This window comes from Dreissena polymorpha, chromosome 7 (assembly GCF_020536995.1).
Source record: "Dreissena polymorpha isolate Duluth1 chromosome 7, UMN_Dpol_1.0, whole genome shotgun sequence".
NCBI classification, from domain to species: Eukaryota; Metazoa; Mollusca; class Bivalvia; order Myida; family Dreissenidae; genus Dreissena; species Dreissena polymorpha.
The window spans coordinates 58657477-58717476 of record NC_068361.1 but is presented as its reverse complement, the minus strand read 5'-3'; the positions used below and the strand labels follow the sequence as shown (position 1 = coordinate 58717476).

The window sequence follows — 60000 nt, the reverse complement described above, 5'->3', positions numbered from 1 at the left end:
TGTTGATAATTTATCATCATTTAACATCGATAAATGTAAAACGTGCATGCCAGTTAAAGTGATTTGACGCTTTGTGAAACGTTTATAATAATTGAAATATTTTCAGAATGTTAAACATTACTACATGTATTACTTCTTTTTTTCAGTAGAATCTAAATATGTTAGACCGTGGATACAATCTGGTATCATAACAGTTCTGACAGGCATTTGTGCAAAATACTTAAATAATAGCCATTCGTATCTGTTTGAAAATCAGACCATCTGCCCCTGACAACTGTTCATATTAACTATCATCCTGCTATCTAAGACACATATTTACATTAGATTTATGTATGTTTGTTGAGGAAACAAAACTGCTTTTGATATACTGTATTGTGCGCTTGAGGTATTGTGACATTGCCTCGACCGATAACAGGAACAATGGAGCTTTTTCATCACTGGTATTCTTGCACATGTCTATTTAAATGAATTGTCCGAATACATGGAGTGTTGACGAAACAGTATTTCATACTTTATACTTCTTGAATGTAAGACTTTAATCAATGTCATTAATTTTTGATGTCAAAGGCCTAAGCCAATAACAAGTTTTCGACCACCGCAATCCGTATCATTTATTGCTGTCTCGACAAGAACTTATCTAATTTTGTTGGCGTTAAATAAAACCAACAAAGGACTGCTCAAAAGTACAACAAAAAGAAGATATGGTTTCATCATTCATTGAGTTAAATGGCCAGTCATGTGTCTGCCATTTGCGATTTAAGATACCTTGTGGTAGTTAGTGACTCTATTGACAGTATATGATCATACTGTAATAATCGGTGTATGCTGAATAAAGGGGTAAATATACATCCCACTGACAATTCTCATACGAACAGATTTGCGCAGGCAATAACATTAAGACATTAAGACATTTGCATGAATCAACAACATTGATTTAATGCACAACAAGGATATTGTTTCCGTGCATTTGCAGGTTTCAGTTCAATATTATGTTTTGTGTGAATTGAATCCATTAGTTGTTGTTTTCATCATTATTTGTTTTAATAATATTAACTAAAGTTAGTCTGAAACAAGTTCGATTTATGTTGTAGGTGTTTTTTGTTCTACAGAATGGTCGTGAAAGTTTGTTTGCGTGAGGCATCTTTGTAACAACGTTAAGACCGAGCATGTACATTGTTTTCAAAGCATAGTCCATAATCAATTAAACACAATTTATAACAGCAACAAAGACGTTTGAAAATGCATGTTCTGTCATATAAATATAGTATTCAGACATCATTTAGACACAAAAATGAAACAAATGTTTACATGCGAAGGTATTAACATATGTCCTTCAGTTTGTCAGTTACATATTGTAGCTTCAACTTGCACTATGCCCAATCGATACATTTAACAACATCCTCCTTTTGAAACAGCTGGTGTTAGCGTATAGACTTGCTTCGACAAGCACAGACATGACTTATCCATAAATGAATCACCCTGTCAAGTTGAAAATTTCCTAGAAAAAAATACAACTACACGAAAACTGCACACCCACGATTAAACCACAAGCGTTTTACGTTTTAAATATTTTGTTTACGAAAGAGCTTTAAGGTAGTTTTGCCTAATATGTTTTAAATGTGCAATAGAAAATAACTTTGTATGTATTGATATGTACATGATATTTTAACCTAATAAGTTGATATGTAATTGATCAACCACACATATGTACAATACACTCGTAGAAGCATCTTTTTGCCGCGCTTTTTTTTCGCGTTGTATTTTAAGATCTTGACGTTCATGCAAGTTTACTGTGTAAAGTATTTTTATGCTCCCAGAAACTTTAGTTACCACTTACTAGTTTTTCCTTCCTTCCTTACTTCCTTCATTACTGCTTTCCTTCCTTCACTCTTTTGTTACAGTTTCCTATAGCGCCTTCAATATTTTACCGATCTCTTAGATATTTGGCATGTAAGTACCTTGCATGGACTTCTACGTTTAGATGAGGATTTAGGTCACTGGGGTCAAGGTCAAGGTCACTGCGGCTAATAACAGATTTTCCGTCACACTTTTGTTACAGTTTTTCATAGCGCCTTCAATACTTTCCCGATAGCTAACATATTTGGCATGTAGGTACCTTGCATAGACCTCTACCTTCCGATGAGGATTTAGGTCAATGTGGTAAAGGTCAAGGTAACTGAGGCTAATAATACATTTTCCGTCACACTTTTATTACAGTCTCTCATAGCGACTTCAATAATTTACCGATCTCTGACATATTTGGCAAGTAGGTACCTTGCATGAACCTCTACATTCTGATGAGGTTTGAGGTCACTGGGGTGAAGGTCAAGGTCACCGAGGTTAATAATAGATAGATTTTCTGTCACACTTTTGTTACAGTTTCTCATAGCGCCCTCAATATTTTACCGATCTCTTACATATTTGGCATGCAGGTACCTTGCATGGACCTCTACCTTTTGATGAGGTTTGAGATCACTGGGGTCAAGGTAAAGGTCACCGAGGCTAATAATAGGTTGTTTTAAGGTCAAACAAGGGGAAAATATAATACCAGCATAATAATGTCAGACAGCTACTGGGTCGTGCACTCCTCACATTAAGTAACCATCGGCTATAGCCAAATGTGAAACACAACTCCACATAAATCATCATTTTGGACAATAACTTTGTCTTGCACTTCACACGGACAGTAAGCATCAGCTGGTCATGACAAATAAACGACACAACCACGACTACAAAAAGCATTGTTTCAGTCAAACAGTAGGTCTTGCAGTTCTCCCTGGCAATTAGTATCAGCTTGCCATGATAAATATAAGACACAACCGCCTCAGAGCATCATTATTTCAGTCAGTAAGTTGGTCTTATGGAATCTCACAAGCAATTATTTTCAGCAAGCCATGACATATACAAAACACCATCACCAACAATTTGTTTTTCAGATGATAAGTGTGTCTAACACTTTTGACATGTAATTATTCTTACAAAGTCATAAACACTACAGGACACCTCCATGCTAATAATTTGAATCAATAAGCTGGCAAAATAAATAATGGGCAATGGTTATCAATGGCCACGATAAATATTAATATTTTCAACACTAGCACAATTATGAAGGTCAATAACTTGACAAATGGAGCAGCAACTGTATAGACATTTGAATATAAACCAAGATTTGTTTGCTGACAAGTATTATTTTAATTCACAAATATAACAAATAATTATTGGCGTCGCACTGAAGTGCGGCGACTTGTATGTAATACGTTTTTTTTTTCGCTTATGGGAGGAGAAGTTATTTTACGGATCAATATATATATTTTTGTTATCAGAATATCTTGCATAGTGGTGATTTTTTGTGTAAATTAGTGAAAATAAGTACTGCAGTTTTGCCTATTACATTAACTACAACATTTATTGCCAATAATGCAAAACTAATTATTTTAATTAATAACTGATCACAGGGACTGGACAATAATAAAAGATCACAGGGACTGGGCAAATACGCGAACCGGTGAAACTTTCTGGTTTTGTATAAAAACAAAACATAATCAAAATATATTTATTTTGTGGTTTTTCTTACAATAGCGCAGACTTTTGCAGGTTCGAGTTTTGGTTAACGCGTATTTTTTTCAATTGTACAAGACGAAAGCGATTACACGGTTTATTGCTTTATTGATAACCGTTACATTACAGTCACATATTAATATCTTAGTTTGAAAGTGATTTTTTAAGTGGGTTCGTAGTGTAGTGGTTACACTATCGCTTCACATGTGAGAGGTCGAAGGTTCGAGCCACAGTAGAATAAAATTATTGTATTTGTGTTCTATGTAAACTTTTTGTTTTGATGTAGAAATTTTAAAATCCATTTGACTATAATTGGACATTTGTATTAAAATTAATGGATGCCGCGTGGTGACAACGTTAATTAAAATTTCTTACATCACTTAAATATCTTATAAAAAATACACGTGTTTTTATATTTACAATAAATGCAAACTACACATCTATTATCCATGTTTTTTAATGCTGTCTATCATAGGCCCTTAGTACTACCCCTACCACATATAGAGCGCGAAGCGTGACACATATTATTGATTGTAACAATGAGTTGCGATAAAGGAAGCAGCCGCTTATCAAGGAGGAGCTGTGTCCCAGCAACCCGTTTCCCAAGAGTCAAGCACTCTCGGATTTTTTTTAAGAACCACATATAGAGCGCAAAGCGCGACACGTATTACTATCCAGGTGGTTTGGACCCTTTAGCATTATCCGACCATTACGTCCATAGTTATATTCCTTAAAATTTTAGAAATTTTGAAATCCTTGTTCAAAGTCCAAGATTTTCATCCTATTCTTCCCAAACTTGCACAGGTTTTTTTTTATCAATGAGGACCCAACCCAAACCCTATATGAGTAATATCGGACCAACAGTCCAGAATTATGTCTCTTTGAATTTACAATCAAAGTTAAAAACTGCTTGGTTAGGTGATTATGTCAACATTTTTCATCAGATTTTTTCCAAACTTACAGTTTCTTCATATCAATGAGCATTTTTACCTCATTTTAAATGAGAAACATCGGGACAATATGTCCAGATTTGTTTTCTATTAAATTTGAGAAATTCAAGAACGTCCACTTGTGTAAAAGATTTCACAACTTTCGTCTGAATCTTTCCAAACTTGTTAAGTGTTTTTATATCAGTATTACTCGAACCCTATTGAAAATGATAAATATCGGAGCAATAACTCTATTATGATCTTTTATTGAATTTGAGAGTATTGTAAAAGTCAGCTTCTTTATGCAATGTACACTTTTCATTCATTTTTTTTCAAACTTTTACAGTGTTTTTATATCAATGAGTACTCAACCCCTATCGTAAATGAGAAACGTAAGAATAAGTTTAGAATCATCTCCCCTTGAAGTTGAGAAAAATATAAAATTACGCTTACAAGATGAAGCAGATTTTTTTTAAACCTACACAGTTCTGTTCCATTAATGAAAACTGAACACGGATGGCAGTAAAAAAAGGAAACCAATGTAAATAAAATGAACTATGAAATATTTGGGGGTTACAACACAAAATCATAGATAATGGTAATTTGGGGGTTATAACACAACATCATAGATAATGGTTATTTGAGGGTTATAACACAAAATCAAAGATAATGGTTATACCAGTATCTTTTTCTATTTTGTTTAAAATAATCGGCCAATATATTAATATTTAAAGTTATTATGATGGTACAACCGTTGGCAATAATTCGATCATAAAGGATACAAAAACGCTAACTGTAATCAATGAACGCAATATTTACATGTTGGAATTAATTTAACATACATATTGTTGCGAACTTTGTTGACGCCTATATATATATATTTTACACCGGATTCAACTGCCAATAATGCGATGACGTCACGAAAGTATGAAATTCATATCTCTTAAATTTGAATTATGAAAACAAAGGATATTTATAAAGAACTGCACATAACTTTGGATAAGGTTTCTTTACCAATCCCACACACAAAACAACGGATTTTTCCCCCGATACGTGCTCTGAATAAGCGGTGACGTCCACGAAAAATTAAATATTGAGATATTAAATAAAAGATCTTGATGCTTGTATTGATACCTCCATGTTATTGAACTACATTTACATAAATTGACAGTTGAGTAAAATTAAATATTCTGTATTAATTAAAGGCGCACTTTTTTGCAAATCGACTAAAGCAACAGGAAGAATAGCTCCGTAAATGTACCCAGTATATTTATATATACATACAGATTACAAAAAATATCAATACATTAAAATATAGTATTGCCTTTGACTGTGGTATTATTATTTTATTGCATCTTTGTTAACGTGTGCATAGTCAGACTCGTCTGAATGTGAGACTTTTAACTTCAAACTACTTATAGCGTCGTATTCCCCTTTGTTGCCTCTGAGATAATTACCTGAGGCACATGCTTTATTAGCAGTCGGTGGAAAATGATTATAGTCACTAACGTCATCCTCCCCATTTTTTATGATCGCTAAAGTTGTATCGTAGTCGTCTTCTGAAATTTGGTCCACCCTATGTCCGGTTCTCTGTCCATGGCCATTGTCCCCGGGTCGGTCTATCTTGAGTTTATTGTATACATTTTTAGTTTCTTTGGCATCAGATCCTGATGTAAATGCGTTGGTTGTGTTATCATAGTCACTGCTCTCATCTTTTACGCGTTCAAACTGTTCCTCTGGATCATGTATTGTATTATAATCATCCTCCATGTTTGCTTCATTAGCTTCATTGTAATACTCGGCGGTGTTGCTTATAGATTGCGCGCATTTCTCAAGGGTAAAATAATTGTTATGAGCAACATTGTCATCATTTCTTTTTCCGTAGGTCGTGTTGTTTTTAAATGCCGGTTCATCTTCTAAAGGTTTGTCGTTTGCTGATTTTCGTTTGCAATGCAATATTTCTCTGAAGCATAATCAAAATATTTATATTGAAATAATTTGAATGTTTAAAATTTAACTCATTCAAATCACATAAAAACTGTAACAACACACACAATATGCAATAATACCTAATACAGTTTAGATTGCATTCAATTTATATTCTTGTTTATAACATAACAAATTAGTTAAAACGGATTTGCACCCGACATACCACTATAAAATAAAGGTAGACTCTTGATAGATTAAAACAATTTTACATTTTATATTCGATATAACCGTTGCCATGAATGAAGCACTACTTATCTGTATAAATGTATAATAATATTAAACATGCTTTTACATATTTGACATGCTCCTTCTAACGAAACATGCGCTAGTGCCATCACAATACAGCACGACATTTAATGGTGACAACCAACGGAATATGGTTGTATAGACCTGTGCTCTTTCGATACGTTTAATTTGCTTAATTCAAAAATATATAAATATACTAACTGTCTTAAGTGTGATTTTTTTAGTCCAATGGATCATCATGTTTTTAATTTGATCGCAGTGTTTTGTTTGTTTTCGCAAAACTGTACCTCCGTAGATCGTTGTGTACGCAATATATCAATATTTAAATCTACAAATACAACTTCATATTTTGATAAAGGACAACGGGTGTACGATCAAGGATCATAACTATATCGTATGTTGCGTTTGATGTTTTGTTCATTCCCCATCAACAAAATGGGCTTTTCCATTATAATAGCGCATACCTTCTTTTGAGTACAACAATGGCTGCCGCTCCTCCAACAAGAAACACGATAACGACTGAAACACCGATACCTATCCCGCGGGTGGTTGACTCTACAAATAAAATACTCACTTACTTTATATAAACATCACGCACACATAATTGTAAACATCGATTTTGCTTATTGAAAGTACACCGTCTAAACTAACGAATGCATCGATATCGGTTGAGCAAAATAAATGATTATACTTTATGTTTATAGCCGGTGATTCCTTTAACGTATATCGAACAATCAAAAGGTTTTGTATTTTACTTTTAGTAAGTTATTTCTATATTGCATAACCATCAACCGCTGTCCAATAAAAAAAAATATTTTATGTGTTAAAATCGATATAGTTTTATGAACAATAATGATACTTTCTATTTGTAAACATCAATATTTTTTGTATTGAAAATGTCTTTAACAGAACATGTTTTAAGCTAAATTGGTCAGTTTAGAAAGTTACAAAACAAAGCAGTACTTTCAGAACTGGTGTGTTCGTTTCCGTCGTTACTGGTTGGAAACGAATAGTCTGTTGCCAATGTCGTGTACATGTGTGTGGTTGGCGGTCTACTTTTAGACCCTTCTGTCGTTATAATGTCAGGTGTAGTTACGTTGGTTAGAGGCAAACTAGTCTCGGAATATGTTGAAAGGTTTACTGAATGTGTAACTTCTGTGGTATACTTGGAAGTTACCATTTGACTAGACGTGCTTTCAGATCCTGTTAATATTAAAAAGCTTAACATTTAAGTCGGTTTTCAAAACAATGCAGAACATCCACCGGTTATAGTGTGTGCTATCGTTCACTCTATAGCAACACAGTTTCATCATTTCGTTTAGTTGCATCCTATTCTTTTTAATGTCCCCACATCTTTTATTATAAATATTAACGTTATCTGCTACTCAACCGACAATTAAAGTGTAGACTGGAGTTTAAACACCGTTTAACTGTAATTGGACATCTCATCTGTTTACGTCCACTCGTTTGCAAAAATGAAACATTTATTCCACATACACATTACTAGAAAATGGACGTAATGTAAAAATATATTCCAAAGTTTAAATTCATAAAAAAATAGTTCTGAACTATTTTTCCTTTCCTGAGCGGCTATTAAAGTGTTATAGCCTGATTCAAAGCGCTAGTTGTGTTACATAACGGTTAAAATATATGGCCTGTCTTTTACAATTGGGGCTATCCATATAGAAAAGATATGTACAGTTAATAATAATAGTACCAAACCTTGTGTTACGTATAGTCGTAAATCACGACAAATTGCAATATTACATACTTGTGACACAAAGAGCTCTGTACTTGTCGCCAATGTCTGCGACCCAAAGTATCCTGCTGATTCCGTTTGCAAACACATGACTGTCGGTCGAAAATCGGGAATAGAAGTCTGCAACAAAAAAATCTATATTTAACAAAATACAAACTTTAAATATCTGTTCCAGGACTGGCCATGACACATGTTCAAATATACTTGTAATCAATGATAATTTGACGATAAGTTGATGGATGTTATTGTCTATTTAACTTAAAGGATTGCAAAATGTACATTCGTTGAAAAATCGTCGACTCTTTATGTGTATATTTGACTTTAATGACAGTTTCAAATGTTTGTATTTGGACTTAATCAAATACCATACCTTTCAGAGAGAGTTTTATCAGGACGCTTTCTCTGAAAATTCCAGTCCAGTGGTTTTGCTGCTGAGGGTAATAAAAGCCGGTATTTGTTATGCTGCGTTCAAATGATGGATGGAGTCCCTTTGTTAAGCATACTTTATTCCCAGTAGACCATTTATACGACGAACCATCTATCGTGGCTGTTGCTGTGAGATCTCCAAATAAACAACAACGACTTTGTTTTAATAATAGTTTTCATTGCAGATGCGTTCTTGTTATTGTCTAAGCACTCGTACTTATGCGTTAAATATTCCGTGTTGATAAATTAGTACCGATGGTACTAAAAATAAAAACATAAATTATATCAAAATGCATTGAGATTGAAACATAATACATATTTGATCTGTACATGCAAGTTCTTGATATTAACACCGACGGTTTAGATACGAAGGATTTTAAGCGCGTTTGTGATAGCCCGAGTTACTTGATACATGCAACAAGCATATATGTATGGATCGAAAGTAAACTCTGTCATTTGTGTACTCCATTACAATAACTTATATTTTGGATTAGTTCCTAGATTAGCAATTGGTGCGTGTTATGTACGACATAAATTTGACAGTAACGATTTAGGTATCAACACTGCTTTACTCATCGTCACTGTATTTTGAATGAATTAAATAATGATGATCAATGCCAGGTAAATTTGGACAAGCTGTATTGATATATTTACGTATCATCTTAGTGCCGAATGATTTTTAACAATTGTGTGCTACCTTGTGCGTTTAATTACTTGAATTTTACGTACAATACAAAACAGTATACTCCGCCCATGAGTAGTTGCAATATACCCCAATTTGTTTTAAATAAAAAAACATATATTAAACATATACCATGTCGTGGTAGAGTTTCCATTATAAGATCATCATTTAAACCACGCAGTTTGGCAAATCAAGTCCATTCATACCTGTATATGTCGAATTGCTACACAATGAACGTATGGGATCTGTTCTCGAACACGGTTGCCACTTAAAATGTGGGTAAAAATACGTCAGACAATCTCCCTGGAGTTCATACTCAGAGCCCATGACATTTGATGCATTTACTGTGTTCAACAAAAGTAGCATTTAGATAACGTGCATTTAAATGTTAAATTGTTTAACACATATCAATATTTATATCAAGACGTTTAAAGTGACAGAAAGCTAGATTATTTTAATTATATTTTACATAATTGAGTCGGTGTCTTTTTCACTTGGTATTTAACTTATTTATTCTTATTCAATACCTCACGTTGAAATTAAAAAATATGTCTAGTTTCAAACATATTTCACTCATTAAGAGAAAGCACGTGCATAAAAAAAGTTCGCGACCTTATTGTTCTTGTATATATTTGCTGCTAGCGAATCTTTGTCATTGAATTAAAACAAAATATCTTACTCACATCAAAGAGGACATGCAACAGCGTTCTTTTTTTAAAGCATTGTTTAACAACTCAATACATATTAACACTTATTAAATATAACGGTAACCACCGTGTATCAGGGTGTAAATCTCATAACAGTCATTGCAAAGGCTGTTTTGGTCGCCATCGGTGCATCCTTGTCCGTTTGTTTCCAAAGTTACCATGATGCAAATGCACATCAAACCTGACTGAACAAATGCAAAAATCTTTATTATTTGCAATTCAATTGTTCTTGTTTTTTTGTGTTCTTTTCTTCGTTGTTCACAGTTGTTTTATTGTTGTTTTGTTGTGGTTTATTTATTAATTATTTATGGAGTTTTCTTTCATGTTTTGAATACATATTTCATACGAATTTTAAAATCCAACAATCGCTTATATTACTAACGAAGTTCATTTTTATTCTTACCTCCTCACTTGACCTTTTAATTCCGAATTTTCCACCATTACAAATTGTAAAACAATCACCAGTCGTGTTTACGTCTACTCCATTTTCGCTCTGCAGACTTGCGCAACCTATTAAAAAACGTATTATCAGCAATCTGGTACACATACACCATAAATTTTAGTACGTGTACAGCAAAATGTGCATTCAAAAAACTTACAATTTATTATTATAAACATTACTGAAAACTATAAATGTTATATTTGAGTATTCACTGTCTTTATTAATAGTGAAAATTAATAGTGAGATGTATCTATTTTGAACTCATTTTATTCATATTCAGTAAAACGCATTGCGTTCAATTCTACTATCAACAAATTATATTATACAATACCCAGTAGTAGTAATGGAATCTTGACATAAATGTATCCTATCCATACGTCATCGCTAATATTCAATGCCTCGTTAACCTCGAAATATCTGTTATGATATTTAATCTGCGGTTCTCCCAAGTTGCACGTGACATTCGCCCACGTTGTACTTTCGCTTTCATAGTATCTTTCAGCTGAAAGACAAAACATAAAATATGGAAATGTTTAAGAAAAGCATCGAACTATGCAACTACTTTTAATAGTATGTTGACTTACTGCTATATCAAGACAAAAACTATAGTTCAACCTGAAAAATAAATTCAAATTGTTCTGCTCGTAGCGGTCTCAGTGTCAGAGTCCGATCTTGGTTAAAGTTACAGCTTTTCGGAACGCTTGTTTCATTCAAATTCTAAACGTCTATCAGCTATATTGAAAGGTGCAGTTACTTTACTTTTGTTATAATGATTGAATATTAGAGTTTATTCTGCACTTAGAATCTAACTATTTCAAAATATAGGCTGGTTAAAGTGTTTCGATAAGACTGTTTCATAAGACTCGAGAGATTTGCTTTAGACTTAAACCGTATATTTTACATAGTTAAAACACTCTCTTATTTAAGTTTGGTAACTCTATTTTTAGGTGTGTCAACATTAAGGGCTTTTTATAGAAAAAACGGTGTCTGTAGTCTCTTTAGGCAGATTGATATTTTTATATAAATGACTTAAAAAATCTCAACTAAAAATGTGCATTTCTCTTATTGAAAAGACCCCTCATACAATATGAAGAAACTCTAGTTTAAAATTTGTCGAAATTATTGGCCATTGTACACTAAGAAATTTATAATATACGCCAAATAAACATAACTAGCTTTTTAAAATTGATAGTTTTTTCAAAATGTATATGTAGATACCTCCTTTTGGATTGCGTGATTAGATAATTGCGTTCAATATCAATGTAGCTGTTACTAGATTCAGATTGATTTCTCGACAAGAAATTACATATTGTGAATAAACTTCTTATACCTGATGTTTACAGACGAAAACCAAGTATGTTTAAATGTTTATAATTATTGAATGACACCAAAAAATCTATACTGATACGTCTTGCTAATTTTTGTATTAAAGCATTTAAACTTAGAGCCGATAATATTTTGTGTATATGAGATCTAATTGCATACTTTTTTCTCAATCAATTATGGATTTTGAACATCCACTTAACGTAAAAAAATAATAAAAATCATTCTCTTACATATTACATTCTCCCAAAAACCGTATTATTAGTACAAATGCATAAACAAATTGTCGTTAGTTTGACGCATGTGTATTTATTATTGCTTTATTGATATTTTGACGATGAACTGTATATACTAAAGTCATAAATAATCTGTTCTTATGTTACTTGTATCCATACCAAGCTTCGAGATGAAATTGGGGGGGGGGGGGGGGGTAAGGTAACGTTAACCTCTTCTGAAGACAAATGCTTTGTCCACAATAACTTAAGAACATTATGAGTAATAAACCTGAATATATATATATATATATATATATATATATATATATATATATATATATATTCCTTTTAAACAGAGTCTGTTAGGGTTTCAAGTAACATGCATGCGGTCAATGTCAGTGTTACGTCATCTTAAATTATTAAATAGATGGCGATTAATATTTAAAAAACGAATTGAGCTATTGGGATGAAACGACAAGCACATACTGCTTTAAAAATGTATCTCCAGATTTATCACGATGTTATATTTTTGATTGGTAGGGTCAAGGTGAAATTTATATTATCACATATTTTTGTACTAAAAAACTTGAAAACACATTCGGTAGGTGCAATTATAAATTGAAATATTTAAATGTGTTTGGCGTAAGTTATATAAAGTAAATGGGTTATTTTGATAAAGCTGAAAGCGAATAGGCTTGTACCGTACTCAAATGCATACGTGCGTGTGAGCGTCAATTTTGGAGCTGGTGTAAAAGACCTTAGTTAAATCTCTTTTTGCTCAGCTCAAATTCTAGGCCAAACTGTAGGGCCAAGATTCAATACCGGCACGTTGGAGCTTAATTTGTCTCTACCATTATCATTCAACTAGCAGTTGTAAAATAAATACCGATATCCAGTTTGAGAATATAAAGGAAAGTCTGCGCCCATGAATCAAAAGTCATACCTAACGGTCAAAGGTTAAATTTGGGTATGAGGGATTTTGATCTGAAAGTTTTTTCGTCATTTATAATTTAACTTAAATTAATAGTTTTGAACTGAAAAAGAATGGATACCTAAAATTCTATCATAGACCCCAATAAAGAAACATGGCGCATAACGGAATCCGCACATGAAAATTAAGGCGTAAACTGTGAAAAAAGATCACTTAGCTGTTTATTTTATTATACGTATTATATGTAGCATACAACAATTGTAAATACATAAAAAAATGTTAAATCTCTCAAATGATGCACACTCTGTGCGTGTCTAGGACTTTGCATTTCATGTTCGCATGATAACGAGTAACCAAATAGTGTCTAACCCAGATCAAGTTTTATAAACTGTCAGTCTCATAATTCCAATTACAAAACAAATAAGAGCAAATTAATGTCAAACTTTTCTTGCTTAATATATTTATTTTTTAATCTTTAAGTATGAATCACGGTAAAAAACGAAGTGGCGTATACATTTTCCCGTGCTCGTTTGTCTGTGTGTCCGTCGACTGTCCGTCCTTCTTTTTTTCCGTTCTCATGTCAGTCGGATTTGTGTGATGCAAATATCATTAACAAAGAATGTGCTAGCGGGATGAACATTCATACATGAACAACCAACTTTTGGACATGCGTATCAACATATTTTTGTTCGATTGTTATTAACGTTCGTAGAATATGTGTCTTTACATCATGCAAAGACATGTTTCACCTTACGTTTCGCGTAACAGCAAAGAGTACATATGTATGTATCATATATTGTTAAAACTTTCAAAACGCAATACTTTACATTATCTTTCTATTTTACAACAGACATATACACGTGCTTTTTTTAAGTTCTACACTAACGTTTCAATTAATCAAAATAAAATTATGTCCATATTATGCTTAGATGAAAATGGTAATGTGATGCGAGGCGAACACTCTTTCATTTGCCTAACGTAAAAAAAATAATGCCTTAAATAGAAATACCAACATTGTGCTCGTGACCTAGCAAAAGAAACAATAATGTACGATGCACTCTTTGATACAGTCTGCATTACTATCCCTTTCGTAAACGGGGAAACTAACTTGTAACATTATAATAGAAGCATGTTTTAGTGAGCAAATTATACTGTTGTAATGCAATAGACATTTATCAGATATTCCACAGTAAGGAGCAGATAAACCATGACAGGTGAGACAAAGCACATTAGAAATTCATCGCACACATTTATGTATTATGCCCCCTCTATCTTTTTTCATATAACAAATCAAAGCATTGAAAGAAATACCACTTTAACATGAATAATCTTATAGATGAAACCCATCTCAACAAAATCCAAGACTTTTATTGGAATTGAACCCAGGCTCTCCCGGTGCCAAGTCAGGAACTATTGTGTCAACATCAAATGCATATATGGTAAGTTAGCATTAGTGGTCAATAAACATCAAGTACTACATAGATATGCATTAACTGCACGTATTGTGCACACGGTATAGAATAGTATTTTAATTTGATCTATTTGTACGTTGTTTGTCAATGTAAAATGTTTTTTTCATTGTTTTAACATTCACAATTATCAAAAACAAATACAATCGAGAAGTGCACGTATTTATTGTTAACTATCAGTCAAATAAAACAAAAAAAAACATTCGTTAAACCACTTAATAAATGTCATATTTTTTTCCTTGTCCTTACATTATAAAATCTCAAGGAAGTAAACTCTTTCGAAATAGAATGGTTGACGGTGAACGCATCGTCAACGTATATTGGTGATTAAACATAACCTACTCACATCGTTACTATCTCGATAATGCTATTCAAACAATAGTTTAAACATGTTATATTGTGGTTTCGAGTCGGTGTTTTAAAATATGTATGTATGTTCTGTAACAACGCTGCATCAGTATTAAATCTGCGAGAGAAATAGATGATGCGGTAGTTAAATTAATATTTGAACAACATCTTAAATGCATACCAAAATGAAATCACTTAGTTAATATTAAATATATTTAACATAATTATAACACTTGTATTGTTTTTTAACGGAAATGCCGTATATACCGAAGAAGCTATATGTAAGGTATGTTAATAACATATATTTTCCATTGCAATTTTTGTAACGTGGACGAGTATGCATTGAAGTTAACGTTTTGTGGCAATGAGTTTAAGTCAATTTCAATTTTTTTGTAGCTTTATGGTAACAACTTTCAGAATTATCTGCCTCGAGGGAGTCATTTATAACAATAATATGCTAAAGTATGCAATAATACACGCATCCTTATGAAATGCCAGAAAACACACTAAATGAACAAATATAATTGTTCATGATATGCTACATGTGTTTCTTTTTTATCTTATTGCATTTTAGGAAAATATTAACGAATGTTATGTTATTACGATTTACGTTCGTAGTGATGGTCAGCTCAAATGATGTGTGTGTACATTAACACTGTTATTAAATCACTTTTTATTGCGTTATTTTATGCATCGCGGTATACGTGAAGACCTTGAAGAGATAAAATCTTTTTAATTTTTCATAATTGTGTACACATCTGTTTAACACCTAACAGTATGTCTATACATTTGTAAACAATACTTTTTTATAACGATACCGATATCTTCTTAAAATTCTTGAATAATACTATTTGAACTGCTATCAAAAAGCTTAACAAGTGAATATAAAAACAAGTTGTTGTAGAGTCTATATACTTTTTAATCGATATGTAACAATTTTCAACAATATTTCTTTACCTAAATACATTGCTCCGAATTAGTATTATTCGTTTGTTTGCCTTGATTCATTTTCTGATATATTGAGCAATGTATAACTTACTTTAAAAAAGGACCTCACATTTATTAGGTTCTTTATCTTATGCTGATATGAATATAGTTTTTCTGTGCTAATTGCTAAATAAAGACCGTTAGATATTGTATAACAAAATCCATCATAATTGCGTTGCTAATTTCGTTTATACATTTTGTTAGTAATGTATGTTTTATCATGATATATGCACAATTCAACCGAAGTAACAATTCAAATACGAGTTGCGTAATTTATGGTGGTTGTATTACATAACATGGTGGTATGAGTTGTACTTGTAAACGGATTATTACAGAACTAATAACTTAATAAACTTAACCTTTCACTTTGATCGTCTTAACACGTCTAAATTCTAAATTTTAAATTTAAAAAGAAAAGTAAGTTCAAATACGAATGACAATATCACCCCTACATGTAAAATTTACAATTGTACAAATAAATCTCTGTTGTATGAATCAGATACATTTACCTGTACAAAATATAAATGTGCATATATTTACCCTTAAGTGTTCCCAAAGCCAGTATAAACACGCACATAAGTTTGTAAAGACACATTATATCTCGTCCGTTACTGTCCTAAAGATTTAGATTGAATGAATGAGGAAGTAAACACAGCCCTTATCGCGCAGCAAAGCTAGCACGCAAGCGCAAATCCTATTTAGGTTAAGTAAATAAATAAGCTGCATGCTAAAACAATTGTTTGATAATTCACCGTGTAGCTATATATATGATTTCTGACCATAACTCGTCATATATAAACAGCATAATGACTTTCTTCCAAGATGATAAATTGTAATATACATAATGTAAACTGATTGAAACTGCAATGCTTTGCATTGGCCGTTCTTCAAGCGCTGATATACTCCAAGTTGAATTATTGTTTATGTATTGTTATTACAAGTGTTGTTCATTTGGTGATGCATATGCGGTTTGAATATCCCTACATTAAACATAAATAATTTTATTTGAAAAATAATTGTCAGGATATTGAAGCAGTGAGCTTCAATTATTTAGGAAATCATTAAACAGTACTGGACAAATAATTTTAAATAACGATCATTTGGTTGGGGACGCTGAAAACCTTTATTAATATTTCATCATGCAAATGTAATGACTTTGAGTTATTTCTAGAAATAAATATAGAACTATTTGATGGCGTTATTGAACAAGTTTGAAAATTTTATGTAAAATATACCGCTACACTAAAACCATATAGAATTCGAGAGTTTATCACAGGTTTTGTAAAAGTTTATTTAGGATTAACCAAATCATTTGTAATGTACCAACATATAATGAACTAGGACGTTTTTCATTCTATACTAATTGACATGTATTCATTATAAAAATGACATCATCCATCCTTTTGTTACATACATTGTTAAAGTCAATATATCATGTGCACACATATTTAAATTTCAGTGTTTAGACATCTTTGTGATGACTGTCTAACTTCTCTCCGTCGCAGGTGACGGATTTAATAATAGCCAAGTTTGAAATAGCTTATCATCAAGTACTCACTTAAACAAAGATCGTATTTGTGTAATTTTGATTTATATCATATTAACTGAATTGTGAGTCTCTTTGCTTTTTCCTAGCATTATTTGTATCTTAAAAAAAGTGTGAATTGTGTTTGGTTGACAAAGGAGCCTTAACTAATATGATTTGTATATTCAGCAACAGCGTTATTATCTGTCATTTTCTATAACGTTATATTGTATATATTGCGATTCACACGCACATCTTAAAAGAGAAAACATATTTTAATTGTTAAGTAATTACGCATACACTAAATGTCTTGTATCTACAAACAGCATCAAATACCTAAATTTTTATGTTTTTCCACTGACATAATTGCCCTGCCAAATAATACCGTAATGGTAAAACTATGTCCAGTATTGTTACAGTTAAGAAATACAATTTTGTTTTTTAATTAAGTGTCACTTTACTATTTTTAAAACTGAATGAATGAAATAACAATATACATATAGTTGGCTTATGAATGGGTCTTGATCTTTATTTGTGATTGTTTTCGCATTATTATTATTATAAACCAACTTTTGAGTTTTTGTGTTTGAACATGCAGAACAAGAAGCATCTATTTTGCAGTTGGATAATCCGCTCTTTATTACAAAGTTCAGCCTTTTAAATTATGTATCCCATAGAGATTTATTAAGCAATAGATAATAGTTTCTAAATGTTTTTTTCTAGGATTTACGAGAACCTCAGTTTGGGAACTCTATTGACCCAAATTCAATTTTTTTCTAGATATTGTAAAACTAATTTTTTTGACAAAGTTTCATCAAGATTAATACATCTATATGGATTATAGATTTGTAAAACAAGTTGACCATGTACCTAAGTTTTGAATTCTTTACTACTTTACGTAATTTATAACGTGCGGTAGATATGATAATGAGTAGGATTCTAACAAAGTTTCAGCATTCTTGCGCCATTTATGTTGCATATGGATCGGCCAGATTAAAAAAAAATGGATTTGATCAAGTAGCCTATTCTTAAATTACTTGCTTTAGATTCATTATTGGCCTTCATATAGTAAAGATAAACATTATAACAAGATGCCAAGAAGACTATGTTAAACATGTGTCCTCTAAAGTTATTACGAGGTTAAAGTTTCGATAACATGATTTTCCGAATATTGTGTCTGCTGATCTAATTTGAAAACCACCTTGCCAAACTTAACTTAAAGTTGAAAAAGAATATGCTTCAAACATGTACATGTTCTGCGCGCAGTGTGTTTGGAGGCATTCCCAAGTCATTGTGTATGCGAAATCGATGTCAAAACGCATTTTGTGCAACTTTTTCCACGTTGGAACTCTTTAATTCAATTAAATCCAAAGAAAGCCATATAGTTTGTTTGGAATAATAAAGCCACATAATCGCTCGTTGTTTACAGTCATATAGATTCGAATTGACTGAATGAGGAAGTTAACTCAGCCCATATATTGCATTAGCGATTCAAGCGTAAATCCTAGTTATGATTGACTTGTAGCTTATCGAGTCATATGCCATTTTACAAAGTGTTGGTAATTTAAACGTGGTTATCTTTACACTCCCGTTTGCAGTTTAGCGATAAGCATTCTGTCTTAATGTATGATGCGGTCATATAAATGTCATCAAACCGTTAATTGTAATATACACTGGTACCGTTATTATGTTTCAAATTAAATAAAATCTTATTGCAGAAATTTTAAGATCCAACAGGGACATAACAAGTATGACTTTAAATAAAATAATGCATAACTTATATAAGTATTCATGCAAGTTTGAATGTTGTAGTATATGAACCGAAGGTAAACATGCACACAAATCTACACGGACAGTTATAATACTATATACTTTATAATAATGTATACCTGTCCGCCATTATCATCGGTGAGGCATACCATTATTATATATTAACGCCATGTGTAAAGAGGGCATAAATCATATTGCAAATGTCCCCAGTTTTACTTGATTCGAGTCATTTTACAAACATTGACAAAATGCCTAATAACAACATAATGTTCGTTTCGAAATTTGTATGATTATGAATAGTGCACTCCATGTAGATACTTGTGGAAATATACTGTATTTACTATGTTGCATCTTAATTGATTGTCATTGAATAGTTTGTGTAACATTAAAACAGTATTTTCCAATTGAAATTATTAATAATTATAATTTATATGCCACTATCATTTGCTTACAATGATCTTTTTTACGAGGTTTAATTTTATTTGTTCACCTGTTCGATGGTCAATAGTCTCAATACACAGTTAATTTACTCAAAATATCTAAAAATCCTTACTATATAATAATGAACGAAAACATTGCATTGTCTGTGGTTTAAAAATACAATTTAGTCAAGGCATGCTCTGATTTAAAAAAACAAAAACACAATATAATATCGGTCTCCTTAAGTTAACATTGACCGCCTGTTCATAAAAGCGAAACGAGTATGAACATGGCTTTAATGTGTTGTATATTCTAAAGATTCGACTTTTAGGTGTTTGCGGAACATATTAAGATGTTACCGATATTTCTGTGTTTCTGATATTAGATTGTTGCATTATTGTGTGTAAGGTTAAATTTTCTAAGAGGTTTTGTATTACAAAGTAAATAAGATTATGTTATTTTATTATAGTATTGTTGTGTTGGACAGATTGATTACACACATGTTTACGTAAGGTGGGAATGAAACTGTCAAACGCCAATAAATATTCTATACGTTCTAGCTGCAAAGTCCCCACGACATTAAACATGTAATGTCAATAACCGAGATGAGTTAAATTAAATTTACTATCATAGTTAATTTCAGAACATCATTGATAAAGGTGAAGTAACTTCAAATAAACGCAAATGTTACAGATTTCATATCGTATATTACAACCGTTTACATGCTTGGAATTACAAAAACTATGCATGTGTACATAATTTTATCAAATGAAATGCCATTTTCAAAATATTAATTATTTCTTCCTACAGAAAATCTTAGTTGAATAGATCTGATTTATATTAAACTCATTTTATGCTAAATAGGTTTTTGACACCCAATGATTATCAGCTATGTTTAGAAGAGCTGCAACATATGTTGTATTTTAAAATGTTGTTTTATTCGGCAACAACAACTCAATGGATATATGACTTATATGTATGGCGTACTTGAAAGTTTAATTGACGATTACAACAAATAGAGATCAATTGTATGGAACGCATTCACTGTCTTATAATACCAAAACGTGTGATATTACGTCAATCTGACTGAGTATGAATGCCTGTAACCATAATATATATGCATAATCACAATATATAATTTGAATATATACAGATAAAACATTAATATATAAAGATATAATTGTCTTTTATATAGATAAAATGTAAAAATATACAAGTTATATCAAGTTTTTGTATTATAAGACAATTTAGACAGTCAAGGCGTCACATACAATTGCATAATTTTTGCCGGGATGTAACCGACAGAGACACCATAGCTTATTTGTTTGTCATTCAAGAGTTAATTCACATGGAAGGCGCCGTTTTACGTGAAATCTGGCTCCGCTACATTACAGTCCAGTGAATGTAATATTGATCGGTGATGATTTTGTTTACAGTTAAAAACTTTTTCATGAAATATGATTTGTTTCAGTTGAAATAGCTAAGCTCATCTGATAACATGTAATGTGTACGTAAATCAATACACCATTCTTGAGACTTGCTTTCCCAGCGTGTGTGGCAGCAGCAAGACGTTTAGTTAGGTTTAAATTTTAACGCCACTATAAACATGAATTTTTCTTGCAGTATAAAGCTTTTCAATCGGAAATGTTTAATGAAAAATGTATAAGCAGCACAACAGGATACTCCAGAACAATTATAAGTCGATACAATCTGATTAAGTCTTTTTTTTAGTCACTGATAATGTCTTTATAAAAGATACAAAACACTTATAATACGATTTTTAGGCCTGCATATGAAAAAATAAACAAACATCCCTTAACAGAAATCAAATTTGAAATAGAATCCATGTGTAGCAAATATCATTTTGTACACTTCATATGCAACGAGGAAGTCAGAACTGACGTTCTTAAAAATATAATAAGATATTGCAATATAGTACTTGGAATGAGAATGCAACACATGAGTAAAATCTAACTTTTGAGTTATTTCACAAATTATAAATACTATAAATTATTTTGTTATTTTACAGTATTAAGGTTATTAAATGACATTATTATGAGATGGAAATGGAATCATTACACGTACCAGTGCTTTGAAACACATGCACATCAGGATAGGTAAAGTAAACATGGAAACGTGCTTGTAATAACTGATTATTTAAGCCGGTATGCACAGGCGTATCTAACACGCAATCAAAAATTAACGCTAAAGTGTTGCTCGATCAGTTTATTGTTCATTTTGGTTTCCCTGCTAGGTTGCATTCTCACCATGGCGCTAATTTTACATCTGCTCTTATCAATGAATTTTGTCGAATTGCAGGTTTGGACAATAGCAGATCCGCACCCTACCACCCAATGGACAACAGCGTAACGGAGCAGTTTAGGCTGACTCTACTTAGCATGGTAGGCATCTTGGAAGAGAATCAAACGGCCGATTGAAAATGATGTATTCTTACATTAGTACATGCCTCTACGTCCACTCATCACAAAAGTCAGGGTTTTTTCCGCAGTTGTCGATGTTTGGCAGGCAAGATTTACTAAAGCTAAGAGGCGTCACCTGAATCTGTTTCTCCCATTGTCGACAGTAAACACTGGCATATCAAACCCACAGATAACATTATGCGTCTCCAACATTAGAAGCGTCCGGTACAGACACTGATGCTGAAGAAGAGACGATTGCCAGACTAAAGCGGAAACGGAATAAACCGCTGTGGATGACGAAGGTGACTTCTACACGTGAATGTAATTGTAACTGTATTATCGGAAACATACTTTCTAAACCGTGCATTCCGTAGCCGTTGTTGATGCACACAACGTAATGTTATATGCACGCATTATTATTATTATTATTTCTAGAAATAGTTTGGCGTTGAAGTAAACATGCATTGCGTTTAAGTATTAGGAGTAAGGATACTTATTTTCTGGGCAAGGAAAGTTAGTCATAGAGAAATTTAACAAACCCTCATGTAATAACAAAATCTCAACAAGCAAAATCAATATCTAGATATTTGCATTAACATTTATTCTTTCCAAACAGTTACTACAATATAGCTTACCAACGTTGCCAGCTTTTATCACCTCGACATATTACACATATGACTAGTTCGCGGCAATGGTTATATGACAAGCGCAAGTAATCGTTAAATTGCCACTTGACCGCCAACACATAAACACCGTATATGTTTTATATATTATTCTTCCGTATTTTAACAGGATATTGCTATATATATATTTACAATTTAACATGTGTATTGTTATAATCTCTTTTCTAATTTAATGCAACGAAAGTCATTTATTTTATTACAATGTAGCCATGCTTTTATTAATGTTATTACTCTAAATGTTGTAACCCAAATGTGATTAATTAAGGGTATTTGCCACTTGACCGCCATAGCATAAACACCGAATATCTTTGACATGTTGTTCTTCTTTGTAATAACAATCCCTTTACAAAAACAATATCGATATTTTCTGAGAGCTACGTCGAAAATATATATTTATATATGTTTATTTCATAATGTTTTATTTCAGAAAACGGAGCAGTTCTTCTTGTTAAACGTTTGATATATGTTAGCACTGTTTTAAAATACATCTGTGGCTATAAGAAATGAAAAATGAATTGTTCATGCAATACAGTTAATACTTGAGGAAATAAACGACACTTGAAAACATAAATCACACTTTCAAAATGTGCCTCAATATTGGATTTATGGTATATTACGCACGGAACATTTATGCTTTTTAACACAATTTGAAAAATAAATACATTAATTTTTACCATCGAATCGAACCAACTGTAAGCATAATAACAAATATATAGTGTATCTTTGACTATGGTGCACCTGTGATTTGTTGGGAATGTACTTTATTTACCATTATGTATCTATCCAATTCTTAAATAAATAAATAAATGTGCAAATGTAATGCTTTATAGATAAACATACATACACATATATATATAAATATAATTGCGTGTCCGAGCTTTGCGTGTTCAATCACCGAACCGGTCACATAGCTTGTGTTGGGGTTGGTCATGAAATCCCTTCTACGACCAGTCTCCTTTTTAGATAGAACACTTGTCAATGCCTTGCATCATTTTAAACACTTAGTACTGATAACTCAACCACCCAGAAAAGTGTAGGTTGTTTAACTGAGCCCCTTGATATGACGTAAGAACTTTTACAATCGGAAATATATCCAATTTAAAAAACACGCACAACAAAGCAATATTTTAATTTCATTTCATATTCCGAAGATTAAGCACGATTTACGTGTTCCTTTGAAACTTCCCATTTATTGTAAGTCAATGGAAGTTAAATATTGCTACATTATATTCAAAAGACGCATGTCTTTTTCTTATCATTACAAACCAAGACCTATGGACTGGCTACGAACCTATGGTGCACAGGAGACACATGACCGTCACAAATCGCCATCTGGGCATGGTATTACTCTGGAAAAAAGTTTGAAAGCGGAATAAATATCAAGTTAACGAAAAGACCATCTTGGTGAACGTTTTACATATCACGTCATCACGTTATGTTTGATCGGCCAATCCAATATAAAGTGCAGTATACACATATACAAGCTATTAGGATTATTCCATACGTTCCATATATATGCACTTACAATAGTTTAAAAACAACAACACAACAATATACAAGTCGAAAATTCAGTTGCAACGGCATGAGAGGAGAAATATTTTGATATGTTGTGGTCCTTTATGTGTGGTAAGGCACCATATGCTAAAAAGTTGGATACAAATCCTATGAACAAAACACAGCATACGAACACCACAAACATGCACATATGTATCAATCTTTGGTTACCAACTTAAAACGGTAAATAACAAGCATTTAGGTAGCATGAACCAATGTTTTTTTTCAAACAAAAATAAGTGATGAAAAATGCTTGCAGGAATACTATTGAATGTTTAAGTGGGCATTTTCTTTTTGTTTTAATGGATTTGTTTGGCAACAAGGTGTTGCGAACTTTACAATAATGTAATTAATTTTCTAACCAAAACTGGTACAATGACTTAAGGTGAGTACCGGCTAAAATAAGCGCTCAACCTCACACTAGCCATGAGTTATGCACGAATCATTAACGTATATATACGTATAACGTATATAACACAGTATATTTAATAATAAAATACACAATACAATCATACTAAAATATAAACACATATTCTGAAGATTGAAAACTAAAACAACGGGCCTATTTTACTCTATATAGGTAAACCACTGGTCGTTGACTGTTTTGTGGAAAACAACAATTACTATGCAAACGTTTCAAACGTTTACCATGCAAACACATCATACTTTTTTCATTTCCTGTAATGATTACCCATACAACAATCGTTATGTTAAAGACAATGTCCATCGTAATAGTTCTCTGCTTAAATTAGTTAATGCCTTTTTGCACACAAATTACGCAAACTCTATATAAAGAACCGCCCTGATAATGAATTAGTTCCTTCACGTAACGAAATATAGTACGAAACATACTATTTATTGTTTGTAACAATATTTGTAAGATGCAACACTGAAATAAAACAATGAGGGAATTAATCAGTAAGGGGTGTTTGTTGAATGTGTACATGTATATATCACTAAATATTAGTTAGTGCTCGTACAATATAAACGCAATTACAAATTGTAACAGAATTATGTTAAGCATTATGCATGTAAAGTTAAAAGGACTCACATGGTGACCGAACGTGAATTGTATAACGTTCCTCATACATTAGATATATGTTATAAAAGTACATATTAATAAAACACATATTGTTAAATTAATCAGTGATATGAAGCTTTATGTATATAATTATTATTAAATAGCAGTGTTTGTTAAGGGTATCATCATTTGAAGTTAAAAAATATCAAGCATACCGACCTTTGTAAGACATTAGACATATAATATCCAAGTGTGTGTAAAAGTTGGGATTCAAACTATGTAAATCATTATCACACTGATGTTTATTTTATGGGTTATCATTAATGAGATTGATCATAAAGAAGCGGCATAAACGTTGGGGTAATTTTACATATTTCTGTAGTTTTCCTTAAAATAACAAAAAACATTATAAGTTGGTAACTTTCATAGGATATGGAACACCTTGGAAACATTGCAACAGTTTTGATAGTTTAGTTGTTATAGTCGGTTGAACTCAGAGCACCGTAGTTTAAAAACCGAACTTTTTACTATGTTTTAGCTATTTTACTTGACATATGTGTTTGTGTTTAGCATCCAATGTTTATGGATTTTTTGTATTGCTTTTAATTACTATGATACAAACCAAATTAAAAAACAAGTGCAAAACGTGTTAAACATAACAAAACCATATATATATATATATATATATATATATATATATATATATATATATATATATATATATATAAATATATATATATATATATATATATATATATATATATATAAATATATATATATATATATATATATATATATATATATAATTATTTTATTATTATTGTTATTATTACTGTTATACAACTAAGCTTGAACAATATAAAATAATCATACCTTGTATATACTCAATAGAAACCCTCTTCATGTATGAACCATGCACGTTTCAGTTCAATTGTTCAAGTATAAGAGCCACAGCCGAAGTTTTATACGAATGTTTTTGGCTCTGGTCCAATGTGAAAACATTTTGTCATTACGTTGAAAAAGAAGTCAAATTATTGACAATTATAATTAATTCCCTCAGCTGTTGTTGATCAATCATTTATAATTCATCCAAATCTTCTGACAGTAAATACTGTTTGAAATGTTAATCTACAGCAGCCTATTAGAATGTATCAGGTAAGCTCTCCACGTGAACATAGATCAAAGACAACATATGCTTCATACTAACGGTATTACATGGAACCGATGTTTTGGCATAACGCAGATTTAGACATGTATTAATTACATGTTGTAAATCAACCGGCATGATTGGGCAACATGCTGTTAATGCACTGTGTTTCTATATATAACATCTGTGTAAGCGAACGTATTATGCACACAGTTTATTAACGTGCTTTTGCTTTCGTCTGACAGGACCACACATCAAGATTATTTCTCTGAAGAGCAAGCAATTCAATACAGAAATGCATGCGGCGAGATAATAGTGTTCATATCAATATTGAGTCACTAGACTGTTCATGATTGATTTTTTCACCGATTGAGAATACATGTATTTACCTTGAGATACTCTGTTATTTCGAGCTGGGTGTATGCAAAACGTGGTCGTGGAGATTAATATCGGTATATATATAATTGTTTTGACTTAATCATATACCGCTCGTATGTTGAAATACATTAGCTTCCAGTGTCATTAAACTGCATACAACACAGTTTTAAGTTGATTGTATTGTTTGAAGTTGATTGTATTGTGCCTTATGCCTGCACTTTGGTAACAAGTTTATCTTCTTACAGCGGACTGTCAGCGTCAATAATGTTGCGATACCGTCGACATAACGTTGATTTTAAAATGAAGAAAAGGCCAATTACAATGATAGTCAACTAATTTATCAGTCGTCTTGGTTTAATACGATCCTAAAACTGAGTTGTGTATGTCCAATGTGTGTTCTTGCCGTGTCAATGTTTGATATAGAGTAACAACGCTACATTAATAAGCATTATATTTTAAAAAGTGAATGAAGGTATGTGTTTATTGCGGTAGATTATCAACTTCAAAACATAAGCGATCAAAGAACTAATTTTCATAGGTATCGCAGCCACTAGTGAGAAAATTTATTTCTATAATCACGAATGATTAAAATCGATAATGTACCGAAAAACCAACAAATCTTTTTTTGGGGACATTGAAAAACGTTTAAATAGCACCTTTAAATGCATGAAGTATTGAAAATACGCATATGAAGCATCATTTATTGTATGTTTTAAGTACTTAATGACACTCTCGTGAAACACAAAGCAGCAAACATGTTTTCCAGCAACATCACAGGAAAATATACACGTGGGACAAAATTTACTCCTAATTTACTACTTTAGTGGAGAATCAATGTATTATATTGCATATCCAATTCTATTATATTGCATATCCAATTCTAGTCCAAACTTAAAGGGTCCTTTTCACAGATTTTGGCATACATTTGGTACGAATACTAAATTGCACCAAAACTGGTCTTACATGGAGTGGGCGGTCAATTTCAAGATTGTGGTATACAAATGAACAAGATAAACTTAACACATCAGTTACAGAAACGTTATATGGATCGTTGTGCTTTCTATTTCTACTTATCCAAATAGTTATTTCCATCTTGTATGCTTTAAATGCCTCTTTAAAATTGTAAAAGCAAATGAAAACTCGAAACAATAGCTATGCAGTTTTGGAATGTTGCAATTCAATATAATAACAATTTATTTCAACTTCAACTTCAACTTCATACTGTCTACAATCGTGCTCGATTATAACTGACAGGCGCTTGTCTGGAAAACAGCGTGTTAGTTTTTAAAAAAATATGTGCAAATGATTAGTAAGTTAAAAAGATCTACAAGAAAGCTAAAGTTAAAAACAGAAGTAGAGGGTCTAAAGCTGGTGGGAATTCAACCGACTGACATAGGTCAGTAGGTTGGGGCTGGATTGTATATAGGTTGGTAGACCGTTCCATAGCCTGATAGCCCTGGGAAAGAAGGAGTTTAGGTGGTAATTTGTTTTGGAATGTGGGATTAGGTAATTTAGGTTTCTGGTAGAAATAAGATGGTGATGATCCACGGCAACTAAATCATTTCTGATTTTGAAGAACATGACAAGAGTGGCCTGGCGTCTTCTATATTCTAGGGTTTTCCAATTTAGGGCCGAAATCATATCGGAGACACTGTTGGTGTAACCGTAGTCATTTAGTATGTAACGGGCTGCTGATCTCTGAATCATTTCAATTTTGTATGTGAGGTATTTCTGCCAGGGATCCCAGACTGTAGAACAGTATTCAACTAGGGGGCGGACATATGTTTTTTTGTAGGCAGCTTCTTTGACCTTTTTGTTGTCGGTTTTGACATTCCTTTTGATGAAGCGGAGAGTATTTTTGGCCTTTGAGTTAATGTTGTTTATGTGAGGGGCCCAATTGAGATTTTGACCTAAGGTGACTCCTAAATATTTGGACTTGTTGATCTTAGTTCCATGTTATGTAGCCTATAGGGGAATATGAGTGGTTTTCGTTTTTTATGGATTCTTAGGATCTCGCACTTGTCGGGATTAATTTCCATAGACCATTCCCGTTCCCATAACTCTAGGAGGTGCAGGTCCTGCTGTAAGCTTTCTGCGGAAGATAAGGGTTTGATGGTTAGATAAACTACAGTATCATCAGCAAAGAGGCGGGCCCGACTTTTGATGCTTTCAGGTAGGTCATTAATGTAGGCGAGGAAGAGGCAAGGGCCGAGTACCAAACCCTGGGGGACTCCGGAGAGGACTGGTAGCCTATCGGAGCTTTTACCTTCGACCAGAACTTGTTGTGACCTGTTATGGAGAAAAGAGCGGACCCAAGAGGAGACCTCATTATTAATTCCAAGATGTTTAAGTTTGTGGATTAATTTGTGGTGATCTACTTTGTCGAAGGCTTTACTGAAGTCCATTATGATGACATCAGACTGCTGACCAAGTTCTAGATTGTCAGCAATCTCCTGGGTGAAACCTATGAGTTGGGTCTCGGAGCTCCGTTTTGACCTAAAACCGTGCTGCTGGGGGCTTAATATGTTGTGGGCGTCAAAGTACTTCATAATGTTTGAGACCAGGATGTGTTCCATACGTTTGGATGCAATGCAGGTAAGGGAAATGGGCCGATAGTTACTAGCTTTGGACTTTTGACCATTTTTGTAGACAGGGGAAATAACCGCATGTCTCCAGTCATTTGGGACAATTCCTGTATCAAGTGACCTCTGGAAAATGCTTGTAAGCATCGGGGCAACTTCACTGTGCAGCTCTTTGAGTAGCCTTGGGGAGATTTCATCTGGGCCTGATGCTTTATTGGGATTTAGGCCAGTTAGGAGTTTATCAATTCCTTGGACAGTTATGTTAATTGGGGGCATCAATGGGTGGGAGAGATTAGGTATTGCACTCTTAGCAAGTTGTTTGAGACTAAGAGGCTGGGGGCGGGAGAAGACGGATTCAAAATAGTGAATTAGTATGTTGGCCTTTGTGGTTGGATCAGAGTGGATTTAACCGTTACTGTTTAGTGGGGCTACTCCTGAGTTTTTATTTTTGTTTGATTTGATGAAGGACTAAAACTTTTTCTTTTGGCCTGGGTTGGAACTATCAGTGAAGATAAATGTGTCTAAGTAGGACCAATACGAGTTCCTTATTTGCTTTTGTATTTGTGCTTTAAGGGATTTGAATTGTGTGACTTTGTGGGGGTTTGGAGTTTTTGACCTTTTTAGCTTTGAGTAAAGTTTATCTCTTTTACGTATGAGTTTGACTATGGCATGCGAGATCCATGGAAGATCCACACGTGACTTGCTTAACCTAGATGGGAAGTATTTTTCGGTGAGTCTATTTATTTCGGCCTTGAGACTGTTCCAAGAGGTATTTAGATCAGTGTGGTCCAACTGGTCAAATTTAACTGAAAACAATTTAAGCTCGTTTTTGAAACCAGACCAGTCAGCCTTGTTATATGGTCTGACCTTTCTCTTTGCTTGAATGGGGCGGCCTCTTTTAATAATAAGTTCATGGAAGACAATGTCATGATCAGATGATCATAGGCTTGGAAGGGTTTGGATGTTATGCACGACGGCAGGGGAGTTTGTAAGGAAGAGATCTAGGATATTTTTATTTCTAGTGGGAATTTTGACCATTTGTTCAAGATTGAAGTAAGTGAGATTTTCGGAGAAGTGTTCATACAATTCTTTGAATTTACAGGACGGGATGGGTGACTCTGTTTGCCATTGCATGTCTGGCATATTGAAGTCTCCGAAGATCCAGATGAAAATATTCTTGGGGAATTTAGCAATGGATAACCAATGTTCTTGGAGTGATTGTGCGTCATTTGCATGGGGCTTATAATATGAAGACACATAGATATCTTTTAGACCTGTAATAGATATCTTTGACCAGGTGATGTTACATTGAGTGGTAAGATTGGGTTATTCTTGGCTCAGTAACCTGTTGCTTACGGCTATGAGGACGCCTCCTCCTTTGGTTGACTGCCTGTCATCTCTACAAATTTGGTAATTAAGACTGCTGGGGAATATTTCTGAAGTATGAATTTCGTGTTTTAATCAGGTCTCTGTTAGGCAAATGATATCAGGTTTAGTTTGGTGGATGACCTGGTGGAGTTTTGGAATTTTATTCCTAACAGATCTGCAGTTGATATTTAGGACTGTAAGGCGTTCACTTTGGGTCAATTTTTTCGGTCGTTGACCTTTTGACTTATGGGAGGGTTTGGGGGTTGATGTGGCCTTGGGTGGCATTTTTAGGGATGAAGTTTCAATAAGTGGTTTGGTTGGTGTGTTTGGATGTAGGGGTGACTCCTTTTCATTCATGGTTTCTAGGGTGCTGTAGGTGTTGTTACTTAGGGAGTTAAATGAGTCGGACAATGAGGACGAGTAAATTAAGATACCACAGCATAAACAATGCCAAGTGAAACTGGAGTTTGACAATTGTTCATTTGTTCTATCGCCTATACCTTGACAGTCAATGCGCAACCAGGACTCACATGAATCACAGAGGATACCTTTAGCGTCCCATGTAACCTCCTTGCTACAACTTCCGCAAGGATATTTAGGACCTGGATTTAGTTCAATATCTGAAGTTTGGGTTGCCAGGAGGCAGTGGATAAATATTAATCCTTGATTACGCGGTTGCTGGTAGTTAGATCTAATTACCGGGCCTGCACACAACCTTTGTGGGGCAGGAAAATTGAGAGGTTATTTGAGTACGATGAAGGTTTGGTACGAATACTAAATTGCACCAAAACTGGTCTTACATGGAGTGGGCGGTCAATTTCTTTGTTACCAAAGAGGTTTGACACCTGTATGATAAGGAACAGAAACGTACCTGGTGTTTGCAAGTTCATTTTCTTTTCTGAAAGTGTAAACAAATAATTACCGGAAGTTGCGTGAAAAACAATGCCGAACTATTGAACTTTCTGCCGAACTATTGAACTTTCTACCACCAGTTTTCAAAACGAAAAGTACGTGATGAAAACACAACACTCCAGTTGTTGGAGAGAGATTGAGTATGTCAATGGGTTATTCTTACCACAGGTGGAAGTAACGTACCCAGGATAGTATTGTTCATATATATATTTTTTAGGAGCCCAATATATTCAAATTAATGTATAAAATCATGTTTAATGAGAAAAAATTGACAAAGAGCCATGAAAAAAAAACCACCCTCTGATATTGGAATCATAACAAGGTCATTAACTAGACTTTATTATAGACCTGTCTTCGCGGGCCGCAAAAATGTCAAAAATAGCTTTAATCCAAAGCATCCCTTGATCCTACTATGGGCATTTGGACAACCTTTCAAAAAAAGTTAACTTCAAAAATATCTGTCCAGCCGTTAACTCACAGTCGGTCGAAAACCGAGCAATATTTCGAGTCCGTTTGTCAACACGAATAAATCTTCTACAGATTTTCAAACAATATTTTTTAGTTTTTGCCCCTTAATCGATAGCTCCCGTCCTATTCCTTTGAAACAACGAAGCGTGTCAAATAATGCATGCATATGCAACCACTTACCCCTAAAAACTTATTCCAATACAATCAGAATGAAAAGTAATTTCCATTTATTCACATTTATTAAAACATCGTTGTTGTTGTTGATTGGATATTTATGTGCCTGGCTCTGTCAGTGTAATTCACTGCTAAGCCGGGTTCAAGAGCGATGGCTTCTTTCGTTTTCAAGTAAATCAAATTTAGAGTTAAAACAGTTGTTGCAAAGAAAATATAACATTTTGGAATTAGTTTTTAGGGGTAAGTGGTTGCATATGCATGCATTATTTGACACGCTTCGTTGTTTCAAAGGAATAGGACGCGAGATATCGATTAAGGGGCAAAAACTCAAAAATATTGTTTGAAAGTCTGTAGAAGATTTATTCGGGTTGACAAACGGACTCGAAATATTGCTCGTTTTTTGACCGACTGTGAGTTAACGGCTGGACAGATATTTTTGAAGTTAACATTTTTTGAAAGGTTGTCCAATTGCCCATAGGAGGATCAATGGATGCTTTTGATTAAAGCTACTTTTGACATTTTTGCGGCCAGCGAAGACAGGTCTATGATAAATTTTAGTTAATGACCTTGTTATGATTCCAATATCAGAGGGTGGGGATTTTTTTGTCATGGCTCTTTGTCATTTTTTTCTCATTAAACATGATTTTATATATTTATTTGAATATATTGGGCTCCAAAAAAAAAAAATACTATCCAGGGTACGTTACTTCCACCTGTGATTCTTACCACCTGTAACGAAAGTATGACAGATCTGTCAAGATAAGATGAGAAATTGTTAAAATGTGACGAGCTAGAAAAAAACGTGACACTGTATCCGACGCATGCGCAATTATTTATCTATTATTACCTTGCGAGTGCATACTAATATAAGACAATCATTTGTCCTACTTAAGTAATTTAAGCAACGCTATTAAACCGGGCATTTTGCATGTGCGTTAAGTGTGTTCCATTCCATTTAATCGGAAAATATCGTCTCTAATTAACCTTTGCTGACTGCATAGGCTAATATGGAACGATTAACCCGGTTTTCCCAGAGCGAATCTCATATGTGTTACTATCCGTCACATAACGTACATACAAGCAGGATTAAGCTCACACCAATAAAGCCACTAAACAATCGCGTATGTTTATGTATATAGAATATAATGCATATATGTTGTTATAAGAAATTGTAACAGTTTAGGATATTTGTACAGTCGAATCGAACGAGAGACGCAGATACGTGGTTGTGGATTAGATAGTTTTCGAATACGCTCTAAGAGCTAAGATGGGATATGGAAATATAACATACACGGTATAAAAAAGTATGCCCTTTTATTTTATTATATTTACAACGTTGTATTCACACACTTAATTAACAAGCCCTTGTTTATCATCTTGGTATTAATTGAACTAATGGCTGTATTTCTCTTCCGACGCATATTTGGAAGCACTCAAAAAGGTATTGCACAGCCCTCACAAGCCCGACATATAATATTCCTGCAGTTGACTGAAAATAACGCAATGGAATTAAGATATGAAGTATGCATAATCCAGTGTAACATATGCACGATACCATGTATGCATTGCAGCAAACTCAATAACTTTCCATTTAAATAAAGGCCATTTGATTTCATACAAAGTAAAGAAGTGTTAGGGCAAAATTGATTTATTTTGGCTTGATATGGACTTTCATACATCCGCAAATCTTTTTTGTACACACTACGGTGCCGTCGCGACACCTACACAAATTGCATTGTTCGTCACTTTTCAGTTTTGCATCGTCAAAAAATACATAGAGCGACCTGCCGACAGCGACTTTAATATGGTCATTATCCTCAAAAGTACATAGTCCCTTTGCGAGTATCTATTAAATGCTATGTACGCTTCCTTTCTTGAAGTTCACGCCACAATAGACAACATAAAATGTATTACGAACATATTAACAAACACGATTATGCTTCGAAAATAGTTTTGCCAGAAGGATCTTATTAATACACACTGCTATATTGGTCAATGTAATGCCCTTGGGATTGCATCAACTGATCACTGTATTATCGTTGATGATTTGTATGGTAAAATTAATACTAAAAATGTTTATCAGGCGGCCATTTTGAAAATATATAGAACCCTGGGTAACTTTGGATTTGTAGGATTGCTATGCAGCGCCAACGCCGTCATCATAATTCGGTAACTCGAACATGTGTCCGGTTTTTCTGAAACAAGTAAGTATGGCCTCAGCCAATCCATTGCCAACGATAGGTGGACAGATCACATTAATGGCGGACATAATGGCTTATTTACATACCAACAAGTAATGTTAAATACATCAACCGATCATTTTATTTTTTAATTTATATCCACTTATTAAATAATACATTTCTACTTAATCCAGAATCGTGACCAGACTGTATGTAATCTAAAGGCATTTAACACTCAACTGGTCAATATGGTAAGCATATTAATGAGCTGAAATGAAATATGGGACGCATTACCATTACATGGCCATATGTTATCATTTGATTAAATTATCCCTTTATTTCAACACATACCGTCGCCATATTGAGTAAACCGGTGGTATCATATCATAATTGATTATTGTTAGTTGAAATTTAATCCACTTCTCAGTAGGCTCCACAATGACACGGTCTTATTTAAAAGAATATTGTCGAGTGTTTTTGTTTCAGACTATGCACGCCTTGTATCAATTTGAAGATGTTAATGATTGCGGAAGTTGAAATTAATATTATGTGATGTAATTTCTAAAACCAATGCTATTCGCCAAAGCATGCACAATCAGCAAACAGGATTTTAGGAGTTCGTTAAAATTACACTATTTCAATAGAAGCACCCAAAACATATTTCTTTTTAACCCAGCCCTCAATGATACCTATAAACATTGGTTTTGCAACGCATGGCATTGAAAGCAGAAGGATTATTGAAACGTGAGTATGTTTCTTGAATAGAACCATTTCTCGGTGTTTTGGGGGATATCTTAGAATCGCTCCAACAGTGGGGGTAGAACCCGTTACTTCCCGACAGCTATGAAGACAATGGCTTAAATGCCAGAAGGGACATGAACTCTTTAAATAGGCACTTCTTTCGAATGGATATAATTATACACAAGGGATGGATTGCGATCTTAACAATATGCCTATCTTATTCAAAGTGTAAAAACAATTTTCAAACTTTACGGCATGCATATAGCTAATATACTATAATAGTCTTGCGTCAACTAATCCATGGCCGGGTACATTGCACGGATATGACAGACATACGGTTTAAAAGCTAGTGTTGTATTATATTAAATATATATTATATTAAATGCATGCAATATTCGTTTCCTTGTCAACGCACCGGAATGAGTTTTACTCGATCTACATGTAGTATCTCGGTTATATCACATATGTGGTTACAACAATAACTAAGTTTTTAGAACTAGTTATGCTGTCATTGGTAAAAACATATATTATAACACGCACATGTCTCATCTCTGCCAAAGTAGATACTCTTTTAAAACACATAATAATTCATTAAATCATACATTTAATCAGCATCTTGCAATTTTCTCTTACCAAAATATACATGCAGAATATATAGCATTTTACTACATGTGCCGTTTTGTTTACGATTTTCCATTTGCTCTCACCGATATTAACAAGGGCAGCAGTCGACTTCGTTGGGTATTGTTGCCCAGAACAATGTTATCTGGGTTGTTTTCCTTAGATTTCTTAAAAGTTTAATTATATGCTTCTTTTATGACGTATACTATGAACTAATTCCCGATTTGCATTTTCGAAGCAACATGTCTCACTGGTCAATAGGAATAAAACAACCTGAATATTGTCGTAGGTTATTTGAGGTTGAATTAATCATGACTTGACTGTTGTTATTGTATACATATACATTTATTAAAATAAAAGTTTGATATTTGAGCATCGGGTTTGACATTAAAATTGTATAATTATAACTAAATAGATTAGTGGACAAGGACTGTGGATAAGCACGTCTTTTTTAATTCATCGAGTTTAGGATAATTGATATATCCCTATGCTATATGTTATAAGAATCGTAAGACCTGTCAGGAATGATCTTGAGCAGACTACTGTGTACCATCGCTGACGACATGTTTTCGACTCTATATAGAGAGCATGATCCCTATTTTCGTTACAAATTCGTGTGTTATCGCAAACGGGCGATACGATACAGAAATTGCTGCGACGAGAGAATGTATGTTTAATATTAATATATATTTTTAACGTTTTTCCTGGTGCCAGAGTACATCCAGTAATTTAAATCAATCGCAAACTGCCGTACACAATTAAATAACAAGACATCTTTATTTTTGCAAGCATTGTACTGCCATTTATCCGACGAGTTAAAGCAGACCTGCCAATTTTCGCATTATGGTTCAAGCGCGTATACAATCTAGACAACCAGAATCACAAGGAAATAGTAATGCAAATGCCTTATCGCCTTGGTTTGTGAACACACATTTGACTTTACCTTAATTTCGAAAATAAAGGAAGTGCATTTTATGTGCATGAATTTGTATACATATAGGGCTATTTTGATTGTGTAATGTATTTAAATCTTTTTACAAATGTTTACAAAAGTGAATAGTTATTGACATACAATCATTTATAAAATCGCGGTAATTCCATGGCTATAAAAGAAACAATTGCATCAAATCCGTGTTTTTAAAAAACTCGTCTTCTATACGAAATAATGGCAATATACACTGACATTTGATGAAAGAAGACGACAGAGAGGAGTTCTGCGAGTAAAACTGTTTGCGCCAACAAAATAATCCAGGGGATGCATGCTAAACCATCCTATACTATTATTTGATTTTGTTATTATTATTGTGATTATTATTATTATTATTAAACAACTAAGCTTGACAAATATATAATAATTATACCGTACATATGCTCAATAGAAACCCTTTTCATGAACCATACACGTTTCAGCTCAATTTGTCTAGTATTAGTACCACAGCCGCGGTTTTATACGAATGCTTTTGGCTCTGGTCCAAACATATTGTCATTACGTTGGACCCATTACGTGTGTATCTTGTTAGACTCGATTATAAGCGCTAAAGCCATATGACCTAATCCAGTCTGTATGTGTGTTACGTGTTGGTGAAACAATTCATTCATACAAAAGATTAAATTCAAACATTCGTCAGCGCATATTTAAGTAAATTTACAAAAAAGTGTATAATTTTGATAATATAACGGCTCATTGATAGTACACATTTAATACACACTTTCGTCAGCGTATTTATGTCAACTTGCAATATGCTTTGATCATTGTCAATGTTATTTTTCAAAATAATTATCATTATATGTCGATGTTTGCTTTAGTCGACTTCAAGAAGTACAATTACTGACAATTATAATTAGTTCCCTCAGCTGTTGTTGATAAATCATTTACAATTCATCCAAAACTTCTGACAGTTAATACTGTTTGAAATGTTAACAGCCTATTAGAATATATCTCGTAATTGCTCCACGTGAACATAGATCAAAGACAACATATGCTTCATACTAACGGTATTACTTTGAACCAATGTTTCGCAATACCGCGGATTTAGAAATGTATTACCTGTTGTAAATCAACCGAAATGATTGGGCAACATGATGTAAATGCACTTTGTATCTATAAATAACACGTGTGTTATTGTTGTTACAAATAAATCAACAACGAAGAATGCATTGTGCACATAGTTAGTTTAAACATATTTATTTAAGCTCGATTGCATCGAAAGCCTAAGGCTTATTTAAACGCTCTCGAGTCCGATTCCTGGGCCTAGAACCAGTACTTAGTGTCTTTGGGGGAGATCTAAAGAAAGCTCCCACAGTGGGGATCGAACCTGTGATCTCCCGGTCGTTAGGCGGACACCATATCCATTACACCACGGCGACCTTTTTGCACATAGTTGATTAAACGTACGTATGCTTTCGTCGGACAGGACAACCTATCAAGATTCTTTTTCTGTAGAGCAAGCAATGATATACAGAAATAATAGCGTTCATATCAATATTGAGTCACTTGGCTGATAATGATTGATTTATACCACCAATTGTGAATAAATTTATTAACATTGAGATACTGTGTTATTTTCGCTTGGTGTTTGCATAACGGGGTCGTGGAGATTCATTATTCGGTAGATATCATTGTTATGACTTAATCATATACCGCTCGTGTGTTGAAATACATTTACTTTTAGTGTTATAAAACTGTATACAACACAATTTTAAGTTGATTGTATTGTTTGAAGTAGATTGAAGAGAGCCTTATGCCTGCACTATTGTAATAAGTTTATATTCTTACAGTGGACTATTGGCGTCAATGATGTTGCGATACCGTCGACATAATTTGATTTTAATTTGTAGAAAAGGCCAATTACAATGATATTCAACTAACTTATCAGTCGTTTTGGTCTAATACGATCCTTAAACTGAGTTTTATATGTCCATCGTGTGTTCTTGCCGTGTCAATGTTTGATATAGAGTAACAACGCTACATTAATAAGCATTATATTTTAAAAAGTAAATAAAGGGTATGTGTTTATTGCGGTAGATTATCAACGTCAAAACACAAGTGATTAGAGAAATAATTGTTATAAGCATCGCAGCCACTAGTGAGAATATTTATTTTCTATAATCACGAATGGTTAAAATCGACAATGTAACGAAAACCAACAAATTCCTTTTTGGGAATCAAACTATGTGAATCATAGGACACTGGTGTTTATTTTATGGGTTATCATCATTGAGATTGATCATAAACAAGCGGCATAAACGTTGGGGTAATTTAACATATTTCTGTAGTTTTCCTTAAAATAACAAAACCATTATAAGTTTCTAAATTTAAAAGAGTATGGAACACCTTGGACAAATTGCAACAGTTTTGATAGCGTAGTTGTAATAGTTGTTTAAACTCAGAGCATCGAAGTTCAAAAAACCAGACTTTTTACTATGCTTTAGCTATTTTACTTGGCATATGTGTTTGTGTTAAACATCCAATGTACTGGATGTTTTCTATTGCTTTTAATTACTATGATAAAAAACTAATTAAAAAAACAAGGGCAAATCGTTATTAACATTACAAACCATATTATTATCATTATTATTATTATTATTATTATTATTATTATTATTATTATTATTGTGATTATTATAATTATACAACTAAGCTTAGAAAATATAAAATAATCATACCCTAAATATGCTCGATAGAAACCCTGTTCATCAACTATACACGTTTCAGTTCAATTTGTCTATTATTATAGCCACAGCCGCGGTTTTATACGAATGCTTTTGGCTCGGGTCCAAACATATTGTCTTTCCGTTGGACCCATTACGTGTGTATCTTGTAAGACTCGAATATAAGCGCTAAAGCAATATGACCTTATCCAGTCTGTATGTGTGTTACGTGTTGGTGAAACAATTATTTTTAAAAAAAAGATTTAAGACAAACTTTCGTCAGCGCATATTTAAGTAAATTTACAAAAAAGTGTATAATTTTGAAAATATAACGTCTCATTGATAATACATATTTAATACACACTTTCGTCAGCGTATTTTATGTCAACTTGCATCTGCTTTGATCATTGTCAATGTTATTTTTCAAAATAATTATTATTATATGTCGATGTTTGCTTTAGTCGACTTCAAGAAGTACAATTACTGACAATTATAAATAGTTCCCTCAGCTGTTGTTGATCAATCATTTACAATTCATCCAAAACTTCTGACAGTTAATACCGTTTGAAATGGTAATTCCTACAACAGCCTATTAGAATATATCTCGTAATTGCTCCACGTGAACATAGATCAAAGACAACATATGCTTCATACTAACGGTATTACTGTGAACCAATGTTTCGCAATACCGCGGATTGAGAAATGTATTTCCTGTTGTAAATCAACCGAAATGATTGGGCAACATGATGTAAATGCACTTTGTATCTATATATAACACTTGTGTTATTGTCGTTACAAATAAATCAACAACGAAGAATGCATTGTGCACATAGTTGATTAAACGTACGTATGCTTTCGTCGGACAGGACAACACATCAAGATTCTTTTTCTGTAGAGCAAGCAATGATATACAGAAATAATAGTGTTCATATCAATATTGAGTCACTTGGCTGATAATGATTGATTTATACCACCAATTGTGAATAAATTTTTTAACATTGAGATACTGTGTTATTTTCGCTTGGTGTTTGCATAACGGGGTCGTGGAGATTCATTATTCGGTAGATATCATTGTCATGACTTAATCATATACCGCTCGTGTGTTGAAATACATTTACTTTTAGTGTTATAAAACTGTATACAACACAATTTTAAGTTGATTGTATTGTTTGAAGTAGATTGAAGAGAGCCTTATGCCTGCACTATTGTAATAAGTTTATATTCTTACAGTGGACTATTTGCGTCAATGATGTTGCGATACCGTCGACATAATTTGATATTAATTTGTAGAAAAGGCCAATTACAATGATATTCAACTAACTTATCAGTCGTTTTGGTCTAATACGATCCTTAAACTGAGTTTTATATGTCCATCGTGTGTTCTTGCCGTGTCAATGTTTGATATAGAGTAACAACGCTACATTAATAAGCATTATATTTTAAAAAGTAAATAAAGGGTATGTGTTTATTGCGGTAGATTATCAACGTCAAAACACAAGTGATTAGAGAAATAATTTTTATAAGCATCGCAGCCACTAGTGAGAATATTTATTTTCTATAATCACGAATGGTTAAAATCGACAATGTAACGAAAACCAACAAATTCCTTGTTGGGAATCAAACTATGTGAATCATTATGACACTGGTGTTTTTTTTATGGGTTATCATCATTGAGATTGATCATTAACAAGCGGCATAAACGTTGGGGTAATTTAACATATTTATGTAGTTTTCCTTAAAATAACAAAACCATTATAAGTTTCTAAATTTCAAAGAGTATGGAACACCTTGGACAAATTGCAACAGTTTTGATAGCGTAGTTGTAATAGTTGTTTAAACTCAGAGCATCGAAGTTAAAAAAACCAGACTTTTTACTATGCTTTAGCTATTTTACTTGGCATATGTGTTTGTGTTAAACATCCAATGTACTGGATGTTTTCTATTGCTTTTAATTACTATGATAAAAAACTAATTAAAAAAACAAGGGCAAATCGTTATTAACATTACAAACCATATTATTATCATTATTATTATTATTATTATTATTATTATTATTATTATTATTATTATTATTGTGATTATTTTAACTATACAACTAAGCTTAGAAAATATAAAATAATCATACCCTATATATGCTCGATAGAAACCCTGTTCATGAACTATACACGTTTCAGTTCAATTTGTCTATTATTATAGCCACAGCCGCGGTTTTATACGAATGCTTTTGGCTCTGGTCCAAACATATTGTCTTTCCGTTGGACCCATTACGTGTGTATCTTGTTAGACTCGATTATAAGCGCTAAAGCAATATGACCTTCTCCAGGCTGTATGTGTGTTACGTGTTGGTTAAACAATTCTTTTATAAAAATAGATTTAAGACAAACTTTCGTCAGCGCATATTTAAGTAAATTTACAAAAAAGTGTATAATTTTGAAAATATAACGTCTCATTGATAATACATATTTAATACACACTTTCGTCAGCGTATTTTATGTCAACTTGCATCTGCTTTGATCATTGTCAATGTTATTTTTCAAAATAATTATTATTATATGTCGATGTTTGCTTTAGTCGACTTCAAGAAGTACAATTACTGACAATTATAAATAGTTCCCTCAGCTGTTGTTGATCAATCATTTACAATTCATCCAAAACTTCTGACAGTTAATACTGTTTGAAATGGCAGCCTATTAGAATATATCTCGTAATTGCTCCACGTGAACATAGATCAAAGACAACATATGCTTCATACTAACGGTATTACTTTGAACCAATGTTTCGCAATACCGCGGATTTTGAAAAGTATTACCTGTTGTTAATCAACCGAAATGATTGGGCAACATGATGTAAATGCACTTTGTATCTATATATAACACTTGTGTTATTGTCGTTACAAATAAATCAACAACGAAGAATGCATTGTGCACATAGTTGATTAAACGTACGTATGCTTTCGTCGGACAGGACAACACATCAAGATTCTTTTTCTGTTGAGCAAGCAATGATATACAGAAATAATAGTATTCATATCAATATTGAGTCACTTGGCTGATAATGATTGATTTATATCACCAATTGTGAATAAATTTATTAACATTGAGATACTGTGTTATTTTCGCTTGGTGTTTGCATAACGGGGTCGTGGAGATTCATTATTCGGTAGATATCATTGTTATGACTTAATCATATACCGCTCGTGTGTTGAAATACATTTACTTTTAGTGTTATAAAACTGTATACAACACAATTTTAAGTTGATTGTATTGTTTGAAGTAGATTGAAGAGAGCCTTATGCCTGCACTATTGTAATAAGTTTATATTCTTACAGTGGACTGTTGGCGTCAATGATGTTGCGATACCGTCGACATAATTTGATTTTAATTTGTAGAAAAGGCCAATTACAATGATATTCAACTAACTTATCAGTCGTTTTGGTCTAATACGATACTTAAACTGAGTTTTATATGTCCATCGTGTGTTCTTGCCGTGTCAATGTTTGATATAGAGTAACAACGCTACATTAATAAGCATTATATTTTAAAAAGTAAATAAAGGGTATGTGTTTATTGCGGTAGATTATCAACGTCAAAACACAAGTGATTAGAGAAATAATTTTTATAAGCATCGCAGCCACTAGTGAGAATATTTATTTTCTATAATCACGAATGGTTAAAATCGACAATGTAACGAAAACTAACAAATTCCTTGTTGGAAATCAAACTATGTGAATCATTATGACACTGGTGTTTATTTTATGGGTTATCATCATTGAGATTGATCATAAACAAGCGGCATAAACGTTGGGGTAATTTAACATATTTCTGTAGTTTTCCTTAAAATAACAAAACCATTATAAGTTTCTAAATTTCAAAGAGTATGGAACACCTTGGACAAATTGCAACAGTTTTGATAGCGTAGTTGTAATAGTTGTTTAAACTCAGAGCATCGAAGTTAAAAAAACAGACTTTTTACTATGCTTTAGCTATTTTACTTGGCATATGTGTTTGTGTTAAACATCCAATGTACTGGATGTTTTCTATTGCTTTTAATTACTATGATAAAAAACAAATTAAAAAAACAAGGGCAAATCGTTATTAACATTACAAACCATATTATTATCATTATTATTATTATTATTATTATTATTATTATTATTATTATTATTGTGATAATTATAATTATACAACTAAGCTTAGAAAATATAAAATAATCATACCCTATATATGCTCGATAGAAACCCTGTTCATGAACTATACACGTTTCAGTTCAATTTGTCTATTATTATAGCCACAGCCGCGGTTTTAAACGAATGCTTTTGGCTCTGGTCCAAACATATTGTCTTTCCGTTGGACCCATTACGTGTGTATCTTGTTAGACTCGATTATAAGCGCTAAAGCAATATGACCTTATCCAGTCTGTATGTGTGTTACGTGTTGGTGAAACAATTCTTTTATAAAAAAAGATTTAAGACAAACTTTCGTCAGCGCATATTTAAGTAAATTTACAAAAAAGTGTATAATTTTGAAAATATAACGTCTCATTGATAATACATATTTAATACACACTTTCGTCAGCGTATTTTATGTCAACTTGCATCTGCTTTGATCATTGTCAATGTTATTTTTCAAAATAATTATTATTATATGTCGATGTTTGCTTTAGTCGACTTCAAGAAGTACAATTACTGACAATTATAAATAGTTCCCTCAGCTGTTGTTGATCAATCATTTACAATTCATCCAAAACTTCTGACAGTTAATACTGTTTGAAATGGTAATTCCTACAACAGCCTATTAGAATATATCTCGTAATTGCTCCACGTGAACATAGATCAAAGACAACATATGCTTCATACTAACGGTATTACTTTGAACCAATGTTTCGCAATACCGCGGATTTAGAAATGTATTACCTGTTGTAAATCAACCGAAATGATTGGGCAACATGATGTAAATGCACTTTGTATCTATATATAACACTTGTGTTATTGTCGTTACAAATAAATCAACAACGAAGAATGCATTGTGCACATAGTTGATTAAACATACGTATGCTTTCATCGGACAGGACAACACATTAAGATTCTTTTTCTGTAGAGCAAGCAATGATATACAGAAATAATAGTGTTCATATCAATATTGAGTCACTTGGCTGATAATGATTGATTTATACCACCAATTATGAATAAATTTATTAACATTGAGATACTGTGTTATTTTCGCTTGGTGTTTGCATAACGGGGTCGTGGAGATTCATTATTCGGTAGATATCATTGTTATGACTTAATCATATACCGCTCGTGTGTTGAAATACATTTACTTTTAGTGTTATAAAACTGTATACAACACAATTTTAAGTTGATTGTATTGTTTGAAGTAGATTGAAGAGAGCCTTATGCCTGCACTATTGTAATAAGTTTATATTCTTACAGTGGACTATTGGCGTCAATGATGTTGCGATACCGTCGACATAATTTGATTTTATATTGTAGAAAAGGCCAATTACAATGATATTCAACTAACTTATCAGTCGTTTTGGTCTAATACGATCCTTAAACTGAGTTTTATATGTCCAACGTGTGTTCTTGCCGTGTCAATGTTTGATATAGAGAAACAACGCTACATTAATAAGCATTATATTTTAAAAAGTAAATAAAGGGTATGTGTTTATTGCGGTAGATTTTCAACGTCAAAACACAAGTGATTAGAGAAATAAGTTTTATAAGCATCGCAGCCACTAGTGAGAATATTTATTTTCTATAATCACGAATGGTTAAAATCGACAATGTAACGAAAACCAACAAATTCCTTGTTGTTTTACTATACTTTCCCACAGTGTAAGGGCTCAGTTACATTTTAAAACAATTAATATAAAGAATTTTTCAACAAATAAACAACATTTCCCCAGTAAAACAGAGATACTTAACTATACGTTTTATGATTATTTGTAACTTAATAATAGTGAACTATTGCTTTTAATTCATTGATAATTCTCAATTAACTTCATAAACTTCATAAAAGCATTACATGAAATAATATCAAACGTGTTAGGGAATTTATTGTTTGAAAGAAACGCCTCATACATTCAATCGGAAAAATGCTTTCCGAGCGAAAGTAGAACAATTGACACTGTCAAGGTTCGAATATGCTCTATACGGTATTTCGTGTAATCATCATACGCACACACTCCAAATCACACAAGTTTGTGGTAAACAAATGAACAAGATAAACTTAACACATCAGTGACAGAAACGTTATATGGATCGTTGTGCTGTCTATTACTATTGACGTCTACAAATAGTTATTTCCATCTCGTATGCTTTAAATGCCTCTTTGAAATTGTAAAAGCAACTGAAAAATCGAAACAATAGCTATGCAGTTTTGGAATGTAACAATTCAATATAATAACAATTTATTTATCTAGTATTACCTTGCGAGTGCATACTAATTTAAGACAATCATTTGTCCTACTTAAGTAATTAGAGCAACGCTATTAAATTGGGCATTGTGCATGTGCGTTAAGTGTGTTCCATTCCATTAAATCGGAAAATATCGTCTCTAATTAACCTATGCTGACTGCATAGGCTTATACGGGAAGATTCTTTACGCACATGCATTAACCCGGTTCTCCACGAGCGAATCTCAAATGTGCTACTATCCGTCACATAACGTACATGCAAGCAGGAAATAGCTCACACCAATAATGCTACTAAACAATCGCGTATGTTCATGTATATAGAATGTAATGCATATATGTTGTTATGAGAAATTGTAAAATTTTAGGATATTTGTACAGTCGAATCCAACGAGCGACGCAGATACGTGGTTGTGGATTAGATAGTATCCGAATACGCTCTCAGAGCTAAGATGGGATATGGAAATATAACTTGGACTTGTTCCGATATGGCCGGCTCGTGAGCCGCGAGAGTTAAACATGAATGGTTACCGACTTCTATCCGCCTGGCGCCTTGCATAGTGATAGGAGTTGGGAGGTACATGGTATACACGCAAAGGTGTCTCGTAAGCCAAATTGGCTGGCCCTTTCAAGAGGGGTGACACTATAATAAAAAAAGACCTTAACCTTAACCGTATAACATACACGGTATAAAAAAGTATGTTATTTTATTTTATTGTATTTACAACGTTTTATTCACACACTTAATTAACAAACCCTTGTTTATCTCCTTGGTATTCATTGAACTAATGGATGTATTTCTCTTCCGAAGCATATTTTGCAGCACTCAAAATGTATTGTGCAGCCTTCACAAGCCCGACATAAAATATTCCGGCAGTTGACTGAAAATAACGCAATGAAATTAAGATATGAAGCATGCATAATCCAGTGTAACATATGCACGATACCATGTATGCATTGCAGCAAACGCAAAAACTTTCCATTGAAATAAAAGCCATTTGATTTCAAACAAAGTAAAGAAGTGTAAGGGCAAAATTGATTTATTTTGGCTTGATATGGACTTTCATACCTTCGCAAATCTTTTTGTACACACTACGGTGCCGTCGCGACTCCTACATAAATTGCATTGTTCGTCACTTTTCAATTGTGATTGCAAGACTTTTCTGTAAATAAATCAGTTTTGCATCTTAAAAAACAACATAGAGCGAACTGCCGACAGCGACTTTATTATGGTCATTATCTTCAAAAGTACATAATCCCTTTGTGGGTATCTATTAAATGCTATGTACGCTACCTTTCTTGAAGTTCACGCCACAATAGACAACACATCATGTATAACGAACATATTAACAAACACGATTATGCTTCGAAAATAGTTTTGCCAGAAGGATCTTATTAAAAGACACTGCTATATTGGTCCATGTAATGCCCTTGGGATTGCATCAACTGATCACTGTATTATCGTTAATGATTTGTATAGTAAAATTTATACTAAAAATGTTTATCAGGCGGCCATTTTTAAAATTTATAGAACCCCGGGTAACAATGGATTTGTAGGTTTGCTATGCAGCGTCAACGCCGTCATCATATTTCGGTAACTCGAACATTTGTCCGCTTTTCCTGAAACAAGTAAGTATGGCCTCAGCAAATCAATTGCCAATGTTAGGTGGACAGATCACATTAAATACGGAAATAATGGCTTATTTACATACCCACAAGTAATGTTAAATACATCAACCGATCATTTTATTTTAATTTATATCTACTTATTAAATACATTTCTACTTAATCCAGAATCGTTACCAGAATATATGTTATCTCAAGGCTTTAAACACTCAACTGATCAATATGGTAAGCATATTAATGAGCTGGATGTAATATGGGACCGCATTACCATGACATGGCCATATTTTATCATGTGTTAAAAATATCCCTTAATTTCAACACATACCGTCGCCATATTGAGTAAACCAGTGGTAACATATCATAATTGATTAGGGTTAGTTTAAATATAATCCACTTTTCAGTAGGTTCCACAATGACACGGTCTTATTTAAACGAATATGTCGAGCGTTTTTGTTTCAGACTATGCACGCCTTGTATCAATCGAAAGATGTTAATGATTGCGGAAGTTGAAATAAATAGGACGTGATGCTAAAACAAATGCTATTCGCCAAAGCATGCACAATCAGCGAACATGATTTGAGGTGTTCGTTAAAATTACACTATTTCAATAGAAGCACCCAAAACGTATTTCATTTTAACCCGACCCTCAATTATATAGAGGCACATTATATTTATGCTATAAAAAGGCACAATTGCAATTGTAAAATGGCTGTTCAGTTTTAACCTATTAACATTGGTTTTGCAACGCATGGCATTGAAAGCAGAAGGCTTATTGAAACGTGTGTCTGTTTCTTGAATAGAAACAGTTCTCGGTGTTTTTGGGGATATCTTAGAATCGCTCCCACAGTGGGGGTAGAACCCGTTACTTCCCGACAGCTATGGGGACAATGGCTTAAATGCCAGAAGGGAAAATGAACTCTTTAAATAGGCACTTCTTTCGAATGGACATAAATATACACAAGGGATGTAATCTTGATTGCGATCTTAATAATATGCCTACTTCACTCAAAGTTTAAAAAACAACTTTCAAACTTTACGGCATGCATATAGCTAATATACTATAATAGTCTTGCGTCAACTAATCCATGGCCGGGTGCATTGCACGGATATGACAGACATACGGTTTAAAAGCTAGTGTTGTATTATATTAAATGCATGCAATATTCGTTTCCTTGTCAACGCACCGGTTACTCGATCTACATGTAGTATCTCGGTTATATAACTTATGTGGTTACAACGATAAATACGTTTTTAGAACTAGTTATGTTGTCATTGGTAAAAACATAAATTATTACGCACATGTCTCATCTCCGCCAAAGTAGATACTATTTTAAAAACACATAATAATTCATTAAATCATACATTAGATCAACATCTTGCAATTTTCTCTTACCAAAATATACATGCAGAATATATAGCATTTTACTACATGTGCCGTTTTGTTCACGACTTTCCATTTGTTCTCACCGATATTATCATGGGCAGCAGTCGACTTCGTTGGGTTCCGTTGCCTAAAACAATGTTATTTGGGTTGTTTCCCTTAGATTTCTTAATAGTTTATTAATATGCTTCGTTCATGACGTATACTATGAACTAATGCCCGATTTGCATTTTCGAATCAACATGTCTCATTTGTCAATAGGAATAAAACAACCTGAATATTGTCGTAGGTTATTTGAGGTTGAATAAATCATAAACTGACTGTTGTTATTGTATACATATACATTTATTAAAATGAAAGTTTGATATTTGAGCTTCGGGTTTGACATTAAAATTGTACAGTTATAACTAAATAGTTTAGTGGACAAGGACTGTGGATAAGCACGTCTTTTTTAATTCATCGAGTTTAGTATAATTGAAATATCCCTATGCTATATGTTATAAGAATCGTAATTTAAGACCTGTCAGGAATGATCTTGATCGGACAAGTGTGTACGATCGCTGACGACATGTTTTCGACTTTATATAGAGAGCATGATCCCTTATTTTGTTACAAATTTCGTGTGTTATAGCGAACGGGCGATACGATGCAGAAATTGCTGAGACGAGATAATGCATGTTTAACGTTAATTTATATTTTTAACGTTTTTTCTGGTGACAGAGTTCATCCAGTAATTTAAATAAATCGCAAACTATGCCGTACACAATTAAATAACAAAACATCTTTATTTTGGCAAGCATAGTACTGCCATTTATCCGACGAGTTAAAGCAGACCTGCCAATTTTCGCATTATGGTTCAAGCGCGTATAACATTAAGACAACCAGAATCTCAAGGAAATTGTAATGCAAATGCCGTATCGCCTCGTTTTGTGAACACACATTTGACTTTACCTTCATTTCGAAAATAAAGGAAGTGCATTTTATGTGCATGAATTTGTATACATATAGGGCTATTTTGATTGTGTAATGTATTTAAATCTTTTTACAAATGTTTACAAAAGTGAATAGTTATTGACATACAATCATCTATAAAATCGCGGTAATTGCATGGATATAAAAGAAACAATTGCATCAAATCCGTGTTTTTAAAAAACTCGTCTTCTATACGAAATAATGGCAACAGACACTGACATTTGATGAAAGAAGACGACAGAGAGGATTTCAGCGAGTAAAACTGTTTGCGCCAGCAAAATAATCCAGGGGATGCATGCTAAAACATCCTATACTATTATTTAATTGTAAACCACTACAACACTTCTTTGAATTTGTTTTGTATACATTTTTATTTTTTAAATTAAAATATATAGTTTTTTTTTACGATACCTCACACAATTAATATTTAATACTAGTTAAGAGTCAGTTTTGCAATCCTTGTTTATGCATGTTATAAGCGATTTATGGCAGATTAGAGAGCTGTGACATAACATGTCGACGGATATTATCTTGCAAAAGTATTCCCTGGAAACAGTCAACGATGATAGATCAAATCTAATTACGCAGTCGAGGTTTGAAAGCTAACGGCGACATTTTAACCAATTTAATCAAATTATAAAATGTCATATGGATAACAGTGCTTTGGTAGTTGATAGTTACCGCTGTAATCAACCCTTGGCCGAACGGTATGAACATTAAGCAAACAAGTAAGGAAACCGTTCGAAATAACATTTATTTCCTTATACATTTATAAAGTTAATAAACATTTGATTTCATATTATAAACATAACATGATTATTTATTACTGATACTGATACGGGTTTGAGAATTCTTCTTCTTCTGAATTTTACAAATAAATCAGAATTAATAGTAAGCACATTAATTTATTTTTCGTTTCCTTTCTGCTCATGTATTTTTTTCGAGCAAATCCAAAGAAGAGGCACAACTATGTCACGTGGTTCGTTTTCATACAAGTAACGTCCAATGTCATATACAAAAAATGTTGAGTACAGTATTACAATATCCATGCTTATCTTCAACTCAATATATCACGATTGAAATGACACTTAATATTCCATTGTTTCTAGATGTCCAATATAATGTATTTGAGCTAATTCATCTGTTGCACGTTATACACATATGTCTCATCATGACCACACTCGTATCTAATTTAGAACGAACAATATACTAGTATATTGAATACAACTGTTTCTTCATTTATGTACAAGTTCCCGTGTATTATGTAGCGTTGAAGGGTATGTCTTAAGTAGTTCAAATAGTCACAGAATAAACATATAATACAAATACATATTTTGATCAAATGATTTTGATAGCAGAGCGATCGTTTGTTTTATCTGATGTGATGTGTGTTATACACGTGTTGCACGTGCGGTAAGATCATGTGTTTAAATACAATGCTTAACGATCAACCACCGTATACATGTCAAATGAACAGAACAGAACATTATTTTCACCCAAGTATATAACATATACAATATAGGCAACATAACAAAGTACACTGTCAGTACAATATCGTTCTTTAGATACCACTGCATGCACTTTTGATATATCAACAATGTACTCCCATTAACAAAACAAGATTTATATATTGTTTAATACATTTTCTGTATACAACGTTGGTAAAGTATCTGTCTGTCTGCATCAAACACGGCACACATCAGTAATGATATAATAATTAAACAAATACATATGAACAATATTTATGTTATCTACATGAAAAAACATTTCATGCATACACATATACAATATCCACCTATTTTGTTTTTTATTTCTATATTCACCAATACCTAAATTATTATTAAGTTCGAAAATTTATTCAAACTGCAATAGTTATAAAAATACAAAAAAAAATAAAACAAACATAAACTTTAACTTTGTCTTTACAGTTCGACTGTCCGAAGCAGAATGACGAAAAACAGCAAAACACACTTAATTTCCTTGTGCACACTTTCAGTGCGACCAAGCGTTCATTAAATTGTATTATGGGAAAATAATTGTCTTCTAATTCCTAAACTCAAACGACGAAAATTATATAGACTTCCGATTTTTTTTAAACAATAACACTTATAATACAGTGAAAGTGGGGGTATGTACGGTTGAATGAATAACTATATATGAAAATATTGAATTTGTTGGATGAAGCAACACCAATACTCATACATAGTTATCATTGTCTGCGAATGATGTAACTGTAGGTAATTAGGTAGCCCGATATGTCGATGATTCTAATATTATTTGTGATCTTCAACCTTTATTGTGCGGTGTTGTCTTGTACACACGTCGTTTGTTTTAGCACGCGCTAGTTCGGGAAGCATTTGCATTAAAGTAAAATTTCTTATTTTAAATGTGCAAGTTAAAATTAGTGACATTAAAGCAATATTGCTATTTGCTGTATGTCTATTCAGTTTCTATTGTTGAAATGGTTCAAGTCATTTTGAAGTGATTTTTTCGCTCGACTGCACCCGCACACAAGGGCGATTTACAATGGGATTTGCCAATGGCATAAATGGTCGACTGGATAATGTTGGGGCTACCCGAGATGCCTGCAGTGCCTATCGAGGAAACAATAGGTAAAACCCTTAGGATTAAGCAAATTGATTGACATTTATTGTGTGTACAACATGTAGGAAGAATGAGTTAAGCCTAGGGGTTATTAAGAAGTGATTTTTGACCACTTAATTATAATGGTAACATTTGTCTGTTAGTTAAAATAATATTTTTTCCAAGATCCGAACAAGTAGTGATTTAAGAACGCAGGGCCATGAATGACAAACATAACGTATTTAAAGATGCAAGCTTTTTTAATATAAGAACTTGTGTATAAAAAATATGCATAAGTAAAAGGCATGGTAAAATAGTAGGGTACAGTCATGCTATATTACAGTGTAAGAAAAACAGTACCACATAAATACAATAATACATTAGCGGATGAAATAATAATGAAGCACATTTATTTACATTTTACACACTGATAAACATATAGAGTATTCATAAGTAAGTTCAAGGAGAACAGATGATAATTTTTTTATCCATGTTGATAGAACAATGTAATGATGACCATAGCATATTACTTTTGAAAAAGGAATATAACTATTTTCCTAAATTTGACACATGTTGCACATACATGTATTTAAATCAATTTCGAAAACGTTTTGTAACAAATAACATGCTTAGAAAAAACAACAATATTCACATATAACTGTTTACACGTGCAGCGCGATTCAACCACAACCGCCCGTTTTATAGAATTATCCGAGCGTCGGACATGAATATTTTTAGTGTATTTATGTAGCAAATAATCTAAAACAACACCAGATGAAAGTTAAAATTGATATATTTAACCGCTCTTGGAAAAGTTACAACTAGACAATTGCTGAAATATAAGAGCGATCGATTGTTTTAAACATAACATGTTATGAACCTTATGATTTCAATTATATTTAATTTATAATCAAGTATATATTATTGTCATGTTTAAAATATATGATTGAATATCAAAACGCCTAAAGCTGAAGAAGGCTTCTGTTTCACACAAGTCTAACTTGCGGTACACATATCTTCAAATAAAAAGAAATACAAGCCATTTCCTTCAATTCAAGACATGCATTGTCGTTACAAGTACGCCATACAAAAGGTTTGTGTGGTGTAATTGATGATTGTGCTATTCTGATTTTGCAGTTCAGGGAACACACATTGCCCAATCAATTTTACTTGGATTCATATTATATTATGAACATCTTGTTTTTATACAAACAAGCATACGACGGTGTTACGTTAACACAAATTTGCGTTAAACTAAACTTCAGCATACCCCTTACAGTGTTAAAATTGAATACTAAATATACCAACATTAAAGAACTTTTAAGGTGATTATTTGTTTAACGATCATAACATGTCAAGTGTATTTATGCTTATTCATTTCTTAACAGAAGAAAAATGGAGCAGTACATGCAATACAGTAAATACTTGAGGAAATAACCGACACTTGAAAACATAAATCACACTTTATAAATGTGCCTCAAGATTGGTATGGTATATTACGCACGGAACATTTATGCTTTTTAACACAATGTAAAAAAGAAATACATAAACTTTTATCATGAACGATAATCATCGTTAACGTCGAGAAATCAAAACATAATACATATTTATTTTTGTTAAAATTATTTTTATACATATAAACTTCTAAACAGTTACTCTACTGGATTGAAATAAGAATATTGTCACAATCCAAGTTGACATTTGCCTTTTTATTGACGTAATTTAAAACCTTAACACACGAATGATAGACACACCCTGTTGGTAGGTACATACTAGAAGCACAAATAAAAACCTTTAAGTATAATATAATCATCTTCAAAAGTGTTCATTATAAACCGAAAACTATAAATGGATGTGTGTGTTCAAGATCTTCGAATTTATTCTCGTTATGGATTTTCATATTATTATCATGTGGCCATCATATTGTCATAGTTGGTTATTATAGCGTTTCTATGGAAAACGACACTCGACACATGAGTTTCTACATCATCGTATTTAAAGATAGGGACATAGTGTAGAGCAATGTAACAGAAAAAATCTTCAATAAAATTATAGCGCACAAAACAAAGTCAAAGTAATGGTTTTACATACCCAAAGCTTTGGAATGTAAAATTAAATACATGGGGAATATATTACAGATATGTGACATACTTTTATTAGATGTGAAATGTAGACATATCGGCCTAACAAACAGGTTTAATTATTCGTGAAATCTCTGTTTGTATAAGCTTTCTGAACATATTCATATGAATCTGTATTATAATATTCTGGACTGTATTTTTCATTGGTGCCATTCACAATATTTTGATTATTGTGAGAATTAATATAGCTAACAATTCCTTCACCCGAAACAACATTTCTGTCTAGCACACAATAACTCTCATTGCTTTCATTTCTTTCAATCATGCCTTCATAATTCGTTTCTTGAGCGTCTTCAAACGTTCGTCTATTTGGACCTTCTGTCGTTTGAATCGTCAAACACGGTAGCACTCCTCTGAAATATTTACTTATAAATGACACATATCGTGTTAGATATCGACAACGTTCTCATTAGTCTCTCAGTCAGTTAAGTTTATAATCTCAATCTGCTTCGGTTAATCCGTTTCTCATCCAAGCTGATATGGTGTTTCGTATCGGTTTGTATGGATTAACCTTGGCTATAAACATACTAGCGACGCCTGTGAACTTTAAGGGGTCCTGGAAAGGGACATGGTGACCTCGTTTGCTAGCACTCGTCGGATGATAAACTGTACACTTTATATGTCACTCGATGTGCTGTTTGCACTAAAATCATTCTATACCACCATTCGTTATGCACATATTCAATACGCGGTTATCCTTTTCATAAACTATTTCTCGTAAAGACAATGTAATATCGAATGATTGTATATATAAAACCGTTAAGAGCCACACAAAGATAGTTCGATGTGTATGTATTTAGGGCCAAATTTACACATGAAAAAAGGAACAAACAAGTTGTGATATATGTTATTGTGTTGCTTCAAAAAGAAGAAACACATATTAATACTGACAGTGTGTGCCATAAAGTGGCTTCCATTTCGTTTAAGCTCAATAGATAGGCCTGTTCTTAGTTGCATTTGCATTTTAAATGCTTATCTGTTTTATATTGACTCACTAAGCCAATGTTTTTTCCTATGTTTGTTAAATATTTAGTCAAAGACATTTAATGATGGAAGCATATAATTATGGAATGTGATAAGGAACAAAACCCGAACGGCCTGAAATTGATAGATGAGACGTTAACATTAAACTCAAATAACGAATGCAAAAAATGCCAGTAAAAAGAATCCGACACATTGATAAAATGGCTATGTGAGTAACATATGTTGACTATCATTAGACGGTGTGTCGCACGAAAGAATTACGTCGATAGCTCCAAGGTCAAGGTCACACTTTGAGTTCAAAGGTAAAACATTGCGATAAATGAGCTTGTCCGGGCCATAACTATGTCATTCATTGTGAGATTTTAAAATGACTCTGTACATTAATTTTTTTCACATTCATTGGACGGCGTGTCACCATGTAAAAAAATTCAAGAGTTCAAAGGTCAAAATGGCTATAAATTATAATGTCATAATAATTCTTAAAAATCGCCATTAATTAGATTCTCATGTTTTGTGAAGACAGCGAGCAAAATAGTTTGTGTCAATGCGGCACATGGGGGTATACGCCACGTCTGTGACAAAGCTCTAGTTAAAAAAATGCATCTTAAGTATGAAAAGTATTTAACAAACCGAAATTACTATTCATTCATATATAAAACAATATGATAAAATATATTTGTTTGTCGTTTATGTCTTGTATAAAGATAATATTTCAGCATTACCGACGATTTTTGTTCATAGCCAATAAATCAAATTTCAGAGTATAAACAATAACGTTATTGTCCTGCACAAATCTGCAAATAAACTTACTTTTTTCTCAGACCAACAACGATCAAAACTGCTGCTACCGCAAGTGCGACTGCAACTGAAACTCCTGCTGCTGTTGCTGCAGTTGAAGATCCTAGCATAAAACATAGAGAATACAAGGTTAGTGCTGGCTTAGAACACGGAAGCGAATCTTGACAAGTTCTACAGTTAGCAAATAAACTCAGCTGTGTTTGACAATTACATGGTATTCGTTGTATCAGATCATTTACGCGAGTTATTTGTCTTTATTACGAAATTAAATACAAGAATAGGTCTAAAACACACGTATGAAGGAAATGATGTCATTAAAATGCACAATAATGTTATTTTATGCCATCATCAGACGTGCATTGTCGAATTAAACCACTGTGGAATAAATTTCCCTCTATTTCGGCAGTGCTGAAATATAGCTGTCACGCGCGGCGGAGAATGGTCACATTACTCGGAATCAACTATAAAGTAATCATTTTTAGTAAAATCGATTCAGATTCATCAAAACAAACAATTTGATACCAAGATGTATTATATTTTTAACAAATAATGCAACTCAAAAAGCAAAAAAACATTATTTACAAATATTAAGTGCGCGTACTCGTGACGTCATTATTAACACGTCATACGACACAATGCATGTTCTTTCACGCTAAAGCTGCAGTTGTTTAGTGTTTTTTTAATTATTTCTTAAAAATCGAGGACGCAGAGGTATGATAAACAGAAAAACAGGTTAGTTACTGATCTTTTTGTATTGTATTAGGCTCGGCACGATTACAATAATGAAACACTGTTTGCTTAAAATAACTTTGGGATTTCCGTGTAGTTCGATTTTCATATTCTATTTTTAAAGAAATAATTTACGACTAAGAAAATTGATGGGATAAATCGAATACTAGGTCGGTGCCGAATAAAGCAAAGTTTATTTTGCTCGGTACGAAAATCTGAGCCACTCGCCAAGGCTCGTTATTCAGATTTTCTAAGCCTCGCAAAATAAACGTTGCTTTATTCGGCACCATCCTAGTATTCTCTATATACTCCAAATGTTTGCTATATTCAATATTTGCGAAAACATAACCATATATCGGATGGTATTTGTTTTTCTTTAAAATGGGTATGATGGTTGCATAAACAATACAACGATATTTTTTAAACAAGTAGTAGAATACAAAAGGTTAATAGTGATACGAACTTAGTGGTTTCGAATGGGCTCTAAACGAAATGGTGATAGAGATCGTAGAGATTCGAGATATAATAGTGAAAAGTTGCTAACACACAGGTTCTGAAAAATTAAAAGTTACATCACTTTTATAACAATTGTTTTTTATTATCACCTCGTGAAGAGTCTGCAAATGCTTCATTAGGCGCAGCGCTTGTTGACGTATTGACAGTTGTCGAATATGTGCTGGGTATGGTCGACGTCAGTGATACTGACATTGGTTTCGGTGATGAAGCTTGTGTTGTAGACGTTGTGGTTGTGGCTAAATTGATCAAATAAAATAAGGCACATCTCTAAATTGCCATTCATATGCGTGCAATACGATTGTGGGTTAAACGCAGTCTATGCGTTCTCTGCCATATGCGTATACGCTACATGATCTTTGCGTTCACGTTGATTATTGATATGTAAGCATACTACAGAAATATATATATATATATATATATATATATATATATATATATATATATATATATATATATATATATATATATATATATATATATATATATATATATATATATTGAGTGACGGTAGAATCTCACTTAAGATGTATTTACAAAACGTTTTAAATTTACATTTAAAGTAAATTATCTTCTGTTCTATATCTATGTTTAATATATTTATATTATATAGCCATACATGTATGTTCAAAGTTATGCATTCGAACAGACTCATCTAATATTATTTAATCTTTTAGTTCTTTCTTCCTGCAGTCTGGTCGTCTTGTCTGCAGCACAAGGTTTCATATCGATATATATATATATATATATATATATGATATCATTTTGTTGGGCACGAGTAATAACTCAGTATCAGTACTATTGCTTTAAACTGTGCTATGTTTGGTGGATATATGTGTAATCGTTCGCGTCCGCTTTGGCAGGCGGTGTGTCTTACCTATTTGTCGAGTACCAGCGCACAAGAAGTGCTTCCTGTCCTCCTTTGAACTGCTAGAAAACTTTATCTCTGTTGATCCGATTGTTATGTAGGCAAACATGCGTGGACCATTGAAACTACCTAGTAAATGATTATATATAATAATATGAATGACGGAACAATGTAATATATGACATTAAGAACAAACGAATGCTATACAGGGAAATATTTACAACACGCCACTTATTTATAACGAAATGTTAAACATGCAGAAACCGTATTGAGATGTTCAATACAAAGGATTAACGTATTTTACGGTTTTGAGACGCAACGAAATAATTTGGTATCTGTATCTTCCTTTGAAAGCATCAACATAGAACGTTAAATATACAAGTACAACAACACACTTTTCGCTGTGTGCAGAGTCCACTCTCGACGAATATTTGTAAACGCCAAATTTGTATTGCTGTTTCCACTGTAACCTTCGGCGGACGATGGGTCGTCAAATGCATCTGCGCAGTGATCATTAGCCGCATTCCAGTTAACAAATGTCTGAGTCGAAATATATGGCTTCCCTAAAATTACTGAATATTTTTTACAATCGAGTAATTAGCGTCGCATATATTGTTGAAACCGAAGCATACTTACCATAATTACATTCCAAGTCCTCTTAATTTTTAAATGTAGAATCGAAATATTCTTATCAATACAAACCTATAGGGCCAGTATACAATAAGAGTAAGAACATAGATAAAGAAGCATACTAGTATTCCCTGTCGCCCGCAAACTGTGTTAAGCAAAAGAGGTGTTATAAATATGAAATTACGGCGAGATTTGAATTTAAATTATTGTACATCGAATACGGATATTTAATTAGAGTCATGATGCTGCTTACACGTATTTGCCTGAAACTATTACTGGCTTAAAACATAATTATTTGAAGTAACATGTTAACACATATGGTTGCAATGCTACACTGGTACTCCAAAGCCAAATATTTAACAATGTGTAGACCTATACGAATAAAAACTATCCTAATCTTATATGACAAAGTTTTTCGAGGAATCAACATACTGAATATGATCCTCGAATGCAATTTCATTTCAGAGTTGTCTATCAAGCCTGATTGTATACTGATTTATATAACTTCAAAGTATAATTTACTTAGTTCATCTGCACGATATACACGCATGTTCTTAGCACTTAGTTCAGCAAAATTATTTTCAAAATAGATGGCCCTTAATATAGTCGATGTAAAAACATACAATTTACCGTTTTCTCTGCACCATACTTTCCTTTGATAATGTGTATCCGCACACATCACCCAAGCTGATTGGATAGAGCTGGATGGGGAGGCATGGCATAAATAATCAGTAT

General features: G+C 32.9%; 2 protein-coding genes across 4 annotated transcripts in view; both read right to left on the bottom strand.

The window, feature by feature from the left end:
* Positions 1-5739: 5739 nt before the first annotated feature.
* On the bottom strand, positions 5740-16635 carry LOC127837715 (uncharacterized). Of its 2 annotated transcripts, XM_052365022.1 has the most exons (10): positions 16552-16635; positions 11070-11240; positions 10700-10806; positions 10364-10481; positions 9796-9933; positions 8852-9043; positions 8494-8601; positions 7686-7925; positions 7187-7277; positions 5740-6450 (listed from the first exon to the last, which is right to left on the bottom strand). In XM_052365022.1, the coding sequence occupies exons 1-10, from the start codon at positions 16604-16606 to the stop codon at positions 5829-5831; spliced, it is 1842 nt and encodes a 613-aa protein (XP_052220982.1). In that variant the 5' UTR covers positions 16607-16635; the 3' UTR covers positions 5740-5828. The 2 variants fall into 2 exon arrangements, with proteins under 2 accessions (XP_052220982.1, XP_052220983.1); XM_052365023.1 differs by lacking the exons at positions 10364-10481; positions 16552-16635 and having other exon boundaries at positions 11070-11093.
* Positions 16636-52788: 36153 nt separating this feature from the next.
* LOC127837720 (uncharacterized) overlaps positions 52789-60000 on the bottom strand; it is a 21665-nt gene continuing 14453 nt past the window's right edge. Inside the window, exons 5-9 of one of the 2 annotated variants that reach the window (XR_008029447.1) lie at positions 59031-60000; positions 58645-58764; positions 57860-58006; positions 56538-56628; positions 52789-55096 (exon numbers count right to left, since the gene is read on the bottom strand). The exon at positions 59031-60000 is cut by the window's right edge and continues 30 nt beyond it. Coding sequence is in view for 1 of the 2 variants with exons in the window: in XM_052365029.1 (XP_052220989.1) it covers positions 54799-55096; positions 56538-56628; positions 57860-58006; positions 58645-58744 (636 nt within the window). In the remaining variant the exon portion in view is untranslated. The remainder of the gene's footprint in view (positions 55097-56537; positions 56629-57859; positions 58007-58644; positions 58765-59030) is intronic. The other variant, XM_052365029.1, reaches the window with a different exon arrangement.

Bases quoted from the DNA above. Each gene is read 5' to 3' on its own strand.
- LOC127837715 (XM_052365022.1), bottom strand. From the start codon at position 16,606: ATGTGTCTTTACAAACTTATGTGCGTGTTTATACTGGCTTTGGGAACA. The intron at 8,602-8,851 runs GTATGGTATTTG...TTTTTGTTGCAG, and splicing joins GATAAAACTCTCTCTGAAAG to ACTTCTATTCCCGATTTTCG. The intron at 6,451-7,186 runs GTATGCGCTATT...ATTATGCTTCAG, and splicing joins ATTGTTGTACTCAAAAGAAG to AGAAATATTGCATTGCAAAC.